The 72089-nt window shown below is 36.9% G+C and overlaps 1 protein-coding gene and 1 pseudogene across 1 annotated transcript; one reads left to right on the forward strand and one right to left on the reverse strand.

Moving 5' to 3' along the window:
• Positions 1-21938: 21938 nt before the first annotated feature.
• On the reverse strand, positions 21939-30320 carry LOC145788901 (septum-promoting GTP-binding protein 1-like; annotated as a pseudogene).
• Positions 30321-49289: 18969 nt separating this feature from the next.
• On the forward strand, positions 49290-55241 carry LOC145796100 (uncharacterized). Its single transcript, XM_082881103.1, has 4 exons — positions 49290-49484; positions 51083-51899; positions 52507-53004; positions 55159-55241. Exons 1-4 carry the CDS (start codon positions 49290-49292, stop codon positions 55239-55241), a joined length of 1593 nt encoding a protein of 530 aa, XP_082737229.1.
• Positions 55242-72089: the final 16848 nt, after the last annotated feature.

Consider the following 72089-nt stretch of genomic DNA (forward strand, 5'->3'; position numbering starts at 1 on the left):
CTCGAGCCAGGGTTCCTTCTCTCGAGCGTGCGTCTGCGTCTGGGTTTGGACCTAAGAGTTGCATTTCTTGGCTCGAGCGAGCGAGGTGTATGTTTTGAGTTTTCTTCGCTCCAGCGAGCATTCTGTCGCTCGAGCGTGCTTTTGGGTTGCAGACCTGAAGCTTCGAATTGTTGGCTCGAGCGAGATTTTCTTCGCTCGAGTGAGGGTTCTTTGTGTCTGGTCGCTCGAGCGACCAATCCTTCGCTCGAGTGAGCCTATGTTATATCAGTAGACAGCAATGGGTAAACACTTCACTTTTTCATCCTCTTTTTCTTTCAAACCCTAGATTCATCCACTCTCTCTCTCTAAACACCTTCTCTCTAGGGATTGATCTAGTTCTTGAGTGTTTCTACCCTAAGTTCTTTGTAAGAAAGATAGAGGGTGTTGAGGGCTTCCTTTAAATCTGAAGAATCTTGGATTTGGAGCACTTTGGTTTTTCACCATCTTCTCCATTTGAGCTCTTCATTTCGAGGTAGGGATACCCTACTCCATCTTATGAGCTTTGTCTTTAATTTTGGTCATTTTCAGTAGTTGGTGATGTTGGGCAATTTTTGGAAAAGTTGGGGTTATTGTGTAATTTATAAAAGAGAGGTTTTCAAATATTAAAACCCATATGTATGGAAGACATTGAGAAACGGAATTATTGTTGTATTATCGATGAAATTGGACCTTAGGGTTGATATTGAGGATTAGGGAAAAATGCCCTAATTATTGTGATAAATTAATTGGTATAATTAATTTGGGAAATATGAAATTGAATTGGAAATTGTGAAATTGGGAGGTTATGGGATTGAATGGTGTAGTTGGATTAATTTATCACTCACCTATGTAAAAGTTGATATTATATTTGTTTAATGCATTTATTTTCTGTTTAGAAATAACTGTTTTGGGCTATCGGTGGAGGATAGTCTTGATTGTTGTAGACACTGTAAGTTGATTAGGGAAAACTGAAACTAATCACATTGAATATGTCATTGAATATGACAGTTGGAATAATACATCAAATATATGTATTGATTGATTCCTGTATATGATAATTGTTTATATACTTGGAATATGTGTATTGTGTGAGAGGAGATAGGGGATGTACTCCATGGTTTGAGGGAAGATAGGGGATGGACTCTCAAACTTGTTTGGGAGGAGATAGGGGATGGACTCCATTAATACAGCAAATATGTGTATTAAATTGAAGTGTTGATACAGCAAATATGTGTATCTTTTGAAGTATGGAAGTGTTTGAATATGAGTTGTAAATCTCATGTGTAATTGTGAAATATGGAAACGTGTTAATATGAGCCATAGTCTCATTGAATTGGTAGGCCAGCTTCTGAGCCATGTTTATGTATCGGGTTTGTACAAGTAAAGAAAATTGAATTGAACCATGGACATGATTGTCATGGAACTGTATTGTGATATAACTGGTTTATAAGTGTTAACCATCTATCAAATGCTATTGTTTTAGTCATTGCTTATATTTGGTTTAGTATATCTCTACTGGGCTGTGGCTCACCATTTATGGGACATCATTTTCAGGTCCAGGTAATATGCCACCTCCAAGGACATTGCTTGGGAGATTCTAGGAGTTGAAGATTCTTGGTTATTTTGTTATCTTTTGTTGCATTACATGTACATTCAAGCCAAGGGCTTAATATGATATGAGTTAGTACTCTCTTTTGTGCAACCAAGTGTTGGCTTGGAAAGTTGTAAGCGGCATTTACTTTTGTTGTCAACATGTAATACATTTGTAAGGAATACTCTAATGAATGAAATTAAGTTTTGTTTACTTATGTCTATGCATGTCTATAATGTGGGTTTCTATGTATTATTTTGAGGGCATTACAGGACAGGTATGATGTGACGCTTCAAAAAAACATAAAAACTCCTTAGTGTATTTTTCTCAAACGTGACAACGTGACAGGTATGATGTGACACTCTAAAAAAAATTAAAAACTCCTTAGTGTACTTTTCCTAAATGTGACATGTGACACTCCAACGTGGCGGGTATAATTTAACACTCTAAAAAAATTAAAAACTCTTTGTATATTTTTTTCTAAATGTGATACTCTAACGTGACGGGTATGATGTGACACTAAAAAAGTCTTTAGTGTACTTTTTTCAAATATGATACTCTAATATGACGGGTAAATGAGTTATTACACATCCAAAAGGATTAAATGAATCACAAGAAAAAAATATGAAAGTATATGAATTACAAGTCCACAATATAAAATTCATTGAATAAAGTACAATGCATTTTTTTTATTTTTTTATTTTTTTTAAGATAGGCATAAAATGTACTTGTTTACTACTCCCTCCGCCCCAAAATAATGGTCCCTTTTAGAGAATCCAACTTTTTTTGCTAGTACAATTATTGCACTTTAAAAAAGTTGATTTTCCAAAATTATCCTTTGATAGTACATTTTTTAGAGAATATCAATGTCATAATTGTACTTTTTATATTGTTTATGAATTTAAAATAAGGGCAAAATAATAAATTTATATTATTTTTGTACTTGATTTTTTGAAGAGGGACTAATATTTTGGGACAATGAAAAATGTAGTAAGGGACTAATATTTTGGGACGGAGGGAGTATTTATTTCTATAATGAAAAATGCATATTATATAAATAAGGAGAAATGCTAGTATACATATTTATACCATATACACTCTTAAGTTATGTCATTTTTTTTGAGTTACTATTAATTTTTTTCTTTAATTATTACTTATGAGATTTTTTATTATGCCTCATGTGTTGTTTAGTTATGACTTTCTTTTCTTATGTTATGACTCAGAAAGTATGAAATTATATCATTTTCTTTTTTAGTTATAAGGTAAATGTAACGCCCTCAAAATAAATGCATAAATCAGTCATAGGAACATAGAATATGTATTCATTCATCAGAGTATTCTTTACAAAAAAGTATTACATGTTGACAACAAAAGTAAATGCCTTACGGGCTTACAAACTTTCCAAGTCAACACTTAGTTACAACAAAAGAGAGTTCTAAATCTTAACATATTAAGCCCTTGGCTTGAATTACATGTAATACAAAAAGGTAACAACAAAAATATGCCTTCAGCTTCTAAACCTCCCAAGCTACATCCTTGGAGGCAGCATATCACTTGTATCTGAAAATGATGTCCCATTTAGGGTGAGCCAAAGCCCAGTAGAGATATGCTAAACATAACATGAGAATTAACTAAAACATTAGCATTCGATAAATGTTTAACACATACGATATAGGTATTACATTTCCATAACCAACCAACCTTTATATCATGATAAGATCAATTTCCATCATCTATCCGAGTCATTTCATTGACATATTCCAATGTTATCCAAACAGTTTAAACAAAATGAGACTACAACTTATATATCAATACTTCAATAGCAAAGATCATTCAGCACTTCTATTCACATGCCATTTTACGGATCTACGTCCGAGGGAACTGGCACCCAAATATATGAAAGATTTCGGGACTTGCATCCTGGACACTCCGGCCAACTTAATTATCCATGGAGTCCATCCCCTATCTCCTCCCAAACAAGGGAGTATATCCCCTATCTCCTCCCACACAACAGACATATACAATGTATTTAAACACAAAACCATATACAATGACCAACAGTTCACATATTCAATGTGTTAATTTCACCGTCGCATTCAATGACATAATCCAATCGATTAGTTTTAGTTTACCTAATCATCATGCAGTGTCTACAACAATGAAGACTATCCTCAACCGATACCCCAAAACAGTTATTTCTAAACAGATAAATAAATCTATCAAATAGATAATTTATTTCATTTTCCACCGATGAGTGATTTATTGATCCAACTACACCATTCAACCACAATTCCATCTAATTTCATGATTTCCAAATCAATTTCATATTCCCACAATTTACCAAATTAATTATACAAGTTAATTATTTAAACTTAATTAGGACATTTTCCCCATTTTCTCAAACTTTAACTCTAAGGCTCAATTTCACCAATCAAACCCATAAATCCCCATTATCAAGACCTCATATGCACATGGAGCTTACAATCACAAAACCCCTCTTTTAAATATTACAAATCACAAACCCTAACTTTTCAAAATTTCCTTAACTCACCATTTATACAAAATGACCAAAATTTATGTTAAAACTCATGAAAAGGAGTAGTATATCCCTACCTCAAATGGAGAGACTCAAAGGAGAAAGAGAGGAAATTCGAAGATGCTCCAAACACAAGCTTTTTCGGATCAAAGTGAAGCCCACACCAAGCTCTACCTTTCTTACAAAGAGACTAGGGTAGAAGACCACTAGAACTAGGTGTATTTGTAGAGAGAGAGTGTGTATAGAGAGAGAGACAGCCAGATCTAGGGTTTGAATGAAAGAGATGGTGAAAAAGTGATGTATAACCCGCTGCTGCCAACAGATATATTTGAAGCTCGCTCGAGTGAAGGAGTGGTCGCTCGAGCGACCAGACACAAAGGAACCTCGCTCGAGCGCAAGAAGCGTCGCTCGAGCAAACAATGCGAAGCTTCAGGTTTGCAACACAGACGCACGCTCGAGCAAAGAAACACAAAACATAGAGCTCGCTCGCTCGAGCAAAGAATATCAACCTTCAGGTTTTTCACAGACGCAGACGCACGCTCGAGCGCAAGACTGCTCGCTCGAGCGAAGAGACACAAGACACAAAGCTCGCTCGAGTGTACAAACCCTCGCTCGGGCGAAGAAGCAGAAACTCGAGCGCAAAAAGCCTCGCTCAAGCGAAGATGCTAGATTGTGGACAGCAACCATTTGTTCTAACTCCCAACCAACCTGTTTCAAACTTAACCAATACATCCTAAAACTCAAATACAAGGAATTAAAGGACAGAAAAGAGGTAAAGACAGCAACAATCAACCAAGGAGCCCGAGTTCGAGATACAATATATGAAGAGGGAAAACCGGGATCGCTATAGTACATACGATATACACCATTTGAAAGGTGTGTACCATAATCTTTCACATATATAAGAGACATTTATTTATAAATCCCTCTTCACTTATTTATGTTTCACTTAATACAAATTATTTTCTTATATTCCAATAAATTATATGGGTGATATAGTTATCAAAATACCTTTAATAATAACAAGGTGAACCGCATATTAATATTCATATTGATAATGTGAATATTCTGTGATGTAATCATTCACATTATCAAATATGAATGTTTATATTACCAAATTACTAAGGGTTCAAAAAAATATTTGCAAAGATAAAATTATTCGTAAAATACCTTAAATATAAGAATTAAGATTTAATAGATCAAATGTCTAAATAATAGAATTTATTGAAATATAATAATATATCATGGACTAATTAAAATGCAAAAGTATATTTCCTAATAAATTTTCTTTTCTTTTATAATATCCCAAGAATACTTAATCCATTAACCTACATGACCCAAATCAGTTGGGAAGGTAAGCGAATATGCAGTTTAAATATTGGATAAATTATATTTTACTGTTGTATTACTTAGAATTTGTTTGGCATGTGCTAAAATAATACATGCTATTTTAAAATATTATTTTATTTAGGTCATAATCATTTTATTTGAATCACATCATTTATATACCACATTACTTCAATCTTAATTCATATTTTATATTTTTTCGTGAAAGGTCAAAAAAGTATATTAATCTAACTTCCCAAACAACCCCTTAATAGTAGTTTACACCGCTTAATTAAAAAATGCTAAATAAAAATACTATTTGTAAATCCTGATAAAAGTAAAATAAATATTAAAGAGTCCTCTTAAATTTTAATACTATACTAGACTTAATAAACCGTTTTAAAACTCTTTTGTACTCCTATCAATTGTAACAATAACAAATATCACTTAACACATGTTTCGCGTGGTCAAGGGTCTGGCTTTATACCAATAGAAAAGGGAATAAGAAAGTTAAAGAGAAATGAATGCAACTACATAAAATAAACAAAAAAAAATAAAAATAAATGATTTTATTTAGGATAATTTACGGTGACCCACCTAAAAATTTAATAAAATTGTAAAAACCTACCTTGAAATTTTAGAAATAACAAAAACCTTCAGTGTTATCAAACTAAAACGATTAACATAATATATATATATATATATATATATTATAATTTTAACCTTGATTTTTCCTTTTCTTATTCTAGAAACAGTCATATTACAAATTTAAAATTTACTATTTAGAAATTACTCAGAATCATCATCTTGTGGTATAAATTTATTCTACACGTGGACTCTATATCTCACAAATTTAATCCTAATCACACAATCTCTTTCGGAATAAATTCGGAATAGTTAAAGTGGGGTTCATAACATTTTTCTTCTAAAATATTAACTCCACATCTCATCTTGCTCACCTAGAACGTTGACAAACAACACCTCTTCATTTTGTTCTAAATTCTTTTTTTGGCAAATTACTCGCAAGTCCTCTTTGAAAGAGTTGTACTCTATTTAATCACAAATCCTTTTGGATAAACCCAAAGGTCCTGCACCTTCTTTCTTCTCTTTATCTCTCTTTATGACATTTGATGATCGATGACCACGCCTTCCTTCTTCTCTTTCTCTTTCTGATATACAATCATCGACGACCGACAACCATCATCGATTGGGGTTCGTTAGCAACCATTAACCACCGAATCCTTACTTCGCTCTCACCGATGGTGAAGGAGATGAGTTTCTAGCAAAGAAGATGAGTAGATCTACTCAAATCTAATGTAGATCTACATCAGATCCGGCTAGATCTAAACTAAAAATAGTTGTTGGAGTACAATCCTCTTTCTACATATGTCTCTCTCTCCTTCGATCTTTTATTTTTTTTATTTTTTCTCTGGTGCACACTTTTCTTTTTCTATTTTAATGGAGAAAATTTTCAAGTTCTAAACAAATTGTTTTCGAGTTTTAATTACAGGCGGTGAAAATTGTAAATTTTTTCGGTTTTAATTTTTTTGGTGCTAAAATGAAATATTTTTTAAAACTATAAAATTTTACAATTTTAAAACATACTTTACAATAAAATTTTGCAATGTCATAAATTGCTTTTACTATAAGATTTTATAGTTTCATAACATACTTTTTAGTTTGATTAATAAGGATAAATACTTAATAGAATAATGCTTTGAAACTGTAACAATTTTACAGTTTCAAAACTTACTTTCAATTTGATCAATATTGGAGATTATTTGTTTAAACCCTACAAAAATTGAAAAATTATGTATGTTTTTTTTTCTCATTGTTGTTGTTTGCTGTTGTTACGTTTTTCTCCCTTTCAGTTTGTCAATATTTATTACATTTTGTTATCTTTTTTCGTTCAAATTTCTCTATTTATTCTTCTTTCTTTCTTCTTTTTTTTCTAGACAATATTCTGAACATTCTGGTGAGTCTTCGACGATATTCTTGATGTCCAGCAAACATTCTGGACATTTCGGCAACTTTCAATGACATTCAAAAATTGTTAGGTTTTTATTTTTGGCAATCCCGTTTGACAAAACTCCTTTGAGTTGTGATTCTTTTCGCACTTTTATTTCAGTGAGGCTATGAGTTTATTAGATACGAATCCAACCCGAATCGAGCCTAGCAGAGAAGTTTGTGATGTTAATGCTTTCAAGTTTGCCACTTCGCTGATTATGACGGGCCGAAGCAAAATGCAAAATTGCATTCAAAATTGCATGTCTGCCCTTGCTCGCTCGAGCCAAGGAGTGCTCGCTCGAGCCAAGGCTTTCTCGCTCGAGCCAAGGATTGCGTCCACACAAAAACCTGAAAGACTTGATTGCTCGCTCGAGCCAAGGATTCGTGGCTCGAGCCAAGGCACTAGTGGAAATTACGCGAGTTAAGGATCTCGCTCGAGCAAGAGAAACTTCACTCGAGCGAGCTTCAAAATCCGGATTTCTATAAGAAGTTGGTTTTCTTCCAAAACAAGGATTACTTTGGTTTTCTATAAGCAGTTGGTTTTCTCCCAAAACTAGCCTATCTCCTCCAGATCTTCTTCTTGGATATTAAGGTTTATATCTGGGGATATTTTGCTAGTTTTCTTTGATGTTTAATTGAGTATTCAACTCATGGGTTAAGAAGAATACATCAATATCTAGGGGTTTCTAGATTTTTCAGAAATTTTTGACGATACTCCGACGACTTCCTAGTAATGTTGAACATTTCAACGAGTCTTCGTTGACTGTATGACGGAAGTCCAACGGTGATGAGATGTAGCAGCGTCTTTATATTTTTTAATTTTTTTTGATACAATTAAAATTATGTAAGACTAATTGGTGCAATTATTTTATTTTAAGATTATATAAATTTTGAACTCTATATATGAAACCTACCGATAAAGAGCTTTTTTTTTTTCCCCTCTCTCTCTCTACAATTTGGTAGCCCTGTGACTTCAATTTCTCTTTCTCAGCCACACCTCCAATCTCAAACCTACAAATTCAAATCAAGCAACAAACCCTTACAACCAGACCACCACTAAAAGCAATGAAGAGAAAAGTGAAAGTCATGGTTTTGGTTCATGACTCTAGACAATGGTGGCAAAAATGAATCCGTCCACTAGTCCTCCATTCGATCTGAGGTCTTTCGCATCCTCAAAGAGGGTGAGGTCACAGGTGTTAACTTTTGTCAATTTCATCCCTAAATTCTATGTTTAGATAAGAACATTGTTGGAGATACCAACAAAATTACCTAAAAAATTACATACTACATACATGAAGTATGACCTATATGGTGCGTCGTTTATTCGGTAATTTTGTTGGAACACAAATCATTTCTCTTCAGGTAACTCCAAACTTTAAGGCCAAAGCAATCATATATATATTTTATCATAAACACTATTTATCGTATGCAATTTATAATTAAAGAAGAAAATGACACAATTATATATTTTTTGAGTCATAATTTAAAAAAAAAAAAAAAAAGAAAAACATATAACTAAACATCACATGAGATATAACCAAAAATCTTATGAGTCATAAGAAGAAAGTTGGTCATAACTGAAAAAAAATAACATAACTAAAGGTGCATATAATACACCCCTTTCAAAGGTTGTGTATAAATGGGATGTTAAAAAAAAATATATATATATATATATATACATATATATATAGTTATATGGGCAAATTATTATTAGAGGGAGTTGGGTAAAAAAAAAAAAAGTCCAAACATATTGTTCTTCTAGTCCACTTTGATTTTTTATTATTAATTTTTACGGCAAATTTCATTTTACCCCTATGGTTTGAGCCATATGTCGTTTATCCCTTAACGTTTAGAAATGACCACATAACCCTCACGTGATTTGTGAATTGAAATGCACCATTAACATTCCATCTAAGTTAACAGTACATAAGTGTGAAACACGTGGCAAATAAAGGGGGTTAAATGCTCATTTTCAAATTTCAAGAGTGTAAAGCGCATATGGAATAAAGCATAAGGGGTTAAAGTGCACTTTGTCTTCCAAACAAATGACAAAAAGATAAGGATATTTTAGCCTTTTTATTAAATCGTTAACATGCCTAACAGTGCACTTTAATCCATAAACCACAAAGGTGTTATGTAGTCATTTTCAAATATTAGAGAGATAAACCACACATGACTCAAATCACAGGAGACAGAGTAAAATTTGCCATTTTTTTTAAAAAAAAAAGAAAAAAAGAAAAAAAGAAAAAAAAAATCTTGTTGTGGTATGTCTTTAAAATGCATTGTAAAATGGTTTAAAATGATTATACATTTTTTTACTTCACTTATTTTTATGCATAACATACCATCTTTTTAAATTAAAAAATAGTAGAAACTAATGTTTTGAAAAGCAGATCAGTGAGCGAATCGGTAAAGGGACCAAGTGGACGAGTCACCGATTCAACCGTCGAGTCAAAACGGTCAAACTATGACATCATAATTAATAATATATAATTAAAAAATATAAATAAATAAATATATATACAAGTACTGAAATAAAAATAAAAATTGTTGCATAGTATTTACTTATATTTTTTAATAAAGTCATGATTTATTTTTATTTTTTTTTAAAAGTCACTAGTTTTAAATAAATTAAAAAATTTTAACATTCACTCCAAACAAATTAATTGAATGCTAGATTTAATTTTGGAGGGAAATAAAATTTACAACTCTCTCTCCAATCAAATATGATTTAAACAATTAGATTGAATCCCACATAGAATTTTTAGGTTCTCTGTGAAAAATCTTTTCCTATAAATAGAAATAGACTTTTATAATTTCTTCAAGCTTCCAATGAGACTTCCTAATGAGAGGAGACTTTTGAAGTAAGAGTTTTTAGTCAAAATTTTGATATATATATATATATATATATAAGAAAGAAAAGAAAAGAAGAAAAATAAAAAAAAATTTGAACTGGCGGGTTGATCAAGAACCAGGAATGGTTCACTGATTTTACCGATTGAACCATCGGTTTTTTTGGTTCTTGCAAATAAGGTCGATTTTTGGCTTAGGCCGGTTTTTGTGGCTCATCTAAATCGGAACTAGGTTCGATTATCAGTATTACTAGTTGAACCAACCAGTTTAGTCTAGTTCTTTAAACATTGGTAAAAATTCTAAATAAATTATTAAATATTTTACTAAATACTTACATGAATGTGAGACTCGTGTAAGTATTTAATAAAATATTTGATAATTCATTTGAATTCTGTAATGCCCCCAAATAATTAATGTAAGAAAAACTCAAATTTACTCTATCAACATGATATTGTTTGTAATTTAATCACTTCCATGTATATATGTATACAAGATATAATGCCTCATCATTAATATCATCATCAAATCTCCATATTTGTATTCATTATACTCTAGAGATTAACAAAAGTATTCCACATGCAATTATACCTTCAATATTTCCTATAATATGAATCTATAACATGTGACACTGCGAGTCAAACACAATTTAATGTCCTCATGGGCTACAAGTCCCAAGGCTTATGCCTAGTTATACAAAATGGTTATGGAAACCCATACATGTAAAGTCATTAGCTTATCAAAATAACAACAAAAGAGAAGAGTCTCATGCCCTTAAAATACACCACACGCATTTAACTCGGCGGAATCACTATGTCCTTTCCTACACAAATCTACTAGGGGTAAGCACAAAGCCTAGTAGGAAGATCTTAACAAAGTAGATACATTTTATACAGTCTCCTAAGATGAATGCATATGCCATGTCATGCTAAAAATATATTTCTTTATCGTTTGGAAATCTTGTGCACAATACTCATTTGAAAACACAACAATTTAATAAGTTCAATGTAATTGAAGGAGTGGTAGGTAATCTTTAGGTTGGTATTTGCAAGTAGGCATGTCAAGTACTATGAATCGCCACTTTATTGGCTTCTAACCGAAAGGCACATAATAGCTATTCTGCGCGTGTTTTCGTTCTTTTACCATGGTCACTTAGGCCAACTTAATCAATACCAAATTATACCTCCTATTTGAACTCACCAATGTATTTATCCCAAAACAATTCATTTCTCAAAGAAATATTTTCAAATGCTAATTCGAAATCAATGATAATGAATATGAAATGGAATGGCAAAGCAACATGTAACAATGTATTATTATTGTCCCATTTCTCAATTCCACCACACAAACCTCCATTGTGATCAATTTCCACATCTTTTCTGAATGTAATTTCACAATATGTCTTCCGAGAGATAAATGACGATATCGTATTACATGCATTCTCCACATGTTAATCGCCATTTTCAAACTTTGTCTTTTCAAGACAACGAAATAATATGTTATTCATCAAGCTTTTAAAATCAATGATTTCTCATTTTTCTATGGAATCACACATTAGATACAAATATAGTAATCCCTCATTGATTCACTGTAACACTTTATCAAGCATAAATTTCATAACATCTCAATATTTTTCCCAAATCCCCAATTTCTAGGGTTTTCACAAAACTAGATCCCCCCCCCCTCTTCTTTTTTTGAAAGGATTTTCTCAAAACAACACTCAAACTTAACAACATAGCTCATACTCTCTAAAGTTTGAAGAAGTACAGAAAAAAAAAACCCACTTTTAAATCATCTAGAGCTCATGAACCAAAACCATAGTTCAAAATATAAGAAAATGATTTTGCAAAAATATATATAACTCTAAAAATATCTCTACCTCAAGTTTGGGAGAGGAAAGAGAGAAAAACTCTAAAATTCAACGTCGATGAAATCTTGATTTGATTGGTGAAAACGTAGTCCTCGCCCTCTTCGATTTGGTATAAAAACCTCTATCAAAATCTTGATAGATTTTGCTAAATCTTAGAGAGAAGTTTGAGTTTGGATGGATTTGTAAAGAGATGGAACGGAAAAGATGAATATATATAGAGAGGAAGATGAAAAAAAAATGAGCAAAACACATTTTGGGTATCAAATTTGAGGAAAAGGCTCAAAATTTGAGATAGACATGCGAAAAACCACACGAACGGAAATCAAAATTTGCACGAGTGGATTTCTTGCGCCTCATGAGCTGTTTGAGTCAGAGATGAGCCTAGGATTTCTACCAAATCCGCATGAGCGATTTTCTGTCCAGAAATTTCCAAATTCCCTAAGTGCATCCGCATATGTGGTTTTTAAATCCGCACGAGCGGTTTTGCTAGCCAAAGCCACACCCCTATGCATGTTCTTACACTCGAAACTCGAAATTTTTACTTGGAAACGTTAAGAGAGATTAAGTAAGAATGAAATTGAAATCTTAACAACTTAACACAATAATCAAAATGCCGAAAGTAAAACAAACCGTCTGACGACGCAATAGCCGAGTTCAGGATCCGGGACATCACAAATCCCAATTGCTCTTTTAATTTTTTTAAACATGTACCCAGAGAGCTTATGTTAACAAATTTTTAAAAAGAATAAATAGATAAATAAATAAATAAATAAAGTAGATTCAAATAAGGAAAAATATTAAAAAATAATTACAAATTAATGAGAAATTTTACAAATATTAATAAAAAATAATTAAAATTATAAATTTTTTCATAAATATAATTTTTTTCCTCTCTCTCTCTTCTGAATTCCACTTGACCCTCCAAATAATCGGACACTAACCCATCAAAAGTACAGTGGATAGATCAATAGATGGCGGTTCCCAGTTCCAACCAAGGGTTGAGATTAGGACCCCTTTCTAGCTCGCCCATTTCTGTTCCCAACCCAGATACACAAACACAAATTTAGGGAAAGAAAGCCGAAGCGAAGATTGAGAAGAGAGAGAGCAGATGAGCAATGGTAGTAGTACTAGTAGTAGTACCAGATCCATACCTAGAAGAGAGAGCCCATGGGGCACTCCGGAGGGAGATCATCGGCAGCCAAAGGCCCACTGATGCAGTGATCAAGCTAAAGATGTCATCCAAGTAAGCTTTCTCTTCCCCATCAAACCCTTGTTTGCTAGTAATATTTTTATACAGATAGGATATACGTCACATGTACCTTCTGTTATTATGATTGAATTTGACAGTCGGATCAATTGTATTTATGTTGGGTATATAAATTGGTGGAAGGTTGTGCAACGTTGTACCTATTGGCATACAAAAATTTCTTCTTTTTTCCATATATGTTTCATATGCACTATTTGATTAGAGAACAGGTACGAGCAATATGGGTTGGTGTTCAATGTTTGAATTGGGGCATCTGAAGAACTAGTTCTGGGTTTTAATGCTCTCATCTGGTTTGTGCTTTGCAATGTACTGAGTCAAAGTTTTGTGTTTGGTTATAATTTGAGCTTTTTATTTTTAGCAAGTCTAGAAATTAAGAGAGTTAGACACAATTGAATTGATTTAAGTGACAAGTAAACTCATTCTGATAAAAAAAAAAAAAAAAAAAACTAGTTTTCCCCATTTTTCAAAAATCAGTCTTTTGCATGTAGATTATACAAAATCAAGTAATTTTTACAGATACTCTCTGATGAGAGATTGATGAATCTCAAATGATTTGTTACCCGATGATGTTATGTTGTGAGTTGTGGGAAATTTTGTCTGATGATATTGTTATTCCAATGTGCTTTTTATTTTTTTTTATTGTGATGGATGAACCATTAATACTAAGATGCATTGAAAAAGTACAAAAGAAAATGCCAATTACAGAAGGCTTGAACTTTCACAAGGGAACAAAGTAACTACTACTAGGCAAGAAAGCAGAAGGATCTGTTTAAGCTTACGAGCGTAGAGTACTTCCGTTTCAAAATTATGTAGATTTATCAAGACCCAAAATGTGATTACTACTCAAAACTTCTTGAATTATGCCACTTTATAATGTTTCTAATTTACTCAAACTTTGTAACCAGAAGAACGCAGTTTTAAGGAATTAAGGTATGATTTTTCCAATCAACTGGGATGTAGCTAGACCTTTAGAAAAGGATCACTACTTTGAATTAGTAGTAGAAAACTACGCTAATAGGGCTGTTGTACTTATGAAAAGGATTGATTTCTTATTCATTTCATAATCCAGTGGATTCTTCTTTAACCATATGAAACTTGAAAAAGTAGTGCTATGGAGAAGTTTTTTGTGGCCTGTCATCATTAATAGGTGTTTCTCCAAAGAATTAGTGCACTAGGGTTTTGGGGTTTGTGAACGAATGATATATCTTTTAGAAACTTCTTTGAGGGTGATGCATGTAAGTGTGGCAAAACGGGACAGACTGAAGGTGTCTTTCAAAAACAATCTTAGTTGTTGAGGGACCCTTTTTGGGTAGGGTTGTGTTATAGCGACCCCGGTCTTTTCCCATTTGATTATTGTATCTGGACTTAGGTTCCGTAGATTCTGTCATTATATAATTGTTGTTGTCGTCTTTTATTTTCTCATTTGGAGTTATAGGATGCAATGGGCAGATTTGTAGCAGGTTGGTTGAGCTTGGGAGCAAAGGGTTGCTGCCCAGAATTTTGACCCTTCGCTCGAGCGAGCAGTTCTTAGCTCGAGCGAGCTCGTTGTTTTGGTCCGTCGCTCGAGCCAGGGTTTCTTCGCTCGATCGAGGATTGTGTCTTGTAGTAAGACCTGAGAGCAGTGGTTTTTGGCGCGAGCGAGCTTTTCTTCGCTCGAGCGAGCTAGTTCGTTCTTCGCTCGAGCGAGAGTTCCTTCGCTCGAGCGTGTGTCTGGTTACAGACCTGAGGGTTTGAGTTCTTCGCTCGAGCGAGATTTCCTTCGCTCGAGCAAGCTTCTGGGTTGTTGGCTCGAGCAAGGCTTTCTTGGCTCGAGCGAAGCCTTTCTGTGTCTGGTCGCTCGAGCGACCAAGTCTTCGCTCGAGCGAGCCTGTCAGGTTTAAATAGGCAGCAGCGTGTTTCAGATCAGTTCTTTATCCACTTTCAGATTCCAAAACCCTAGGTACGAGTTCTCTCTCTCTCTACACACCTTCTTTCTTAGGATTGATCTACTTAGAGTGAGTTTCTACCTTAGATCCTTTATTAAAAAGATAGAGTGAGTCAAGGGCTTCCATTTAATCTGAACGTTTGGTGGTTTGGAGCACTTTGGAATTTGGGTCTTCATCTCCGTCTTCTCCATTCGGGTTATTTTCTTTGAGGTAGGGATTTCCTACTCCATCTTATAAGTTTTGTTCTAAGTTTTGGTATTTTGATATGTTGGGAGCACTTTGGTAATTTTGGGAAAAACCCTTGTTGTATTAATAAATTAATTTGTATAATTAATTTAAGGAAATTGGGGAATTTGGTTAAATTCATGAAATTGAGGAATTCATTGATTAAATGGTGTAGTTGGATAATTTAAATCACTCGCCTATTGAATTGTTGATATATTTATTTCCAGTCTAGAAATAACTGTTTTGGGCTATCGGTGGAGAATAGTCGTGTTTGTTGTAGACATCGCATGTGGATTAGGGAAAATTGAAACTAATCAATTTGTTTAAGTCATGAATTTAGACTATTGAATTAATACAAGAAAATACATGTATTGATTGAGCATTGCATATGCATATTGTTTGGGAGGAGATAGGGGATGTACTCCACGGTTTAGGGGAAGATAGGGGATGAACCTCTAAACCGGATTTTTTTTGTTTGGGAGGAGATAGGGGATGGACTCCATTAGCATCACTATTATGTGTGTTTATTATATTGAAGTGTTTTTACATGTTGTTGATACAGCACTAAAATGTGTATCAAACGGGAAGTATGAAGTGTTTTGATATGAGCCTGAGTCTCATCTGTGTAGTTGATATTGGAAGTAATGTGAATATGTTATATAGTTCACTGTTGTAAGTTTGGCCAGGTTCTGAGCCTTATTGATAATAATGGGAATTGAAACATGTCATAGACGTTGGTGTCATGAGACTGTATTAAGTCATAATTGATTATCTTGGTTAACCATCTATTGAATGCTATAGCTTTATTCAATGCTATAGCTTTATTCAATGCTTATATTTGGTTTAGTATTTTTCTACTGGGCTGTGGCTCACCCTATATGGGAACATCATTTTCAGGTTCCGGTGATAATCTACCTGCAAGGACTTAGCTTGGAAGGACTTGGATTTTGAAGACTATTTTCAGTTATTTGTTTTTATTTGTTAGTACATGTAAACACTCAGGCCTAGGGCTTTATTTGTATTTGAGTTAGAACTCATACTTTTGTGTCCAAGTGTTGGCTTGGAAAGATGTAAGCCTGTAGGGCATTTAATTTGATGTTACATGTAATGCTTTTATTTAGTAAGACTCTGACGAATGTTATAATGAATTGTTTCCTTTTTAACATTGCATGTTGATGTTATATATATTTAGTGGGTTTATTTTTTTGAGAGCGTTACTTGTGTTTTCTAAAGCTATACTACAGTTTTAGAAATCTCTTTAGAGGTTCACACAAAACATGTGTCAAGGCTTACATGATTAAGTATGGGTCTTCCTAGGAGTACTCCTCGAGAGCAAAGGCATTATAGTGCTTTTGTAGTTGTTTCATTAGGACCATCCGTCATTTGGTTGGATTTTTAGTTTATTTTTATCTTTGGAATTTATTTACTCTATCTTTTATCTATTTTTAACAAACATCATCTGAAAATTCTTAAAATCATCAAGTGAAGGACTTAACTCTTTGTGGGCTCAACTACATATCAAACTCTCAAATTTGTCCTTCGCCTTCTTGTCAATTGACTCAACTCCCGAGAAGCATGAAAGTCTCTTTCCCCAAATGCTCCACATAAAGGGCTCCATTCCTTAGTTCGATTCTCCTTTTACTTACTCAACTTTGAAATAACTCAGCCACCACCCAACTTGGAAAACACCTAGTCTGCATGAAACTAGCCCAGAGCAATTCCACACCTCCCTAGCCACTTTACAAAGGGAGATGATCCTCTAACTCTGTCACGACCCCAAACCGCCCCTAGTAGTTTGGTGCCGTGATGGCTAGTAATCCGTAATTACCGAAGGCCAACTTTTCAAAACTTAACACAATCAGAGTATGAATATAGGGGGCTCACAAATGCGGAAGCAATAAATCAAATACAAGTGGTCCATAAGAGCTGTGCGTAGATCAAAGCAATGCCAAACATTCCAATTAACTTTACAACTTAAATACAACAAGGTAAAAAATACATGTTACATCTTGATCAAAAGGCTTCTCGAGTCGACATATACAAAATACAGCTACTACAAGTCAAGAAGCATGATTTTCAAGATTTGCCGACATGCAAAACAGGGCATCGCCGACGTAAATACAAAAGTAAAGCCGACATAAGCACGAATCCAAAACAAGCATCCAAAACGATCTAGGCGTCGCCGCCGCCCTGCTCATCACCTACATATATATAGAGGGGTGAGTACAAAACTCAGTGAATGGTACTAAAAATAAAGGTTTTGCATGAATATAGCCGGAGTCCTTCAAAACGAAACACATCAAACTTAGCAAGGCAAGGGATGAACCGTATTCATCAATCAAGTATCATAACATCGGCGAAGCAAGGGATGAACCGTATTCATCAGTCAAGTATCATAACATCGGCGAAGCAAGGGATGAACCGTATTCATCAGTCAAGTATCATAACATCGGCGAAGCAAGGGATGAACCGTATTCATCAGTCAAGTATCAAAACATCGGCGAAGCAAGGGATGAACCGTATTCATCAGTCAAGTATCATAACATCGGCGAAGCAAGGGATGAACCGTATTCATCAGTCAAGTATCATAACATCGGCGAAGCAAGGGATGAACCGTATTCATCAGTCAAGTATCAAAACATCGGCGAAGCAAGGGACGAACCGTATTCATCAGTCAAGTATCATAACATCGGCGAAGCAAGGGATGAACCGTATTCATCAATCAAGTATCAAAACATCGGCGAAGCAAGGGATGAACCGTATTCATCAGTCAAGTATCATAACATCGGCGAAGCAAGGGATGAACCGTATTCATCATTCAAGTATCAAAAGCTGTACGATCCATAATCGTTTGGTCAAAAGTATTGCGAAAGTTTAGAGTCCTCCAATACAAGGGACTTGTGTTACTTAGGCCCGTAGCCCGTTTTAACAAGGACCGTATCCTTTTACACTTGGTACTGCGAAAGTTTAGAGTCCTCCAGCACAAGGGACTTGTGTTACTTAGGCCCGTAGCCCGATTTAACAAGGACCGTATCCTTTTACACTTGGTACTGCGAAAGTTTAGAGTCCTCCAGCACAAGGGACTTTCCGAGGTTAACAATCAAACAAGGCCATTTATTCATGCTTAGCAAATACCACGTCAAAACAAACAAAACAAGATTTATCAAGAACAAGTGTAACATAGCTTTATTAGAAATAGCACTCACCTAGTTCTTCAGGTGTAGATTCAAAGCAAATATCAAGGACCTACAATCACATGGCAAGTCACATTCTCAAAGCAAGCTCTATATATATACATGCAAATGATCTCGGCGTTCTTGCCAGATCCAAGTCAAAGACAAAACAAACGAGCTGGGAGCTTAAACACTGCTCCCGTTCCTCGAAAACACACTGGGTACAGTCCAGGGCTAAGCCGAGGTCCCGCTAAACAAGGTCAGGAAAAATCTGGGTTTTTCCTTTGAAGAATATGAAGAACATGATCATTGAAAGATGGATGCAAGCTCACAACTTGTTACAAAAATCTGAGTTTTCATGCCAAGAGTTGAAAATATATGGACCTGGGTACCCATCAAAGAAAGGCATGCAAGAACAAACACAAAACATGATTTTCGTTCCAAACTCTTCGATCACAATGAGACTTTCCTCAAGAACACATGGAAAACCATTTTCTCTTTCTAAAACCAACTTCAAAACGATGCATGACATGCAAAACAAATCCGATCATGCAATGCAGCTAGATATTCAGCAAGAACAACCAAAGGAGATCAAGATTCTAACCTCAAAACTCGAATCTAACGGTTCAAACCACGAAGATCAAGCTTGGAAGACTACTCTTACTCAAGAACTCTTCTTCCTCCCTTTCTAGAGCTTCTCTCTCTAAAACAAAGATTTGAGACTAGAAATGATTTGTTTCAAGGTCTGTCGGCTGCCTTAACAAACAGCTCGGACACGTGGCATAAACGGGTTGGTTCAGCTCCAAAAAGGTGATTGATAGACAAGACAAGTCTCTGACAAATCGTATGCAGCAAGCTTGGGTAAGACACATCGGCAAAGAGATGACATCGGCTCAAGACAAGGATCCAGCAACAGGATAGAAAAACATCGGCTAAGGAGGACGACACTTGACTAAGCTGTGCCACACCTTGGCCGGGGTGTGCCACATCTCGGCCTAGGCCATACCTGCCTGCGGACAAGGTTCAAGTGCGAAACATCTCGGCAAAGAATGCCCGAGGTGAAGATGGGGTTGAACAAGACCTCAAGATAGTTCTAAGTACAAAGGGTCAAAGGCGGACTAAGCTCAAGATGATCTCGGCTACGCACACGCACTAAGCAAGGAACAAAATCGTGTAAACAACTTAAGCGAACCAAGGCAAGATAAAACCTTCAAATTAACATAACAAGCAAGACCATGCAAGAATGTATGCAAGTATGGCAAGAGTAAGGTGAGGGTTGTTACAAACTCTGTCACCTCCATGCACTTTGAACTTCAATTTAGGGGAACATGTCGTCTTCTAATGCAATTGTAAATTTACAAAATCTTCCTGAGAGCAGCAACCCACATGTAAAACCTACCTTGAAAGGGACTTTAAAAGTTCATACCCTTTTCAATGACACAAAGATTCTTGTGTAACAGTTTGTAGTATTTCTTTGCTACATACTGTTGGACTTGCATGCTACCATTGTTAAAATTAGTATTATTTTAGATGGATGTTGTACAATATTTTGCTAGAGTTAATCGATTTTCTTGATTGAATATGTTAAGCTGGTTTTCGCATTTATATTAGCCATTACCTAAGCACATACACACACAAGGAACCCCAATGCATAGAAGTCTAGGATCAAACTCATCTTTTTATGTTGAGGTCGCATGTCTATTTATCGTGGAAGTCTTCTAAAGTTTCATATTGTTTTTTTCAAAGTTTTCCTATCAAGCCCCTATTTTATAATTTTGATTCCATATCACATTTCGGCCTTCATTGTTGTTTTCCATTTTTGCTTCCTTGCTGGCAACCACATAATAAAGTAGAAGTAAGTTCAATTACAGAAAATTCAATATGACTGCTTCGCAAGGAGACGAAAACAACCAATAATGCTTAGATGTGCAAGGAGATGGTAGACATCCCAAACGAAACACTATGTTTAAGTGGAAACAAATTACGACTATTTAACCTTTGTCGGTATATATTATGATGGCCTTGTATTTGAAGGTTCACTATTAAGTTTATGCTCAATTTTAGTACATTTTGAGTTTATTTCAGTCGTGTTCTGTGTAGGTGTGCTTTGAAGGTAACCCATTTAAGACAATTCCTGGTCCTTTCAAGCTCTTCTGGCAATGCATGTGCTCAAAACCTGAGTATGTTTTCTTTCATTCGGTGACTTATCCCAAAAAAGATTATTTTTTCTCTTTCATTCGCTTATACTATAGTACATTCTTTTGATATACTCATGAAGCATCTAAGATTATGTCTTCTTTAAATCTTCAGAATTTTCTAATTGGTGTACAGTGAAGAACCAACGGAACCATTCTACTATTTGTAATTGGACCCACCAACAAGAGAAGTGAAGCTTGAGTGATGCTCGTCTCCAAATGCCATATATCTGCTTTTAGATTGGACCCTTATGTCCTCTGAATTTCAAGTTTTGTTATCGTTCCCTGATATGCTAATATGGCATATATTTTGGCTTTCAAGTTCAAAATAATATGATTTTTCACGTTGTGGTGGAAAAGCTTGTTCTGAATAAACTAGGCAATTGATGACACTTTTAATTATTCCTTTGATACGCAGCACTTGTGACCATTCAAATTCCCTCTAGTTTACTTACATTTTCTCCCCCAACAAGTCGGTGTGTCTTTTATAGGCCTACTTATTTTCAGAAGATGCATCATGTCCTAAACTGAAACACATATAGGGTTGTAAATGAGTTGAGTCGAGCTAAGTAGTAGGTTATTCAAACTTGATTTAAAAACTTAACAAGCTTCCAAAATATGTTCAAGCTTGGCTTGTTTACCTTTCAAGTCGATCTCAAACGAGTTTCGATTGAGCTGATAACTAGAACTCAAGTAGCTTTATTTTCATAATATATATAAGCTTATTGAGCTCAGTAATAGGTTGAATGAAATAGAGTTATTCTTACATGGAGATGTGGGCTCCTGGGCCTGTATCATCCTCTTCATTATATTCAATTGAAACAACTCTGAATATTCACTGGGAATAGACAATTAATACAAACCCAGTGAACCGGTTGATTTCAATCTTCTTACGTAGGATCCAGAAATTTCCTACTCTACTTACAAACCAAATAGGTTTAATCCCAAGCAACAACTAGAAATCGATGATGGGTTCTCCGATTGTGAGGTTTCGCTCAGGAGCCCATGGTAGGTTGAACAACTTTGCCTTGATGAACTTGAAGATCTTGTTCACATTTATGTTGTAGGTTGCACTTGGAAAGAAAAGTGTTGCATTCAGGGCCCTTGCATATGCTCTTGCCTGTTAACAACAATGCACACATGATAAATAGTTTATGATATTGGATTTAGGGTTTAGGTGGGAACAACGAACCGCTGTTCTTCTCAAAATATATTATTGGAAAGGTTTGGTATCACTTGTTTTTTTGGGAATTGATATTGAAATCTTGTGTTTTCTTTTGAAAATTATTTTTTGGAAACATATCAGTTTCTGGAAACACTTATAAACTGTTTCATGAATTTTTGAAAATTGTTTCTACACAAAATTGAAAATGAAAATTGTTTTTGAAACTTTTCATTATTTTTGTTTCTAAAAACACGAAATTAAATATTTTTGAAAACAATACCGAACAGGCCATGTTTGTGACTTAATCAGTGTGTTCCAAGAGTCAAAAAGATGTTTCTTACTGAAGAATTGACTATGATGTCAGTGTCCCTTCAATCCCTTTCTATGAATATACTCAAAAGAAGAATAATCAAATTTGATTTGTATTTTTTCCAACTAGAAATCATTAAATGGATATGACCCAGTAAATCATGCATGCCCTAATGTACCTGTTTTCTCTCCCTTTTTTTTTCTTCAATCATTCTGCTTTTAATTCTGTTTTTTCTTCTATCATGTGAAAATTAATTACAACAAATTTCTCAGTTAATTGATCCATGAGTCTCACCAGCTTGGTCCACATTTTGAGACAGGATAATAGTAAATGGATAAGATTTTAGTGATAGTTAATTTAGTCATATATATTATGTATCTGAATCGGTTATATGCATATTGTTGCATGATCAGAAGAGATCAAATATATTACCTGACTTGCAATTGTCCACTGAACATCTATCGGTAATTGTACAAAATCGTCGAATTTAGAGCATGAGATTGGGATTATTAATCCATGGGCTCAATAATTGTCACACCCCAAACTTGCCCCTAAAAGTTCGGGCATGACCCATTCAGACAGAGGCATATAACCTGGTGTATATAGCATATGGGGCCTTATCGGAAGCGTAAAATATTAAAAGAATAATAAGCTAAACAAACTCCATTGAGCTATTTCTAATATGCCAGGATCTCATATATCACATGCACCATAATAGACCGATAAAGTCCAAAAATATTCCTTAGTAGTATTTATACACAAACTCATATACAGACCCAGCCCTATAATCGGGCATGTAACAAAAAAAAAATGTTGAAGTTATATACATTCAACCTTGGAAGGATAGCCAATTATCTTAACAAACTTCACAAAATAAGTGGCCTCGTGAGTGCCTAGATACATGAAGGTTGACAAAAGAAACCGGGCGTCATGGGTTACGATTGACCACCTGGTTGGTTGCCTACAAAAACAGACATAACAGAGAGTGAGCCGGGCTTAGTGAATAGTAATACATAAATGAAACACTGCTCAACTTGAAACATGACATATATCAATACATATGGAAGTGCAAAGATTACAAAGTTAGCCTGATTCTGTATTCATCTTATAACGGCCTTAGGCCCAGTCTTGAACATAACAGCTTAACATATCACATGCTTAAATCATAATGGCTTGAAGCCCTTGAACATGGTGGCATAACGCCCTTAAACATGATGGCACAAGGCCCTTAAACAGAATGGCGTTACGCCCATGGATAATTTGGCACTAAGCCCTTGAATATACTTATGCGAACTCAAGAGGTGTCTCACACGGATTCTAGAGGTGGCTCACATCGTAGCACTTAGTTCCGTGTAGCACTTTGTTTCATATCATAACAACTTACATTGAATGGTCGTAGGCCCAGAGTCTTATAGAAGGAAGGTATTTTATCTTTCCTATTTCTTTCTTTACATACTTGGAACATATTTGAACATTAACATACAATTAACATATATACTTGAAACATTAACATAGTTGCGTAAACGTAATGCTAATGAAAATCATTAGCCTTATGTAAAGTAGATTATGATACTACTACTCACAGTGTTGCGATGATGCGCTTGTTCCTCCCGGAGTGTGCCCTGCACACATTCAACCTTTACAATTTAGTTTCCTTTCCATATCAGATTACTTTCTGTTTCGTTTTATTTCGAAGGAATTAATACATATTAAAAGGCATCAAATATATATTCCGACAACATTAGAGGGTTCTACACGCAAAACGGAGCGATCCATATTTTTCAGCATGGGCCGCACGTGCGGCTGTGAGCCCCGCACGTGCGACAAAAAGTCCCGCACGTGCCTTTTAGACAGTGGCCAAGCCCCCGTTTTTCACTATTTCACGCACGTGCGGCAGCACCTCTATAGCGACCCCGGTCTTTTCCCATTTGATTATTGTATCCGGACTTAGGTTCCGTAGATTCTGTCATTGTATAATTGTTGTTGTTGTCCTTTATTTTCTCTTTTGGAATTATAGGATGTGTTGGGCAGGTTTGTTTCAGGTTGGTTGGGTTTAGAAACCAAGTGTTGCTGTCCAGGTTTTTGGTGTTTCGCTCGAGCGAGGAGTTGGTCGCTCGAGCGAGATGTCGTTTTGGTTCTTCGCTCGAGCTGGGGTTTGGTCGCTCGAGTGAGAGATGGCGTCCTGTATGGACCTGTAGCTTTGCATTCTTGGCTTGAGCGAGCTTTTCTTCGCTCGAGCGAGTTAGTTCATCCTTCGCTCGAGCTATAGTTCCTTCGCTCGAGCGTGTGTCTGGGTTCAGACCTGAGGGTTTGAGTTCTTCGCTCGATCGAGTTTTCTTTCGCTCGAGCGAGCTTTTGGGTTGCTGGCTCGAGCAAGGCTTCCTTGGCTCGAGCGTAGTTTCTTGTGTCTGGTCGCTCGAGCGACCAAGTCTTCGCTCGAGCGAGCCTGTCCAGTTTATATACACAGCAGCGGGTTTTGATCAGTCTTTTTCATCTTCTTTTGATTCCAAACCCTAGGTCCGACTTCTCCTTCTCCCTACTCACCTTCTTTCTTAGATTTGATCTATTTAGAGGGTGTTTCTACCCTAGTTGCTTTATTAAATATATAGAGGGAGTCGAGGGCTTTCATTTAATCTGAGCATTTGGCGATTTGGAGCACATTGGTATTTGGGCACTCATCTCTGTCTTCACCATTTGAGTTATTTTTCTTCAAGGTAGGGATTTCCTACTCCATTTTATAGGTTTTGTTCTAAGTTTTGGTATTTTAACATGTTGGGGATATTTTGGTAAATTTTGGGGAAAAACCCTAGTTTTATTATTAAATTAATTTGTATAATTAATTCATGGAATTGGGGAAATCATTGATTAAATGGCGTAGTTGGATCATTTGAATCATTTGTCTATTGAATTGTTGACATGGTTATTTTCAGTTTAGAAATAACTGTTTTGGGCTATCGGTGGAGGATAGTCGTGATTGTTGTAGACATTGCATGTGGATTAGGAATAACTGAAACTAATCACATTGGTTAAGTCATTAATTTTGACTATTGCATTGATACAGAAAATACATGTATTGATTGAGCATTGCATATGCATACATTGTTTTGTGTGGGAGGAGATAGGGGATGTACTCCACGGTTTAGGGGAAGATAGGGGATGGACCTCTAAACCGGATTTTGTTTGGGAGGAGATAGGGGATGGACTCCATTAGCATCACTTTTATGTGTGCTTATTTATATAGAAGTGTTTTATTGATACAGCACTAAAATGTGTATCAATCTGGAAGTATGAAGTGTTTTGAATTGAGCTTGAGTCTCATTTGTTATTGATACTGGGAGAATGTGAAAATGATATATATATAATTCACTGTTGTAAGTTTGGCCAGGTTCTGAGCCATGTTGATAAAATTGGAAAGTAAAACGTGTCTTAGACAATAGTGTCATGAGACTGTAAAATGAAGTAATTAATTATCTTGGTTAACCATCTGTTGAATGCTATTGCTTTATTCATTGCTTATATGTGGTTTAGTATATTTCTATTGGGCTGTGGCTCACCCTTTATGGGAACATCATTTTCAGGTTCAGGTGATAAGCCACCTCCAAAGACTTAGCTTGGGAGGGTTCGGTTTCTGGATTTTGAAGAAGACTATCTTAGTTAATTGTCTTTATTAATTAGTACATGTAAACATTCAAGCCTAGGGCTTTTCTTGTATTGAGTTAGAACTCATATTTTGTATCCAAGTGTTGGCTTGGAAGGATGTAAGCCTGTAGGGCATTTTATTCGATGTTACATGTAATGCTTCTAATTAGTAATACTCTGATGAATGAATTAATAAATTGTTTTCTTTAAATAATGCATGTCAATGATGTATATATAATGGGTTTATTTTTGAGGGCGTGACAACCTCCCGCACGTGCGGCCATGACCCCCGCACGTGCGGCGATTCTGCCCAAAACAGTCCGAAAATTCTTGCAAAATCCCGCCTTTTGGCACATATTTACAAAGCTCAAATTAGCATTCTTACTTGATAATACATGGTCCAAAATCATGTCAAGATGATGGCAATTACATCAATTTAATTTATTTCATCATTCTTAGGCTCACAACATACACATGTCCATGAGAATTCTAACTTTACACATCCATAAACATATATCCACATGCTTGAATTCAAATTAAAAGCTCAAATACAACTTCTCCATGGTTAATTCAAAGTGAATCAAACAACCAAGTAAGAGTATTTTGCCCGTTAACTTCTACACATACACAAGGTTACAATTACCATCTTCAAATACCATAACCAAGGGGAAAATCTTACTCAAAGCTAAGAGAAAGGTTTTAGAAAATGATTAGATTTACCTTAAGCTTGAGCTCCTTAGATTCTCTACCTTCTTCTTGTTGAATTCCTCTCAAACCTCCACTCTCTCTCTCATCCTTTCTCTCTTAGGAAATAGCTTGAAGAAACTCTTCTAAGTCCAACATATATGAACATGAATATATACTTATATATAAGCATATCATAGGTGAATAAAACAAAAATCATTCAGTTTAATCATCCTAAATTGAAATTTCATAAACATGCTTAATATTACTTAAAAATTATGCTGATCATGTATATGTACTCAATTTCAGTTAATTAAGACCCTAAGGCTTCCAATTTCTACTTTTAACTTAGAGATGTAACAGATATTTTCCCTTGTTGAACAGATGAATATCCTTAAACATGGGTTTACTTACTTAGCCTCAATTTCTCATGGAATTTTCACAGCAAGCATTCAAAAATCACAAAATAGGATCCGAAAATATAACAAAGAACATGTACGAGGGTCGGGTTATTACAATAATCCTGTGTTTGTTTTGAAATTTTGTTTCAGGATTATTAATCTAATGGATAATTAATCTAACAAATTTGTAGGATTATTAGTAATGTGGTAGGGGTGAGATTATATATCTTGAGTTGAGAAATAAAATAAAAAGACTCTTTTACCTCCATATGTTTTCTTATCCAATGCAAATCAAACAATGGACAATGGGATAATTTATCCTACTAATCCAATTGGATAGTGAATACCACAATAATTTGATGGAATTATTAATATCTTCACTATTAGTCTTGTGAATCAAACATGACCCATGAGTATTGGAATTGCCGTCTACAACAATTACAAAAAATTTAGTTAATACAAATTAGAAACAAGGTCAAGGGTCCTCTATATTTAAATTTCTATATCTTTCCAATCTGATGCATTTTTAATTATACAATTATGTCTCGGAAATTTATATATCTTCAAATTCTTCCTATATCATGTAATACTAATGCACATTCAATTCAACCCAACCCAACGATTGTCTCAAAATTCCCACTAGATTATCTATTAAGGAATATAATGAGACAAAAGACTGAGAGGTTATGAATGAAAAATGATTTTCGAACAGAAAGTTTATACAGAAAACATATCTAAAATGATTGTAAATGACATTTTAAAATATGAGGGCAATGATGAATGTTTTGATTAGAAATTAAAAGATCATAAGAAGTCACATCATTTTTTTTATGAACATGAGTTTGTAGATTATTACTTTTTGGGAGTATATTAATATTTAAAAACAAAGAGATTTGGGTAAAAAGATAGGGGAAATTACCTCTCAGTGGTACTTTTAGAAAGTTATTATAGATTTGTAAAAAAAATTATAATTGTAATTATTAATATTTGTAAAACTTATCACTTATCTGTAATTATTATTTTTTTTTATAATTTACACTAAATTGAAATTTTCCCTAAAAAGATCACATGAGGTGGTGAAGCAGAGAATGGGTACCTGATTCCATTTCCTTGATTTTTGATATCATTTAACACTACAAACACAGAGAGAGTTAAGTAGTAATCTCATGAGTTTACTTTATTAGTCATACGGAAATAATAACTACAATTTTATAATCATAATTTGTGAAAACCTTGGGCATTTTGAAAAATTACCTGTTTAAAGTACATCCACTTGTTAGATCAAACATGAATAACATTGCTACCGAGTCTTTACAAGCACTAGGAATCTGATTCTGGGATGTTTCATCTCCTTGTACACCATTCAAAATTATAATTGATCAGTAGATATAGATACATATATTGCCATTTCAATCAATAAATATCAGATGGCAAGGCTTGTCATTAGAGAAACGATTTTATTCAGATTGTTCCATTTGTATACTTTACGATTAGTTCTATACTTGTAGACTTATTATTTAGTAAATTATTATGAAAAGAAGGAACCATGCATACCTACAACGTCCCAGATTCTATAAGCAGTACGTGCCCCTCCAACACAGAGTGTTTTATCCATCTAATTTAGTCCTGAATTTGATATCTCAAATCCTTCTTCTTACCTCTCTCCCCCAACATACGTTGTCTAAAAATAAATAACAAAAAAGAAGAAAAAAAATCAGAGCAAGAACAACATTTTAATATGCTATGTTTGGTTGCCAAGAAAGCATAAAACAACATTTCCAAGAAAAAAAAAAAGAAGCTATTGCCAGAAAACTAGTTTTCCCAATTGGGAATCACCCAAGAGACTGATCTTCAACGCAACCAAGTCCGAAGAGTCCCTACTGTGTTCACAGCACTCACAAGGCATGTTGGGGGTCTCAAACACTCTCTCTGAAGCCACCAGAGATGGAGACGACATGGTGGCGATGTGTGGTAGCTGCCTAAAGGTACATGACTTTCGTAGCGTGCAAGCCAGGATTTGGTTCCAGTGAAAGTGAAAGCAGTGCTGGAGGCTCGAGGCCCGACGGAGGATTCGTCGACGAACGGTGACACGTAACATGTTTTTTTTTAATTTTTGATTTTTTTTTTGTTTTTTGGGCGAAGCTTAAGTAGTGAAAAAAAGGGTCATGTGGGATGGCCTCAAAACAGCAGGCACAGTGCGGTCATGGAAAGGGAAAGCTAGGTTCTTTGTGGTATCATATTTTTGTGGGTGTGTTTGGGGGTATTTTTGGAACTCACTGTTTTTATATTTTTAACCACTATTTGGCTAATACGGTGGCCGATTTATATGGACAGTTGACTTGTTTTTTTGGGTAGGCTAAATTTAAAACAAATTCAACATTGTCAGTGTAACGCCCCGAAATTTATTCAACATGAACTACCCACACTAATTTGCAATCCCACATTAATTACAACAATTCTTCCATCTTTGCATAAATAATAAAAGAGTCTTTACAAAAGTTCCACATGCGGATATACATTCAATGATAAGAAAACACATGAATCTATAGCATGTGAAGCATCTATTCTCAAAACAACAAAATGCCCTTAAGGGCTTACATCTTCCAAGGCAGTAGCCTGGTTACACCAAAATGGTCGCTCGGACCCATACATGTTAGCCCTGGGCTTTACAAAAATTACAACAAAAGGGAGAGTCATCTACTCTTCACAAAAAAATATCCACGCCCTTAGTTCGGCGGGATCACCACATCTTTACCTGCACCAAAACCCATATGGGTGAGCACAAGGCCCAGTAGAGAAATTCTCACAAAGTATATACAGTTATGCTTCTTCCTCAACACAAAAGTAAATGAAGTGCAATGCTATGCCAAGGGTAGTCAAAAAAAAAAAAATAGTCATTTCAATGCATTGCTTCAAAATCACCATGTTCTCAATATCATCATGTGATCTCATCAATTTCAAACTTCCATTATTAATTCAATAGGGGCGGTAAATACGACACTGGTAATCCCTAGGCTAATGTCTGCAAGTAGACTCTACGAGTGCTACCAAGCTGTCATTTTTATCGGTATTAACCGGAAGGCTCGACACTTATCCGCGCGGCTTTCTGGTCTTTCACCAAGGACACTCAGGCCAACTTATCAAATCATCTACACCCCCTATCCGGACTTACCACCGTATTTACCCCATACACATTGCCATAGTTCTTAATGCACATCACTTTCTTTCATGAAATAAATATCATTAATCAAATTTTACAATGCAAAAATAATAATTTAATGCATATGCAATGCAGTGATTTTCCATAACTCATAACATTTCTCATTTCCAAGTCTCTACAACAATGCCAACAATCATATGTCTTCAATACACAACATCAATTTCGAATCAATTTAATCCTTTCAAGCCACATATGAGGTTCTCAAATACTAACCTCCACCATTCAACATTCTCACCATCCATTATGTACAACAATTACCATTTCTCAATTAAATATTTTTCATGCATCTAACAACACTTAAAGAAAATAATTCCTCCATTTAGCATAAGTAAAGAAGTTATTCCCTAGATTTTTCATGTTTTCAAAAGGTCCCAAATTTTCTAGGTTTTCACAAAAACCCTAACATTGTTCACCTCTTTTATAAAATTTCATCCTACACTTTAATCCCAACTCAAGTTGTCCAAAATTTCAAGAAAATCTCTAAATGAACACAAGATAGAGTTTGTTTTATAAAATCACGAACCTCTTGAGCCACCAAACCCATTTTCAAAATTTTCAAGGAGAGTTACAAAATCAAATAAAAACTTATATAAATATATGTATAACTCAAAGGAAAACCCGCTAGGATTTATAAAAGAGTTGAGGAACAACCCACATTTAAAACACTCTACATTTTTGAAACACAAGATTGAAATCAACAAGGAACTAGAAGAAAACTCTTAAAACCATCATCAAATAGCAAAACTTGTATATATGACTCAAGAATGTCCCTACCTCAAGCTTAGAAGAGGAGATGAGCAAAAGGTTGTAACTCCAAAGTTGACGAAACCAACTTTTACTTAGATAAAAGTGAAGCTCTTGACGAGATCTACAATCTTTCTCAAAGGAACTAGGCGAGGAGATGCCTCCAAGTGAGTAGATCTAAGGATCTTTGAGCAAAAAGTGATTTTGGAGAGGGTAAATGGGTTTCACGGCTTGGGGAAGGAAAAAGAGAGGAAAAAGTAAAGAAAATGTTAGGTGAGGGACCTATTTATAGTACTAGGTCAACAAGAAATAAAGTCTCAAAGTCAACCCAAAAGACCAAGTCAAAATCCCCAAAAAGTTGAGCCAAAATCGGACTGAAATCTGAAAAAAAAAAAAACTGCAGGGGTCGACCCTTTCAACACAGGGGTCGACCCTATGAAGAAGCTTATGTTTGACAGCATGCAAGAGGGTCGACCCTCTCCCAGACTGGTGTCTATCCTAATTTCCAGCAAGCAAACTTCAGAAATAAAAGGGTAGACACTTCCTAGACTGGTGTCTACCCCAATTTCTAGCAAGCAAACTTCATAAACAAAAGGGTAGACACTTCTCAGACTGGTGTCTACCCCAATTTCTAGCAAGCAAATTTCAGAAACAAAGGGTAGACACTTCCCAGATTGGTGTCGACCCTTGTGACCAACAACAAAAAGATGGTGTCAACACCTCCAAAACCGGTGTCAACCCTAGAACAAAATTTTAAGTTTCCAAACAACTTTTCAATGTAAACAAATGTGAACGAGCAATCCCAACAAGTTTAAATCAATTTGTACTCCCCCAAAACTAAGGTACAACCACACCGAAGATTCCTAAAATAAAATAAAGGATTCAAATGCACTTCCCAAAACGTTTTAAAGGACACGAGTGCTACAGTCAGCTTTTCAAATCCACTTATTAATTAACATGTGATAAAAAGTGAGGCCAAAATTTGATATGGCCGAACACTCAATATTTTGGGCCAAGTACAAAGTGACTTATTGAATTTTATTTCTATCACATGTTAATTAATAAATGAAAGAATCCGCTACTTTATCTTATTTACATAATATACCCATTACATAAAATGCTTTCTTCTCTGGCTACTATTGCTCGAACGACTTATCTAATGATGTGACAAATAGTTTTTAGGCCGAAACTCGGATAAATTCGATTGGGTTGAAGTCTGGTTACTCAATTTCACTCTAAAGCATGCAGAGATTTGTCTAAATTTGATCCAAACAAATCTCTAGCCTTAACTGACTTGTCAAAGCCCAAGTCGCTGCAATATAATTTACACACAAGTTCTAATTTAAGAACTTATATTCCATTAAGTGCTAACTAAGATTTTTTAGACCTTCAAGTCCCATTAAATTTTTAATAGTCAGAATTCTTCTTCAAATAATGATTGTTTATCATTTATGATTATCTATAAAGGAACATGGTGATTTGACATTCATTTGAGTTTTCAAAACTTTAAAATATCAACTTTCAAATTGAAAAATCTATATATATATATATATATATGTGTGTGTGTGTGTGTGTGTGTGTGCAAAAAAAAAAAAACTATTTTTTTTTTTTTGAAAAAATTGAATTATTTTTCTTGTGCAAAATTGAAAATTTTGTGTCTATAAAGGAGCATGATGATGGAATATTGATGTGTAAAATTGAAAAAAAAACTTTAAAAATGAAAAATTGATAATGTTCTCAGTCTTAAAACTGAAAAAAAAACCTAATAATATTCTCAGTTTTATTGGATAGTTGAATCAAACCAATAAATAGAAGAGCAAAAATGTTTAATCTGATGCTCTGTTTTTTTCTTTTTTATTTTATCAATTAGTGAAACAATTATATAGAACATTACTATGCAAAATTGATAATGTTCTTAATTTTAAAAATTGGGAAAAATTGATAATATTCTCAATTTTACTAAATATGGATTTTTTGTTCAAAAAATCTTAGATAGGACCTGAGCTATCATAACATTTGTAAACAGGACTTTTAGGTAATTAACTCATAATTTAATTCAACTAGGGAAAAATAATTAGCTAGTATTATATATAATTATATATTAGGGTAAATTACAAATGCACTCCTTGAGGTTTGTTTAAAATACAAATTACCTCGGTGGTTTGGAAAATTACAAATACTCCATTGTCAAAAAATTTTATTTAATAGAATTAATTAAAAAAATGAAATTTCTAACTGTTCTCTTATATAATAATAAAATTACGTAAATTATTAATTGAAATATATTTATAACATCATTAAAAATTGTTAATTGATTTGATGATTTGTTAATAAAAGTGGCTATTTATTATGAAATTAGAAACCTTAGGGGGCAGGGGTGTAATTTTAAAAGTCACAGGAAATAATTCGTATTTTAAGTAAACTTCAGAGGGTGTGTTTGTAATTTATATATGTATTAATAGTAGTATTCAAATTATAGCGATCCCGGATTTACCCTTGTTGTATAGTGATCCGGACATGTGTCCGTGGATGTGGGTAGTTGATTATTATCTTGTTTACATCCTTTCTTACTTTGTATTTGAGTTATAGGATGCGTTGAGCAGGTTTGTTACAGGTTGGTTGAGTTTAGAAACCAAAACTAGTTGCCCAGATTTTGGCCTGTCCGCTCGAGCGGGGAGTTTGACGCTCAAGCGGGGAATACACCCATCCAGTATTTCCTGTGCAGTGTTGGACGCTCGAGCGGGGGATTGGCCGGTCGAGCGGGAGGTTGTGAGTGACGCTCGAGCGGGGATTCGAGCGCTCGAGCGGGGACCTGTTGTGTCGAGATGCTGGGAGAGTGCATCCGGTGCTCGAGCGGGAGTTTGGCCGCTCGAGCGGGAGTATGTGAGTGACGCTCGAGCAGGGGTTCGGACGCTCGAGCGTGGCGACTGGGTTTAAGTTCCGAGTTTTGACTTTTCAAATCACTTTTTCACTTTCTCTTCTCTCTCCTACTTTTCCAAAAACACCATTGTTGAGCCTCTCACTCCAAAACTCTACATTCTCTCTAGGTTTTGATCTAGTAGGAGTGATTTGCTCATCTTTGGCCTTTACAAAAAAGTTGTTGATCGTCGAGGGCTACATTTTAATCTGAAAATTTCGGGATTTGGAGCACGTTGGGTTTTGTCATCTTCTCCCTTGGGGCTCCGGATTTGAGGTAGGGATATCCTACTCCTCTCTATGGATTTTGTCTTTAAATTTTAGTATTTTGAGATGTTGGGGTTGGTTTGGTAATTTTGTGAAAGTTTGGGCTTTTGTGTAATTTTACAAAAGTTGGGGTTTTATTTATAATAAACCTAGATGCATGTTTGGCATAGAGAAATGGAATAAATATTGAATCATTGATGAAAATGGAACCCTAAGGGTTGTAATGTTAATTATGAAAAATGCCCTAATTACATTGTTTGATTAATTGAGTTAATTAATCGTGAGAAATGAGGTTATGAAATAGGAATGTTGAGATTGGGAATGTATGGGGTAAAAAGGGTGTAATTGAATTATTTATCACTCACCGAAATGAAATGTTGATTGAATATCCTTTTGTGCATTTATTTTCTGTTTAGAAATAACTGCTTTGGGCTATCGATGGAGGATAGTCGTGATTGTTGTAGACAATGCATGATGATTAGGCAAACGAAAACCAATCAATGGAATGTGTCATGGAATTTGACAGTTGATAGAATACATTAACTGTATGTATTGAATGATGGTATATAGAACCAATGTGTTTGTATACGTTATGTGTAAAGGAGGAGATGGGGGATGTACCTCTAAACCGGATAGTGTTGGGAGGAGATAGGGGATGAACTCCGTAGACACAGCTCATATGCTTGTCTAGAGAAATGAAGATAGAGCTCATATGCTTATCTTTGACAAGTGTAGATACAGCTCATATGCTTGTCTAGAGAAGTGAAGATATGACTTATATGCTTATCATTGTGAAATGTGGATGTAGCTTATATGCTTATCTGTGAATGTGGGATATAGTTCTTATACATATCTGTTGTGATGGTGATAGAGCTAATATGCTTATCTTTTGAAAAGGAGAAAATGAAAAGTAACTTGGACTCATAAGTCGTTTAACTGAAGTGTGGTTTGTGTGGATGCATCAGTATTGGCCATCTATCAATTGCTAATCTTTTAGTCATTGTTCATGGTTGGTTTAGTGTATTTCTACTGGGCTGTGGCTCACCCTATATGGGAATATCATTTTTAGGTACAGGTAGCATGCCACCTCCAAGGAAGTAGCTTGGGAGGCTAGAGGCAGGCGGACTTTTGTCGTTTTATTTGTCTGTTGTATTACATGTATATTCAAGCCAAGGGCTTAATGTGTAAATGAGTTAGCTCTCTTTTGTTGTAACCAAGTGTTAACTTGGAAAGCTGTAAGCCCGTAGGGCATTTGCTTTTGTTGTTAACATGTAATACTTTTGTAAGAAACTACTCTGATGAATAGAAGAATGTTTATCTTTATTACCAATTCATGTCTATATTGATGGGTTTAATGTTATTATTTTGAGGGCGTTACACAAATTGTTTGGATTGTGAGAGTTATGCCTAGATACCGATCAAAATTTTGAGTTGACAAATTTTATTTTATAAATTGATTAAATTTAAAAGAGTCATGCTAATGATAGTCTCAAGAGTTGTTAATAAGAAATAAAAAACGATAAAATATTTATAATCTCAATATATTTTGTTTTACATATTTTAAAATACTTTTATATACGTTTTACACATTTCAAAATAATTTTATATATTTTTCAACACCAACAACTATTTTTAACAATTTTCAATTTAAAATTATATTGTCAATGTTTTAATTTTTTTTTTTTTTTTTTTTTTTTGAATTGGATTTGGATTTGGATTGCTCAGATTGAACTCCTAACAATTTTATATGTACAAACTCTATTTTTACATTACACAATATCATATTTGAGGAACGTGAAATCTTATCTATGATATGAATTTGAATCATTAATTTTTTTTAGTGAAGTGCAAATAATAGTGGTGTGTAAATATCATCTAGTGAAATTTTATTAATCCCTTAGCTGCTTGATTAAATTAACTGAATAATGAGAGAATCTTGATAGGTGTGGACAAAACAAGCCGAAGAGGTTTGTATTCCACCAAATGATTGGGGAAAATGTGGCTTAACCTCATCAAGACATGTGGTCATCATTTATTATAAAGTATTCTATTTTTAATTAGTATAATATTATGATAGCTTCCAACGTCCTTGATTGGAATTTGGTTTTTCTTTCCAAAAAATTAACCAACCATATAAATACATCTCACACGTTTTCAGGAAGTATGTTATTCCAATGATTGTTTAATGGAATCATATGGTTCAAGAGCTTCATATCATATTCGTAAGGTATAAAAATAAGAATTAGAATAGTATGATTACTAAGGTCTCGTTTGGTAACATCCTATTTTTGTAATTTTTTAACTTTTTATAAAAAGGTCTGTAGAAAAATAAAGAAAGTGATGTGATAACTCATAGTGACTTTTTGACTAAAATATATAATTGACAAACGAGAATTAAGTAGATACCAACATTGGGTCAATGCTGGAATTAAAATACTTTATTATTGTAATTTGGCAAATCCCATATATAATGGAATTACTTATTGATTAAAACTTATGGACCTAATGGACACACGGTTTGCAACTTGACTCTGGATATTTGGGATTTACTATGTGTTGGAAAATAATGGTTTTTCGGTGAATTTAATGTGAAATTAAAGTGGGTTTTAATCCTCTATTGAGGTGGGTTGAAATGGGTTTAAATTCTTTATAATGAGATCTTTACACTACGAAAAGAATGACAAAAAATCATTAAGATTTGAATGAGAAATTGACTCATTAAGTTGGCCTCATGGTAGAGGTGTTGGGAAAGGTGAAACCTTCTATCCCACATTTGATTCTAGATGAGAGCATTGATGGGTTTTTAAACCCCATTTTTTACCTAAGGGTGTGAGCCCTTTGGGGCATCCAAATTTTTCGATGGAAGGGAGTTATAGATGCTTCAAGAATGTCCTTGGGCCAAAACTATGGTCCAAGTTGGTTATGCAAAAATTTCCACATGTGCCGCCTGAAACCGGTCCGGGTCCTTGATCCGTGGTCCGTGGATCTTGGATCTTAGGGCTTAGGCTTGAGGTTTGCTGGACTGGATTGAGTGTGGGGGTTGGGCTTGGCCCACCCATTTTAATTTTTTTGGACAAAGCCAGTGTTGTGGGTTGCAGAATTATACACATTACACGTGTATAAAATGTGTGTAACTCCTCTATATCGATGATGGATTAATCCATCAGTTTTGCAAGTTAATACAGAATTCATTTTTGCATTTGTGATGGGCCTTGATGGCAGGAGGCTTTTCCTCCCTCCCTCCATGTCTATAAAAGGAAGCACTCTCCTTCAATTTTCACCACCAAAAAATCTGCTTTTCCTGTCTTCAAAAGTTTTCCTCCAATTTTATATTCTTCCTAGTGAGAGAGTGCTGCCATAGTTCTGGTTGCCGATGCTACTTTAATATTCTTCTTAGTAAGAGATTGCTGCCATAGTTCTGTTGGCCGAAGCTACTCAGTAGGTGCATTGCTGTAGCCGGTCCAACCGTCGTATCTTGGGAGACAGACGTCGAACAATCTCTAACATCCAACCAATGAGGCGACGAATCTGTTTTAAGGAAACTATCTAGTGCAGGCTTCAGTTTGCTTACTTTAGATATATTATTTTATTATGTATTTCTCTTCTTCTCATTGTTATTCCTACCATGTTGTTTTATCCTATAATTTCAATTATAAAATATGGATTTGTGTATTCTATTTGATTTCACAATTTTTATAACAATCTTAAAACAAAATCACAATGTTTCCCATGAATTAGATAAATAAATTCCTATATGTAATAGGTTAAGTATTACATTATATTTGCTTATGTTAGGTTTTTAATATAGAACATCATGTCCGTTGCACTGTTTCAGAAACCAGTGTGTGAGTTCTTGGGTTTTGTAGCATGTGAAGGTAAATTACCATAATAATATATGAATCTGCATGTTGTTGCGTTAGCCCCATAGTAATAAAATATCTAAGGTCAATTAGTTTTTAATTCCCAACATGTCACTGTGAATTGCTTTGGTTACAATGTCTAGGTTTCTTTGGTTTCCGTGTAATATTTGTGGAATATAAATTTTGCCCAGAACTTCTATGATAGTTATGATTGGAATATTAAATTCATCTAATTTGAATGTCATTGTTTTCATTTTTACTGCCTACTGTTGCATAGTAGTTGATTGTTATTATTAGTGTATGAATATAAAATAGTAATTCATACTTAACTGGAACTGTTTCAAAGAATTGTATTACCCACTTTTTCTTCTTTTTTTTTTTTTAAAAAAAATTTAATTTATTTTTTTATTTTTCTTCTGAGAATGCATGATTGGAATTAAGATATGCAATGTTAAGTTTTAATTTTTCCAGTTCATAAGAATGTTTGTTTTTTGACCTCTAATATAATTTTGCATGCTTATGGGATTTTAATATAAGTATATGAGTGTAACGCCCTCAAAATAATAACATTAAACCCATCAAATAAGACAACGCATTGATATGTAAAAGCTTCAAATTCTTCCATTTATCATAGTTCCATTACAAAAGTATTACATGTTAACAACAAAAGCAAATGCCCTATGGGCTTACAGCTTTCCAAGTTAACACTTGGTTACAACAAAAGAGTACTAACTCATACAGATTAAGCCCTTGGCTTGAATTTACATGTAATACATCAAAAGTAAAACGACAAAAGTATGTCCGCCTCTAGCCTCCCAAGCTATGTCCTTGGAGGTGGCATGCTACCTGTACCTGAAAATGATGTTCCCATATAGGGTGAGCCACAGCCCAGTAGAAATACACTAAACCAACCATGAACAATGACTAAAAGATTAGCAATTGATAGATGGCCAACACTGATACATTCACATAAATCACATATTTATGTCATACGACTTATGAGTCCAAGTTACTTTTCATTTTCCCTTTTTCAACATATAGGCATATAAGCTCTACCCACATTCTCAACAGATATGTATAACAACAATATCGACAGATAAGCATATAAGCTATATCCACACTTCACAAAGATAAGCATATAAGCTCTGTTTTCACTTTTCTAGACAAGCATATGAGCTGTATCTACGGAGTTCATCCCCTATCTTCTCCCAACACTATCCGGTTTAGAGGTACATCCCCTATCTTCCCTTAAACCGCGGAGTACATCCCCCATCTCCTCCTTTACACATAACGTATACAAACACATTGGTTCTATATACAATCACTCAATACATACAGTTAATGTATTCTATCAACCGTCAAGTTCCATGACACATTCCATTGATTAGTTTTCGTTTGCCTAATCATCATGCATTGTCTACAACAATCACGACTATCCTCCGTCGATAGCCCAAAGCAGTTATCTCTAAACAGAAAATAAATGCACAATGGATATTCAATCAACATCTCATTTCCTCATTTCTCACAATTAATTATCTCAATTAATCAAACAATGTAATTAGGTCATTTCCCATAATTAACATTTCAATCCTTAGGTCCCATTTTCATCAATGATTCAACATTTATTCCATTTCTCTATTCCAATCATGCATCTAGGTTTATTATGAATAAAACCCCAATTTTTGTAAAATTACACAAAAGCCCCAAACTTCCACAAAATTACCAAACCAACCCCAACATCTCAAAATACCAAAATTTAAAGACAAAATCCATAGAGAGGAGTAGGATATCCCTACCTCGAAGTTTAAGCCAAAAAGGAGATGAAGATTCGAAGATCAACGTGCTCCAAATCCAAAATTTTTCAGATTAAATCAAAGCTCTCAACGCCCTCTATCTTTTTAACAAAGGCCCTAGGCTAGATTCACACTCTAGGGAGATCAATTCTTAGAGAGAGTGTAAGTTTAGAGAGAGAGGGTCTCGAATCTAGGGTTTGATCAAAAAAGAAAGTGAAAAAGTGATGTTCAAAAACGCTACTGTCCGCTGATATAAAACACGCTCGCTCGAGCGAAGACTTGGTCGCTCGAGCGACCAGACACAGAAAACCCTCGCTCGAGCCAAGAAGTCCTCGCTCGAGCCAAAAACTCAAAAGTGCGCTCGAGCGAAAGAATGCTCGCTCGAGCCAACAACTCAAACCCTCAGGTCTGCAACCAGAAGCATGCTCGAGCGACAGACCTCTCGCTCGAGCGAAGAACAAACCAGACCGCTCGAGCCAAGAAAAGCTCGCTCGAGCCAAGAAATACAACTCTCAGGTCCAGAACCAGACGCCATCACTCGCTCGAGCGAAGGCACTCTGGCTCGACCCACCAGACACGAACTCAACTCTCGCTCGAGCGACCAACTCCTCGCTCGAGCGAAGGTCCAAAAATCTGGGCAGTAACACTAGGCTCCCAAACACAACCAACCTGTAACAAACCTGCCCAACACATCCTATAACTCAATATACAAAGTAAAAAGGATGCAAACTAGATAATAAACAACTACCAACATCCACGGACACATGTCCGGATCACTGTACAACAAGGGTAAACCCGGGATCGCTATAACCTCCCCCCCTTAAAGAATTTCGTCCCCGAAATTAAGCACAAGTTTTCAAAAACAAGTTTTTCTCCATTTTAAACAATGTTACATTTTAACATTCAACAATTCGACCCATTACCGGTCACCCCCTCCATTTAACAAGAGGCGTCTCACAATATGTAAACTACATATGTACTGTCAACATGCATTAACATTACGCATTATCTTTCCAATTTCAACAATACATTTAACACATATAGTGTCACATTCAACTTCCATATGAGGCAAGTTTCAAAACATACTTCCAATAAATCAAAACATTTTCAATGTTTCACAACTTAAGACATATATGAAAGCTCTTAAGTTCAACAACAGTTCAAAATGTAAATACAAGATTACATATCAACAAACAAGTCCGGATATTTTTCACGGACTTCCATCTCACGTTCCCAAGTGGCCTCCTCCACTCCGTGATGTTTCCACAAGACTTTCACCAAAGGAATGGTCTTGCCACGCAGGACCTGATCCCGCCTATCCAAGACCCGAACCAGTCTCTCCTCATACGAGGCATTCTCATCTACCTCTAAATCGGTCCAATCCAACACATGTGATGGATCTGGCTCATACTTCCGAAGCATACTCACATGAAACACGTCATGTACTCCGGACAACTACGGCGGTAAGGCTAACCGATAAGCAACCTCACCAATCCTCTCAAGGATCTCAAAAGGACCAATAAACCGAGGGGATAACTTCCCACTCTTCCCAAACCTCATCAAACCTCGCCTAGGTGATATCTTCAGAAAGACATGATCACCTACCTCAAACGCCAAAGGCCTCCTCCTACGGTCGGCATAACTCTTTTGTCGACTCTAGGCTGTAACAAGCCTCCTACGGATAAGCTCAACTTTCTCCATCGTCTCCCTAACCAACTCCGGACCCAACAAAGGTGCATCACCCACCTCGGCCCAACAAACTGGAGACCTACACGGTCGGCCATACAAGGCCTCAAACGGTGCCATACCGATGCTAGACTGAAAACTGTTGTTGTAGGAAAACTCTACCAAGGGCAAGTGCCTCTCCCACGTCCCGCTAAAGTCAAGGACACAACCCCGAAGCATATCCTCAAGGATCTGAATAGTACGCTCGGACTGCCCGTCAGTCTGAGGATGATAAGCTGTACTAAAGGTCAACTTAGTGCCCAAGGCACTCTGCAAACTCTGCCACAACCTAGCAGTAAAACGAGGATCTCTATCTGAGACGATTGTCACTGGAACCCCGTGCAATCTCACTACGTCCCGAATATACAAATCGGCAAGATGATCCACTGAATCTCTCACGCGCATAGGAATAAAGTGCGCCGACTTAGTCAACCGGTCTACAACCACCCAAATAGCATCACTACCCCGCTGAGTCCTCGGAAGTCCTACAACGAAGTCCATAGTGACATGCTCCCACTTCCACTCGGCAATAGGCAAGGGTTGCAACAAACCCGCTGGCCTCTGATGCTCGGCCTTCACTTGCTGGCAAGTAAGGCACTTCGATACGAAAACCGCCACATCTCTCTTCATACCCTGCCAGCAAAACTGGCGACCCAAATCCTGATACATCTTAGTACCTCCCAGATGCACCGCAAGGCGCGAATGGTGAAACTCTCGGAGTACTTCCTCACGGCAAGACTCCGGTACAAACAAACGGTCTCAGTATCTCACACTCAGGTCGGGATACACCGTCAAACCCTTCTCAACTTTCCCACTGGAGATCTTCTCTCGGAGGGATTCTACCTCAAGGTCACCTCTCTGTGCCTCTAACACTCTAATCACAAGTGTAGGCTGTGCAACAACAGAAAACAAGGCCGCAGCCTCAACAGATTCGCCCAGTAGCAAATCAAACTCACCAAGTGCTCCCAACATCTCCCATTCCCGGATGGCTATACAAGCTACATCACTAATGGATTTCCTACTAAGGGCATCGGCCACAACATTGGCCTTTCCCGGATGATAATGCAACTCAAAATCATAATCCTCGATGAACTCCATCCACCTCCTCTGCCTCAAATTCAAGTCTTTCTGTGTAAACAGATACTTCAAACTCTTGTGGTCCGAGAACACCTCGAACCTCTCACCATAAGGTAGTGCCTCCAGATTTTCAAGGCAAAGATCACAGCCGCTAACTCTAGGTCGTGTGTGGGGTAATTCTTCTCGTGTAATTTCAACTGACGTGAGCCATAAGCTACCACTTTCCCTTCTTGCATCAACACACAACCCAAACCCTCTCGTGGGGCATCACAATAAACCGCATAACCCAACCCTCTCTCCGGAATAATCAACACCGGAGCGGTGGTCAACCTAACTTTCAGCTCTTGGAACGAATTTTCACAAGTCTCACTCCACACAAACTTGACTCCCTTCCGAGTCAGTCTAGTCAACGGTGACGCTAGCCTGGAGAAATCTTTCACAAACCGACGGTAATACCCAGCTAATCCCAGAAAACTGCGGATCTCAAACACACTCTTAGGCTGTGCCCAATCTTGCACTGCCTCAACCTTGGATGTATCAACAGACACCCCTTCCCCGGATGCCACGTGGCCTAAGAATTTGACTTCCCTCAGCCAGAACTCACACTTCCCAAACTTGGCATACAGCCTATGGACTCTAAGCAACTCAAGCACCACTCTCAAGTGTTCCTCGTGCTCCTCCTCAGAAGGCGAATAGATAAGGATGTTGTCCACGAAGACGACCACAAATCGGTCTAAGAACTCCCGAAAAATCCGGTTCATCAAGTCCATAAAGACTGCCGGTGCATTGGTAAGCCCAAATGGCATCACCAGAAACTCGTAATGGCCATACCGCGTACGGAATGCCATTTTCGGAATATCCTGTTCCCTGACTCTCAACTGGTGGTAACCCGATCTCAAGTCTATCTTAGAGAAACAACGGGAACCCTTCAACTGGTCAAACAAATCATCTATACGGGGCATAGGGTACTTATTCTTGACCGTAGCCCGATTCAACTTCCGATAGTCTATACACAATCTCAAGGCACCATCTTTCTTTTTAACAAAGAGGGCCGGTGCTCCCCACGGTGAAACACTAGGGCGAACAAAGCCCTTATCTAGTAATTCCTGGAGCTGAACTTTCAACTCAACCAACTCTGCTGGAGCAAAATGGTAAGGTGCCATAGAAATCAGCGCCGTACCAGGCACTAAATCAATAGAGAACTCCATCTCTCGGTGAGGTGGCAAACTAACGAGATCTTCGGGAAAGACATCCGAATACTCACAAACCACCCTCGGCAATACAATCTGGGTCTCATCACACTCACTACTCTCAAAGCTAGCAAGTAGACCACTAAGCTCACTTCGCCCTCGCGAATCATACCCCGGTGGCAAAACACTACCAACCCGGTCTCCCAAGAAATGGAACCACTCCCCGCTCAAGGTACATAACGTGACCCTCTGGCGGTAGCAATCGATAACAGCCCGGTATGACGATAGCCAGTCCATACCCAAAATAACATCAAAACCCTTCATGGGCATGACAACAAACGGAAAAGGAAGCCTATAGTCGGCGACCTCTATATCACATCTTCTAACACCCTGTTTCAGGATCAACTCACCACCCAAAGGCGATACCACACAAATAGGAGATGCTAACTGTGCTAACTCCAATTCCAAAACAGATGCAAATGCAGCAGATACAAAAGAATGAGATGCACCCATGTCTATCAACACACTAGCAACCGAGTTGCAAAACAGAAAAGTACCTCTCACTACCGGTGGAGCTGGTACTAAATCCTGCGCGGTAACAGCATACACGCGCCCCGTAGGCCCCTGGTCTACCTGCTCACCTCTCGGAGCAAAAGACTGCTGCACAGACTGGGATGACAAAGCTCCCGGATTGGCCCTCGAGGCCTGCACAGACTGAGCTGGCTGAAAACTCTGCGTCTGCCTAGAACCAGACGCTCCCGAAGTGGCACTCAACTGTGGGCAAAACCTCTTCAGGTGCCCAGGCTGTCCACACTGATAACAAGACAAGGGCTGCCCCCTGCCCAAGCTCTGACTCTGCGGTCTAGCTGAAGAAGAAGCAGCTTTCTGACCTCCACCCTTCTGCGGGCAAACAGAAACCTTGTGACCCAGCTGGCCACACTTGTAACAAGCAAACTCCCCCTGATTGCCTCTCCCCGAGCCTGCACTCGGCACTGGAAAGGTCGATCTAGCAACACCACCCTGCGACTGCTGAGGGTTAGAACCCCTCTGCCTCCTGCCATCACCCTAACCATCTTGGCTCCTCTTGGAGCCTCTCTGCCCCTCATCCTCCTCCTTCATCATGAGCTCCATATGAGCTGCAGCGTCCACTAGGTGTCTATACTCCCGGATGTAAGACCCACCAACCCTCAACTTAAGGCCCCGCCTCAACTTCCGCTCAAACTCATAGCAACGGCGTTCCTCAGACGCCACCTGGACAGACTGGTAAAAGTAGCCTCAAACTCGGCCACTGACAAGCCCTGCTGATTAAGCCGGCTAAACTGATCCCTCAGCTTCTCCCTAGCTGCTGCAGACAAAAACCTCTCCTGAAAAGCATTTACAAACGCCTCCCAAGTACCACCAACACGAGCCTTCTCGTACTTCCACCATTGACCCGCATCTCCCTTCAGTTGGAAGGATGCCAAGGTCACTTTCAGTGCTCCGTCCTCGATGCCAAGCATCTCGAACGTCTTACTCATTTGCTCTAGCCACTCATCAGCCTTCAGTGGCTCCTTCGGATCCCCAATAAACTCATCCGGATTAGACCGGAAAAACTCCCTCTTCAAGAAGGAAGGCCCTGCCTCAGCTGCCTGATTCCCAGCTCTAAGAATACCCAAAGCTCCTGCTATCTCTCTGGCCAAGGCACCCATGGCTTGCTGACCCACTGGCTCGGCCACATTGGCCTGACCAACTCCCTCCTGCACTGCCGGAATCTCACCCGGTAACGGTACTTCCTGCCTCGCAGGTCTACCACGCCTAGCACCTCTTCCTCGTCCTGACATCCTAATAAAGGTAACACAGAACATTAGCACATTCACAAATGTGCCGAAACTAAACACTCACGTCCTAATGCATGGACAACAGTAATTCACTCCACGTAAGCACATAAACACATAAGCACTTACGAATTTCATTTCTAGATAATGATAGTCCCGAGGCGTTACTAGAGTTCCGGTTAGAAACAGCATTGATCAAGTGCTTTTCCAACAAGACTCCCAGAAACCCAAGGATCCAATCAACATCCTAGAAATTAAATCCCATACCCACATAGTCACATAAACATGTTATCAATTAAGCACATAGCATATGATATTACATCTAAGTCTCTATCAAGCGAGACAAACCCATTGTGATCCTAATCACTTCCCACGTACCCAAAGTATTCGAACCCGGTACGCTCTGATACCAAGTTGTAACGCCCTCAAAATAATAACATTAAACCCATCAAATAAGACAACGCATTGATATGTAAAAGCTCCACATTCTTCCATTTATCATAGTTCCATTACAAAAGTATTACATGTTAACAACAAAAGCAAATGCCCTATGGGCTTACAGCTTTCCAAGTTAACACTTGGTTACAACAAAAGAGTACTAACTCATACAGATTAAGCCCTTGGCTTGAATTTACATGTAATACATCAAAAGTAAAACGACAAAAGTATGTCCGCCTCTAGCCTCCCAAGCTATGTCCTTGGAGGTGGCATGCTACCTGTACCTGAAAATGATGTTCCCATATAGGGTGAGCCACAGCCCAGTAGAAATACACTAAACCAACCATGAACAATGACTAAAAGATTAGCAATTGATAGATGGCCAACACTGATACATTCACATAAATCACATATTTATGTCATACGACTTATGAGTCCAAGTTACTTTTCATTTTCCCTTTTTCAACAGATAGGCATATAAGCTCTACCCACATTCTCAACAGATATGTATAACAACAATATCGACAGATAAGCATATAAGCTATATCCACACTTCACAAAGATAAGCATATAAGCTCTATCTTCACTTTTCTAGACAAGCATATGAGCTGTATCTAAGGAGTTCATCCCCTATCTTCTCCCAACACTATCCGGTTTAGAGGTACATCCCCTATCTTCCCCTAAACCGCGGAGTACATCCTCCATCTCCTCCTCTACACATAACGTATACAAACACATTGGTTCTATATACAATCACTCAATACATACAGTTAATGTATTCTATCAACCGTCAAGTTCCATGACACATTCCATTGATTAGTTTCCGTTTGCCTAATCATCATGCATTGTCTACAACAATCACGACTGTCCTTCACCGATAGCCCAAAGCAGTTATCTCTAAACAGAAAATAAATGCACAATGGATATTCAATCAACATCTCATTTCCTCATTTCTCACAATTAATTATCCCAATTAATCAAACAATGTAATTAGGTCATTTCCCATAATTAACATTTCAACCCTTAGGTCCCATTTTCATCAATGATTCAACATTTATTCCATTTCTCTATTCCAATCATGCATCTAGGTTTATTACGAATAAAACCCCAACTTTTGTAAAATTACACAAAAGCCCCAAACTTCCACAAAATTACCAAACCAACCCCAACATCTCAAAATACCAAAATTTAAAGACAAAATCCATAGAGAGGAGTAAGATATCCCTACCACGAAGTTTAAGCCAAAAAGGAGATGAAGACTCGAAGATCAATGTGCTCCAAATCCAAACTTTTTCAGATTAAATCAAAGCTCTCAACGCCCTCTATCTTTTTAACAAAGGCCCTAGGCTAGATTCACACTCTAGGGAGATCAATTCTTAGAGAGAGTGTAAGTTTAGAGAGAGAGGATCTCGGATCTAGGGTTTGATCAAAAAAGAAAGTGAGAAAGTGATGTTCAAAAACGCTACTGTCCGCTGATATAAAACACGCTCGCTCGAGCGAAGACTTGGTCGCTCGAGCGACCAGACACAAAAAACCCTCGCTCGAGCCAAGAAGTCCTCGCTCGAGCCAAAAACTCAAAAGTGCGCTCGAGCGAAAGAATGCTCGCTCGAGCCAACAACTCAAACCCTCAGGTCTGCAACCAGAAGCACGCTCGAGCGATAGACCTCTCGCTCGAGCGAAGAACAAACTAGACCGCTCGAGCCAAGAAAAGCTCGCTCGAGCCAAGAAATACAACTCTCAGATCCAGAACCAGACGCCATCACTCGCTCGAGCGAAGGCACTCTGGCTCGACCCACCAGACACGAACTCAACTCTCGCTCGAGCGACCAACTCCTCGCTCGAGCGAAGGTCCAAAAATCTGGGCAGCAACACTAGGCTCCCAAACACAACCAACCTGTAACAAACCTGCCCAACACATCCTATAACTCAATATACAAAGTAAAAAGGATGCAAACTAGATAATAAACAACTACCAACATCCACGGACACATGTCCGGATCACTGTACAACAAGGGTAAACCCGGGATCGCTATAATGAGCATGATACATTGTTTCTACCATAATTTGCATATCTTTTAATTTATAACTTTATAATCTAATTTGCATGCTAATTGCTTTCTAATTTTTAGTGTAACTTGCATGTTAGTTGGTTTATAATTTCTAGAATTATTTATTTACATGTTAGGTGTTTATAGTTATGTACATGTTTAATGTGTAATAAGTTCATATATAACTCTTGCAATTAAAAGTTTTAATTTAATTGTGGAGTTATAAATTTTATTTTTGTAACTCATCTAACATTTTAATTCATTAGTTAATTTTATTTTTAAATAGTTTGCTAGACGGTTTCAATTAATTTATTAGATATACAGTTTCTTTAGATTGTTTGGTTTGTATTTTCTTGTGTTTTTCTGCTAACTTTCTTTACAGGAATATATATGCGAAAGGGATTGGAAAGTAAATACAAATCCAAATGAATAAAAATTTGGGCTTGCAATAAAAACAAATTTAGACTACTAACTTTTTTGTTGAACAGAAATATCTAAATGTGGAATGGTTTTTGGCCTATATAAAATCCTTATGGAGTGGTTACTCTCTTTATAATTGAAGTAATTTTTTGCTTGAGATTTAGTAGTGGTTAATTGCAAATTTTATTTTAAGCAAGGTTATTTGCTTGGCATGTTGGAAGCATTTTATATGTGTGTAATTTTTATAGCAATTTATTTATTTTTTTACATTGCTTGTAATTTGGTTAGCAATTTTTAAATTGCTTTTAAGTTTGGAACTTGGTTGGTTTTAACCTCCCCTGGAAAACTTAATTCTAAAAATTGTTTCCCATGGACTAGGAGTCAACATACTCTTGAAAGTTTTGTTTAAGTTTAACTGGGTTTCAAGTGGGACCGGTGTGACCCCTCCAGTCTTACTAGAAACATTCATGACCATGTTCGGTTCTAGGGAAGTGACGAGACTAGTTTTGAATTAAATTGCCAACTTTAGGATTTTCTGGTGTTAAGTTTAATTTTTGGAACGCAGAATAGTGAAATTCTGTTGTATTTTTTAGAAATGACAACTGTCACCGATGCTGTTACTAATGTTGGTGGGGATCAGAACCTCGGGGCAACTAGCTTGTCAACCCCTGCTGCTGTGACCTCTGTGGTCAACCCGGTTGCTATGACTTTTGTAGTGAACCCTGTTACTACTCCTGCTATTCCAAGAGGCCCACTCAACTATCATGAGTGCCCGGAGAAGTTCACTAGAGTAAATTTCAAAAAGTGGCAGTAGAAGATGCTGTTCTACCTGACTACTCTAAACTGCGAGGTTTTTGAGTGAAGATCCAGCAGCCATGGAAGAGAATGACCAAGAAGATGTTGTTCTACCTGACTACTCTAAGCTGCGAGGTTTTTGAGCGAAGATCCACCAGCCATGGAAAAGAATGACCAAGACAAGAAGAACCTCATGGCTCTAGATGCTTGGAAGCAATCAGACTTCCTTTGCTGGAACTATGTTTTGAATGGCTTGTGTTAGGTTTTTATTCTTGGCAATCCCGTTTGACAAAACTCCTTTCAGCTATATTTGTATTCGCACTTTTTATTTCAGTAAGGCTATGTGTTTTAGATGCGAATCCAACCCGAATTGTGCATTGTAGAGAAGTTTGTGATGTTAATTCTTTCAAGATTGCCACTTCGCTGACTATAACGGGGATCGAGCTGCCCGGTCAGCTCGCGGGGGTCCAGGGGGCAGCGCCCCTTGGCAGGTCCGGGGCAATGCCACGACGGGGTTGAGGGGCAGAGCCCCCGAAGCAAAATGCAAAAGACATTTGAAGTTGCTTGTCCGCCCTTGCTCACTCGAGCAGAGGAGTCCTCGCTCGAGCGAAGGCTGCGTCTGAAAAAACCTGAGAAGGATGAACGTATGCTCGAGCGCAGGTTACGTGGCTCGAGCAAAGCCACTTAAGGAAAACACGCGTTTTTTCGTTCCTTGCTCGAGTGAGAGAGTCTTCGCTCGAGCTCGCTCGAGTGAGCATCGCGGGATAGTTTTCTATAAATATGTGATTCAGTCCAAATCTAGGATTACGCCCCCAGATCTTCTTCTTGGATATTAGGGTTTATATCTGGGGCTATTTTGCTAGTTTTCTTTGATGTTTCATTGAGTATTCAACTCATGGGTTAACAAGTATACATCAAAGGATTGTTTGTTCATTCTATACAAAAGAGAGTGTTGTCCTTCAGTGGATTCTGGGGAATTTGAGCCTGAAGCTTTGGTGGATTCTAGAGTGGCTCATCGTCGTGATTCGATATCGGCATTGTGGATTCAACGTTGGGCAAGACAATTCCGCGGTGAAGACAGGGCTGGAAGAGGCACATAGGGGTTGGTTCAATTTGGGTGTGGATTCGCTAGGTAATTGGGAGTATACCTACGTAATTCCTTTATGTCTTTTTAGTGGATTGTTTTGTGGCTTTTGTCCGTGGTTTTTTTTATCATAATTGGAGATGCTCCAATTGTGGTTTTTTCACGTAAAATCGTTGTGTCGTTTTGTCTTGATTGTTTGATTGGGATTGTTGTTTACTGCTTAAAATTGATACATAGTCACAAATCAACATCTAGGGGATTTCTAGATTTTTCAGCTTGGTAGATTCACTTTTCAACATGTTTTATGTTAAGAAGTCGGCAAAGGAGCTATGGGATGCTTTGGACAAGAAGTACAAGACCAAGGATGCTGGGGCAAAAAAAATTGTTTTGGCCGGTTTTTGGATTTCAAAATGGTGGACTAAAAAACCGTCATTAGTCAAGTCTAAGAGTTTCAAGTAATTCTACATGAGATTCAAGCTGAGGGAATGTTCCTCAGTGAATCATTCTAGGAAGCTACGCTGATTGAGAAGCTGCCTAATAGCTGGAAATACTTCAAGAACTACTTGAAGCATAAGCGAAAGGAGCTGACAGTCAAAAAGCTTGTTGTGAGGCTTCGTATTGAGGAAGACAACATAAAGAAAGAGGGGAGTACCACTATGGTGAAAGCAAACGTGGTTGAGCATGGCCAGTCCTCGGGGGTAAGGAAAAAATCACCGATAGGCAAAAGCTCGAACTTGGGGACGCGAGGTAGTGTCTCCAGAAGGCCAGTCTACAAGAAGCAGAAACCTACTTTTAGGTTCAATGAAAAGTGCTTCAACTATGGAAGCAATAGGTATCGGGCGGTTGACTGCCGCAAGAAGAGAAAGCCTTACAAAAAGTACCCTCTACAGAACAAAAGCCGAGCTCACATGGCTGAAATGGAGGATCTATCACAAAATGTGGACGATATGCATCTAGTAGCTATCGTCATGGAAGTAAACATGGGGGGGTCTAACCTGAAGGAATGGTGGGTGGACACTAGGGCCATTCGCCACATCTGTGCTGAGAAGAAGATGTTCATAACTTTCGAACTGGTTTCAAACGGTGAGAAGTTGTTCATGGGGAATTCTGTAACCTCAACTGTTGAGGGTAAAGGCAAGGTGGTCCTGAAGATGACTTCAGGAAAAGACCTAACTTTGAACGATGTCCTATTTGAGCTAGACATTCGTAAGAATCTTGTCTCAGGGTCGCTCTTGAGTAAGCATGGCTTCCGCATGGTGTTTGAGGCTGATAAGCTCGTGTTGACCGAGAGTGGGGTCTATGTGGGAGAGGGATATATGTCAAGCGGTATGTTTAAGCTCAATGTAATGATTCTTGTCCCTAAAATTAATGAGAAAACTTTTTCTTCTTTTGCTTATATGCTTGAGTCCCTTAATTTATGGCATGGTAGATTGGGTCATGTAAATTTTGACTCTTTGCGTGGATTAATCAAAATCCAAATCACAAGTGTAAAAATTGTGTAGAGGCAAAATTGACAAGGACTTCATTTCATTCTATTGAAAGAAGTACCGAGTCTTTAGATTTAGTGCATAGTGACGTGTGTGACTTGAAAGTTGTATAATCACGTAGTGGTAACAAGTACTTCATCACTTTTGTTGATGATTGCACTAAATACTGTTATGTGTGTTTGCTTAAAAGCAAATATGAGGCAATTGATAAATTTATTCTTTTCAAGAATGAAGTTGAGAATCAACTAAGTAAAAAGATCAAGACTTTAAGAAGTGATCGTGGTGGTGAGTATGAATCTCCGTTTGCTGAGCTTTGGGCTGAATTTGGGATTATTCACCAAACCATAGCACCTTACTCCCCTCAATCAAATGGTGTTGTTGAGTGGAAGAATAGAACATTAAAAGAAATTATGAATGCAATGTTAATAAGTTCTAGGTTGCCACAGAACTTGGGGGTGGGGTGGAAGCAATTCTCTCCGCGAATTATATTCTTAATAGAATACCTCGGAAGAATGTAGACAAGATTCCATATGAGTTGTGGAAAGGCCACAAGCTTTCATATAAATACCTACGAATGTGGTGGCGTCTTGCAAAAGTGGTGGTGTCTACACCCAAGCGGGTTCGGATAGGCCCGAAGTCAGTGGATTGTATAACCATTGGCTATGCACATAATAGCAGTACATATCGATTTCTTGTGTATAGGTCCGCTATTCCAGATATGCAGACGAATACTATCATGGAATCAAGAAATTCATCTTTCTTTGAAGAAGTATTTCATTATCGTCTCCAAGAAGGGGTTTCAAGTTTCATGAAAGAGGTTGAAGGTGACAGTGATTACATAGCTGATCACACAGGTGATCATATAGATGATCAAGTAGATGATCAAGTTGAGCAAGTAGATAAGCCAAGAATGAGTAAAAGGGCTAGGACTGCAAAGTCCTTTGGTTTTATAGCGATTTTGGTTTGGACCCGAACCATTTGGTGTTTGGATTCGGGTTTCATTGTCTTGAATACTCAGTCATATCTTGTTTCCCTTTATACCTCTTTGAGTTTGGCTTTTGGGTTTTGTTTGTTGCGTTTGGAACAGGTTGGTACCTTATTTTTCAAAAACCTTGTTGTCTAGAATTTTCCTCCTCCGCTCGAGCGTCACTTATTGCGCTCGATCGGTCTTTGTGAATTCTCAGTACTTTTGTAGGTCTGCAAAACTACTGGGAGAGTGCATTCTATGCTTGAGCAGTGCTTCTTGTGCTTGAGCGGTCGTGCGCTCGAGCATCCCTTCTTGAGCTCGAGCGTTAGCCTTCTCTCTGCAAAACTACTAGGAGTTTGTATTTTGCGCTCGAGTGTCACTTCTTGCGCTTGAGCAGTGACGTCTTTATTCTTGTGTCTTGACACTCGAGCATCACCTCTTGAGCTCGAGCAGTGATTATTTTTGTGTTTGGACGCTCGAGCGTCACTTTTTGCGTTCGAGCGGACTATGCGTATATCAGTTCGCAAAAGTTACTTTTTACATCACTTTTTCATCTCTTCTTCTCTCTAAAATATTTCAAAACCCTAAATCTAGAGCTTTTCTCCCTAGAACTTACTCTTGCTCTACAAATACACCAAGATCTACTCATTTCTCCACCCTGTACCCTTTGTTAAAAAGGTAGAGCTCACCTAGAGCTTCATTTTCATCTGAATAGAGTTGGGTTTTGGCTTCATCTGAGTTCCATCCCTACATTTTTCATCTTCTAGCTTTGAGGAAGGGATTCTCTACACTCTTTTATGATTTTTAACTTAGCTATTTGTTGTTATGAAACAATCTTGTGATTTTGGAAGATTTTGAACAAACCTAGGGTTTTGGTTTAAAATCAAAAGAGAGGTTTTCAAATGGATGTATTGAAAATGGTTGTGGGATTGGAAATGAGGTTGAGTTGTGATAGAATTGTTGATTTGATACTTGGAATGGATTTTGAAAAAAAAAAGGGTTTTGCCCTAAATGTCTCAAATATTTATTTTCTATAAATAAATGAAATTGATGTTGGAAATGTGAAATTAGATGGATATTGATATGGATGGTGGAGTTGGATATGTATTATCGCTCACATCTTAAATTTTGGAAAGTTTATCTGTATTAGAGATTTTATATCTGTTTAGAAATATCTATTTTGGGTTATCGGTGGAGGATAGCTATAATTATTACAGAAATTAGATGAGAATTAGGTGAATTGAAACTAATTTCTCATTCATGTGCATTGAACATTGTTGCTCATTTAATACATTGCAATTGTATATGATTTTGAGAAAAAGGGGTGAACGTAGAAAAGAAGTGTGTATCACCAAATTAAGTTGGCCTGTGTGTCCTGGGTGAAAGTCTCGAAAAATGCGCATATACATGGGTGCTGGTTCCCGCGGATGAAATATCTGTAAAATGCCAATAGTAGCACTTGTATAGGCTACGTTTACATGGGTGCCATTTGACGGTTTTTTGTAGATGAAATATCTGTGAAAGGTTGTACCGATTGAGAATTTGACCCTTGTTTTCTATTGTAAGGGACATGATTTGAGAATTGTGATATAAATTGAGAATGGCATGGTTTTTGGGAAAGAAATGTAAAATGTCTTGACATGAGCATTGCATATGCATTTCACCCTTATATCTTTGTTAAGATTCATATATTGTGTTAGATTATTTCTACTGGGCTTTGGCTCACCCTATATGGGAAAATCATTTTCAAGTATTGGTGAGATGCCTCCGCCAAGGCAGTAGCTTAGGAGGATTGGAGCTAGAGCTTCATTTTGCTTGCTTGTAGTAATTATTTTGTACAAGCTTAGGGCTTTACGTGTATTGGATTTAAATCCATTTTAATGTAACCAAGTACAGTCGTGGAAAGTTGTAGCCTTCAGGGCATTTCTGTTATCTGTTTAACTTCTATTTCATATATTTGTTATTGACACATGCTATAGATTCAGGGTTAGGACTTATGAATGTATATTCGCATGTGTCACCCTTTTGTACAACTGAGTGTTATGTAATAGAAGGACATTATATTCTGATTCATATTGTTATTTACTTATTGTCGTGGATGATTCATTGTATTTATTTCTGGGCATTACAGGTCTGGACTTCTTGACTTATATGTTAGAGGGAGAACCTCGAACTTTTCATGAAGTTGTGACTTCACCTGAAAGTCCATTGTGAAAAGATGCAATTAAGAGTGAGATTGACTCCATCCTACAAAACCACACTTGGGAGTTGGTTGATTTACCCCCAGCCAGTAAGGCTTTGGGGAGCAAGTGGATCTTTAGAACAAAGATGAAAGTAGATGGATCAATTGATAAATATAAAGCTAGGTTAGTTATCAAAGGATACAAGCAGCGAGAAGGCCTGGATTACTTTGATATGTATTCACTGGTGACGAGGATTACATCCATTCGTATGGTGATTGCGATAGCAGCTTTATATGGTTTGGAGATACATCAGATGAATGTAAAGACAGCTTTCTTAAATGGAGATTTAGATGAAGAAATCTACATGGAGCAACCCGAGGGGTTTTTAGCTCTAGGACAAAATAAAAAAGTCTATAAGCTTGTCAAATCATTGTATGGTTTGAAGCAAGCTCCTAAACAATGGCATGAGAAGTTTGACAATGCTATGTTGTCAAGACAAATGCGTATATGTCATGGACACTAACAGAGGTTATGTCATTTTGTGTCTATACGTTGATGACATACTCATTGTTGGTAGTAATGATGAGATGATTAGAACTACCAAGAAGTTGTTAAACTCTAAGTTTGACATGAAAGATATGGGCCTTGCAGATGTAATTCTGGGTGTTAAGATTACTAGAACATTTGATGGTATTGTACTTTCTCAATCTCATTATGTTGAGAAAATACTTGAGAAATTTGATAAATCAAATACAAGTGTGCCTAGGACGCTAGTAGACTTGAGTCTACACTTGACCAAGAATAATGGTGAAAGTGTCTCTCAGCTAGAATATTCTCAAGTCATTGGGAGTTTGATGTATTTGATGAGTTGTACAAGGCTGGATATAGCTTATCTCTATTAGCAGGCTTAGTAGATACACAAGCAATGTTGATGCCACTCACTAGAAGGGTATCGTTTCAGTGTTAAGGTATCTCCGTTTGACCTAGGATTATGGGCTGCATTACAGAAAATATCCAACAATAATAGAAGGTTCTAGTGATGCAAATTGGATATTTGATGCTAGGGATTTAAAATCCACTAGTGGTTATGTGTTCACCTTTGGAGGGGTAGCTGTATCGTGGAAATCTTCCAAGTAGATGTGTATTTCATGATCAACGATGGAATAAGAGTTTATAGCATTGGATAAAGCAACATAAGAGGCGGAATGGCTTCGCCAATTTGTTGAAGATATTTCATGTTGGTCGAAACCTGTGTCAGCCATCTGTATTCATTGTGACAGCCAATCGGCTATTGGACAGGCACAGAGTAATATGTATAATGGAAAGACTAGACATATCCGTCGTAGGCATAATTTCATATGACAACTACTCTCTAACGGGAGTTGTCACTTGAAACTATGTGAAGTCTAAGGACAACATTGTAGATCTGCTAACAAAAGGGTTAAATCGATTGTTAGTAGAGAAGTTAGAAGGAATGGGTTTAAGGCCTTTAGTGTAAGGTGTTACCGAAATGGAAACCCAACCTAGTTGACTGGAGATTCCAAGATCTAGGTTCAATGGGAAAACCTAATTGCGTGCAACGGTGGTATGTCATTGAAAAGGTTAAACCTCCAGCCATTCCTTTTATCAGTGATACCTGCAAGTGTAGAGATTAAGCTGAGCTTTTAATGACTCTGGTGTGTTGGGTTGTTGAGCTAAATATAGTAGGATACTCAAGTAGAGTCACCTATGTGAGTGTGAAGTGGGGCCACTTCTATAAGAATTGACAAGGCCTAATTCTTTAAACCACTCACTGAACCAAGCTAGTGTTCCAAGGCCAAATCGGACACAACAGTGAGAACAGAACGATGGTTGGAGTAATTCATGTGTAAGGTCTGTTGTCTTGATTTACATAAACAACAGAACAGTTCAAGATTTCGTGTTCACTAGGCCGCCAGTAAATCCGATACACTTCACTAGGAGGGGTTCAAAGCCAAAAGCTACCTTTTTTGGTGCAGGAGTTATTCCTTTGCACTCTCTCTCCAAGTCTTTGTTGTTAAGCATTGTCCGTTTGTTGTTATTCGGTCAATTTTTATTCATGTGGGGTATTGTTGGAAAATAATGGTTTTTCGGTGACTTTAATGTGAAATTAAAGTAGGTTTTAATCCTCTATTGGGGTGGGTTAAAGTGGGTTTAGATTCTTTGTAATGAGATCTTTACACCACAAAAAGAATGAGAAAAACCATTAAGATTTGCATGAGAAATTGACTCATTAAGTTGGCCTCATGAAAGAGGTGTTGGGAAAGGTGAAACCTTTTATCCCACATTGATTGTAGATGAGAGCATTGATAGGTATTTAAATTCCATTTTTTGCCCAAGGATGTGAGCCCTTTAGGGCATCCAAATTTTCCGAAGGAAGGGAGTAATGGATACTTCAAGGATGGGCTTGGGCTAAAACTATGGTCCAAATTGGTTATGCAAAAATTGCCACATGCACCGTCCGCCCGCCCGCCCGCCTGGACCAGGCCAGGTCCACGTCTAGGTTCAGGTCCGGGTCTGGGTCCATGATCCGTGGTCCAGGGATTGTGGATCTTGGATTTTGGGACTTGGGCTTGAGGCTTGAGTCCTGCTAGGCTGGCTTGAGTGTGGAGGTTGGGCTTGGCCCGCCCATCTTAATCTTTTTGGGCTAAGCCAGTGTTGTAGGCTGCAGAATTATACACATTACACATGTGTATAAAATGTGTGCAACTCCTCCATAATGATGATGGATTAATCCATCAAATTTGCAATTAATATAGAATTCATTTTTGCATTTGTGATGGGCCTTAATGGCAGGAGTCTTTTCCTCTCTCTCTTTCTCTCTCTCCACGTGTATAAAAGGAGGCCCCCTCCTTCAGTTTTCACCACTAGAAAATTTACTCTTCCTGTCTTCAAAAGTTTTCCTCTAGCTTTATATTCTTTCTAGTGAGAGAGTGCTGCCATAGTTCTATTCACCGAAGCTACTCAGTAGGTGCATTACTATAGTTGGTCCAACCATCGTATCTTGGGAGACAGACATCGAACAACCTCCAGCACCCAACCGGTGAGGCAGCAAATCTGTTTTAAGGAGACTGTCTAGTGTAGGCTTTGGTTTGCTTCCTTTTGCCAATTTATTTTATTATGTAATTTTGTTCGTTCTACTTGTAATTTTTCAGCATGTGTCTTGTTGTGAAATTTCAATTGTTAATTATGAATCTATTTGTTTTACTTAAGTACACAATTTGTACAACACTATGCAATGAAGGGCCCAAAATAATTTATACAATTATATTTTATTGATATTTGTTTAAATATGACATCTTATTAAGCTTAGGCTAAAATTTATAAAAAGAAGTAATAGCTGTTGTATTGAGTTATATATATATATATATATATATATATGTATATGTATGTATGTATTTTATGAGTGCAAACAGTTCGGTTCAGTTGGAATTGAAAAATAAAATAAAATTAGCATCAATTAAAACTTTTCAATTTTGTTGGTTGAGGTAAAGAAATGGATTGTGGTTTGATTTTATTAGTCTTGTCAGTTTGATGTGGAAGAATGATTCACATGAGATTTTAATAGATTTTTTTATAAAAACTTGTACAATCTCACATTAGGAATGGACAGAAAAAAATGATAAAAGTTATAGCGATCCTGGTTTTGACCCGACCTTGTTGTATTCCGGACTCGGGTTTCGCAGCTTAATATTATTATCCATGTCTTGTTTTCCTCCTTTAACTCTTTGAATTTGAGCTTTGGAATATGTTGGGCGTGTTTGGAACGGGTTGGTTGTTAGTTGGTCTAGATTGTTGTTGCCCAGATTTTGGCTTCTTCGCTCGAGCGAGGCTTCTTGCACTCGAGCGAGCCTTGTGAAATTTGCTTCTTCGCTCGAGCGAGGTTTCTTGCGCTCGAGCGAGATTTGAGAGTCCTCAGGTTTCTTTCCCAGACGCAAAATTTCTGGGAAGGTGAAGTTCTTCGCTTGAGTGAGGCTTCTTGCGTTCGAGCGAGCGTGTGCGTCTGTAACACTTCTGAAACTTTGCATTCTGCACTCGAGTGACACTTCTTGCACTCAAGCGAGGTCACTTGTTGTGTCTGGTCGCTCGAGCGACAACTCTTTCGCTCGAGCGAAGGTCGCGTATATCAGTTTGTAGCAGAGAAATTTTACATCACTTTTTGATTCCCATTCTCCTAAAAACCCTAATCCGGCACCCTCTCTCTCTACAAATACTCTTTGATACAAGCACCACTACCCTACTTCCTTTGAGAAAAAGGTGGAGCATCTTGTGGGCTTCCATTCCATCCGAACAAAACTCGATTTTGTGCATTTTGAGGTTCTTTTTCCTTTCATTTGGGCTTCTACACTTGAGGTAGGGATCTTCTACACCTTAATATGGCTTTTAACCTAGATATGTGTTGTTGTGTATAGATGATGAGATTTGAGAGTGATTTTGAGTAACCTAGGGTTTGGGTTCAAAATTTAAAAGAGGGGTTTTCCATGTTGATCTATAAAATGACTATGGGGCCTTGTATATGAAGTTTCTCTAATGCTAAAATGGTGCAATCTAGCCATTGGGTTGAATTTGAGGAAAATTGGGAGATTTTCCCTAAGTTGAGTTAAATAAATTATTTTGTATAAATAATGAAATTAATATGGGAAATGTGAAAGTGGGAGGATGTATGAATGAATGGTGTAGTTGGATTTGTTAAATCACTCACCTATGGAAATTCGATTAATTATCTATTATGAAGATTTTCTATCTGTCTAGAAATATCTGTTTGGGCTATCGGTGGAGGATAGATATGATTGTTGTAGAAATTGCATGAGGATTAGGTGAATTGAAACCTATCAATTAAATTATGTCATTGAATATGACGGTATGATTGAGACATTGAATATGTGTTGTGGATAGTCTTTGTATATGACGATGCCTTTAATACATTGTATATGTATAATTGTTTGGGAGGAGAAAGGGGATGTACTCCATTGTGTGGGAGGAGATAGGGGATGGACTCCATTTAAAGTTAAGTTGGCTGGAGTGTCCAGGGTGAATGTCTCGAAATCTTATATGTATGGGTGTCGATTCCCTCGGACGTGAATCCGTAAAATGGCAAAATAGAAGTGTTGGAGTGATGAATGTATTGAATTGTGAACTGTTGAGTTGTAGTCTCATTTTGGTTAATTAGATAATAATGAATTTGGTTAATAGATTAACCTGAAATGGATGAATGGAAATGGATTGAGGTATGGGTATCTACATTGAATGGGCATGGAAAGAATATAAGTATGAATATTGAACTTTTATCTGACACTTATATCTTAGTTAAACTTCATATATTGTGGTAGTTTATCTCTACTGGGCTTTGGCTCACCCTACTTGGGAAACCATTTTCAGGTACACGTGATATGCTTCCTCCAAGGACGTAGCTTGGGGGGACTTAGGAGCTGAAGGCTTTGTTTTGTTATTTTTGTATTTAAATGTTTATTCAAGCGGCTTTACATGTATAGAGCCTAGGACTCTTTTGTTGTAACCAAGTGATATCTTGGAAAGATGTAAGCCCGTAGGGCATTTATTTTGTTGTTAGTAACTTATATTACATGTTGTAGATTCAAAATGAACGATTATGAATGTATAAAGCATGTAACACCTTTTGTAATATAAACTCTGATAAATGATAGTATATCATTTTCATTAAATCGATGGATCTTATGAATAGATTATATAGCAATCCCCAGTTTTCCCTTCACTGTTTAATTGTATTTCAGACTCGGTTCCGTGGATGTGTTGTTGTCTTTTTCCCGTTTCCATCCTTTAGTCTTTGTATATGAGTCTTGGGTCGTGTTGGGTAGGTTTAAAACAGGTTGGTTGTGTTTGAAAACCAAGGTTTAGTGTCCATTAAATTTTCATAATGGTTCATTTAATATCCTTATTAGTGGTTACAAACTTGTTCATTTAATATCCTTATTAGTGGTTCATTTAATATCCTTATTAGTGGTTACAAACTTGTTCATTTAATATCCTTATTAGTAGTTCAGTTACTACCTTATTAGTGGTCCATTCATATTCAAACTTGTCCATTCACATTTCAATTAGTGTTCATTTAATTCTAACTTGTCCTTTCATTTTCCAATTAATGGGCTTTAATAACAACCTTTCAATACCAACTACATCAAGGTTGCCTACAAATTGAGCTCACCTCTCAACTTCTTTCTATGGTTTTTCCCATATCTCTCTCCATTTGTTATGCATATTTTGAGTTTAGATTAAGAGTGGTTAGAGTGAGAGTAAGCATTTTCATAAGGGAGGAGAGGAAGGAGAACAAGAGAGACATCTTGAAAGGAAGAGGAAGGGATGGCTTGCTCTTCATTTTGATTCGAAAATTATTGGGTTTGGAGCACCTTCAAAATCCTTCATCTTCTCCATTTGGTCTCTCCATTTGAGATAGGGATTTCTACTCATCTTTATGAGTTTTAACCTAGATGTTGGGCTTTTGTTTAAATGGTTTGATTTGGGAAGTTAGGGTTTTGAAATGTGCTATTTTGAAAAGAGGGGTTTTGTTTATTTGACTCATCCATACGTGTTTTGGGTCTAAAATAGAGATTGTTGATGTTGTTAGTAATATTCGAGCCCTAGGGTTGATGTTGAGAATATGGGGAAAAGCCCTAATTGTTATGATAAATTAATTTGTATAATTAATTTACGAAAATGAAAAATTGAATAGGAAATATTCAAATTTGAAAGGTATGGGATTAAAAGGGTGTAGTTGGATTAATTTATCGCTCACCTAGACAAAATGCTGATATTTTATCCATTTGGTGCATTTATCCCCTATTTAGAAATAATTGTTTTAGGCTATCGGTGGAGGATAGTCTTGAGGGTTGTAGACAATGCATGGGGATTAGGCAAACTAAAACTAATCAGTTGAGTATGCTATTGAATATGGCGGTTGGTATAATACATCAAAATTTTGTATTGATTGATCGAATTTGTACATGATAATCGCTTATATACATTGTTTTGTGTGGGAGGAGATGGGGGATGTACTCCACGGTTTATTGGAAGATGGGGGATGGACCTCTAAACCAGATTTTTGTTTGATATTGATACAGTACTAAAATGTGTATCATTTGTGAAGTATCGAAGTGCTTTTGTTTGTTATTAATACAACACTAAAATGTGTATCATTTGTGAAGTATGGAAGTGTTTTTGTCTGAGATTGATACAGTACTAAAATGTGTATCTATTATAAGGTATGAAATGTTTAAAATGAGTTATTATCTCGCCTGAAATAGAAATACGGTTGATATGAGATGTGATCTCGTTTAAATTGGTTGGCCAAGTTATGAGTCATAGTTATGAATTAAGAATTTGATAAATGGAAACTGGAATAGAACATGGTCATATTAGTCATGGGATTGTAATGTGTTATAAGTTGTTGTGTAAGAGTTAAACGTTTATCAATTGCTAATGTTTTAGTTACTGTTTATACTATGTTTAGCATATCTCTACTGGGTGTTGGCTCACCCTATATGGGACATCATTTTCAGGTACAGGTGTTATGCCACCTCCAAGGACGTAACTTGGAAGGCTTGAGGCTATTAGACCACCTTTTGTTGTTTTGTTGTATTACATGTATATCAAGCCAAGGGCTTTCTTTGTATAGAGTTTGTACTCTCTTTTTGCAACCAAGCGTTGTCTTGGAAAGTTGTAAGCCCATAGGGCGATTACTTTTATTGTCAATATGTAATACATTTTGTAAGAATACTCTGATGATTGTAATATAATATCTCTTTCCTATATCTTGAATGTATGATATTATGGGTTTATTTTGAGGGCGTTACAACTTGGTATTAGAGCATACCGGGTTTGAATACTTTGGGTACGTGGGAAGTGATTAGTATCACAATGGGTTTGTCTCGCTTGTTAGAGACTTATGCATGATAGTATGTGTTTATTTGATAACATGATTATGTGACTATGTGGGTATGGGATTTAATTTCTAGGATGTTGATTGGATCCTTGAGTTTCTATGAGTCTTGTTGGAAAAGCACTTGATCAATGCTGTTTCCAACCGGAACTCTAGCAACGCCTCGGGACTTTCATTATCCAAGAATGAAATTCGTAGGTGCTTATGTGATTATGTGCTTATATGGAGTGAATTACTGTCTTTTATCATTTAGCACGCGAGTGAAATAGCTTTGGCACCTTTGATAATGTCCTAATATCTTTGTTACCTTTACTAGGATGCCTAGACGAGGAAGTTGTGATTTCCCTCCTTCCACATAGGAAGAGTTGCGCAAACAGTTTGTGGAGTTACGCCAAGGTACTACACCTTTGGTACAGTTTGAAGCATGGTTTGCTAACCTGTCGAGATTTGCCCCAAAGTTAGTGGAGACGGAGGAACTGCGTTGTTCGGAGTTTGAGAATAGGCTGTGTGACAACATCCGAGAAAGGATTGCGGGGTCTTGGCATTGGAGTTACAGTGTGCTTGTTAGGGCTGCGACTCATGTGGAGGCAGCGGTGCTAGCTATGGGCCAAAATAGGGAGGAGGCCATTTCGGCGACTCCTGTGATTCGGAGTGTTGGTAGGCCTTTTAAGAGGCAGAAGGGTTTTAATCCACAACAATTTCAGAGAGCTCAGCCTGGCTCTACTTTTCCAGTGTCGAGTCTAGATTCGGGAAAGGATGAACGAAAGGTTGTCACTTGTTTCAAATGTGGTTAGCTGGGCCACAAGTCCCTAGCTTGCCCACAGAGGAAGAAGGTTGGGTTGGCAGTTCGACCAGTAGTTGCCCCACCAGAATTATCTAGCCAGCCAGGTTTTGGGCCGATCGAATGTTCAGTGGGGAAGCAGTCATTGGGGTCTTCATCAGCTCAGACTTTGAACCAGTCTCGTGCTCGGGAGCCGCTTACTTGTTGGGTGTGTAATCAGCCGGGTCATATCCAGCGTTTATGTACTCAGCCAGGGGCTTCTTTGGGGGTTTTGCAACCTAGTCGGGCTTAGTTTTATTCGACCGGGCAGGGACAGTATCGTTTTGGGAGACAATCAGGCCAGATCTTGAGGGCCTTAGGAGAGTCGAGTTCCCAAGCCCCAATTGGGGAAATATGCAATTGTTCCAGGTGTGGCCAGTTGGTGCATACCAATAGTTCTTGTCCGTGGCCTGTAAACTCGCAAGATATCTTGGGTTTGAGAATGACCAACTTTAGCAGTCCAGTGGGGGACGATAACAGTGGTAGTACCAATAGTATGGTTTTGTTTTGACTAATCCATTTTGTAATCGGTGAATTATCGTTTTGAAATCATGGGTTCTGTTGTGTAACCAATGTGTTTTGGGAATGTTGAAACATCAAAACTGCTTGTTTATATATATATGTCTGTGTTTATTAATTTCCTTGGGTTAGGTGGACTGGAACATGTTATGGCTCTAAAGTTTTATTAATGTGACAAGTTGTTGTGAAACCGTAAAATTTTTGTAACAATGCATCGGTATGCATGTGATTTGGTTTGGGAGAATGAGGGCTGGTGAGCCATGTTTTGAAATTAGGAAGAATTATTGAGGGATGCGTATCTTAGTTAGGACTACTATGGGGCGAGAACAGTTATACTTGCTGGGTGTGCGAAATTTCAAGGGTGTTACCTATTTAATCTTATGTGAGTGGTAGAGTTTGTGGCCAACTGTCGTGAGAACTCTTCCAGAGGATGTGAAGTGTGCGATTACTACTAGGTCTTGTATATTTAACATGATGTTTTACGGAGGCATAGCGCATAATTTCGTTAGGAGTAGACTTACACCTTCATGGTAGGTGACGTTGCCGAATTTGCATACGTACTGAATGGTTGTCTCATTTGAGGGAGTGTTAGCCCTTGTTAAGATTGTGGTTGTTGGCATCGGGGAGTGGCGTGTTGTGAGCAACTGGTATTATATCCCAGGTAGTAGTATAATGGATATTCTCTTACGTTTCAGGATTCTTTTGCTATGTTTAAATGCATTAGGTGTGTACCTTAATACTGGTTAGGTTAGGAGATGTTGTCGGTAGGGTTGGTTGGGTGTATAACCCGTGGTTAGGGTGTGACCCGTGAGTAGAGTCACAATGGTATGGTGTTTGTGGATGAAGGTTTGAGTTGATAGGGATGAGGGTGAGGACTCTTACTCTTCTGGAGAGTTAGGATGGTGCGTCTTTGAAAGCCTTGTCGGCGACATGCAATTGCGCCAGGGTTTGGTTCTAAGCAGTGGTTCAGTGGTAGTGGTGGCAAATGATTTGGCATGGAGGCTTAGTGTCTTGATTGTACTCTCAAGACGAGTGACAAGTAGGATGCGGAATAAAGAGTAGACCCTATAGGTCATTAAAGGATGAAGGTACTATATTTGTGTGTGTTCGGTACGAACAGTTACGTGGTAGTGATAAGTGTCATGGCATGGTAAACCCTTGTTAGCTAATTCGGTATGAGGGAATGAGTATGCAAATTTTGTTATTATAAGTTCAGTCGAGGTGGCGAGTGAAATCCCTGAATGAGGGATTCAGTATGGGCATAAGATAACTTGCAGTAAGTGAGGAGGTTTTGCCTAGTACGATGCGTGATAGTGCTTGGTTCGTATGTTGTTCATTACCCGTGTCTCGTTTTACGTCCTCGTTTTGTGAAAGTTGACCGGAGGCCTGGTGTACGAATGTTTTCGTGTTTCCTATGTTGAGGTAGTAAGTACTAGATACTGGTCTGAGTATTGTTAGTAGTCGAGACGTGGTGGATGTCTCAGAACACTGTAGTGGTTGATTGTGTCATACTGTTATCTTAGTTATCGAGTCTTGCGAAGCAGGACTTTTCCATTAGTTAAGGTGTTGTGGAAACATAACGGGGTGGAGGAAGCCACTTGGGAATGTGAGTTGGATGTCCGTGAGAAGTATCTGGACTTGTTTGTTAATATTTAACCATGTATTGGGAATTTTGTTGTACTGATAAACTTTAAGCGCATTGAATATGTCTTAAGTTGAAAAACATTAAGTATGTTTTGGTTATTGAAAGTATGGTAATGGTTGGTCATGCCTTGAAAATAGAAATTTAATTTAGCATTGTATATGTTAAATGTGTTATAGAAATGCAAATATATTATTGGCATTGAATATGTTATGGAATTGTGAACTATGTTATATGTTGTGATTTGCCTCTTGAATAGAGATGGAATAACCAGTAATGGGTCAGGTTGAAGAATATTGAATTGTAATATTGTTGAGAAATGAGAAATCATATTGTTGAAATTTATTTACCTAATTTCGGGGACGAAATTCTTTAAGGGGGGTAGGTTATAGCAATCCCAGTTTTCCCTTCACTGTTTAATTGTATTTCAGACTCGGTTCCGTGGATGTGTTGTTGTCTTTTTCCCGTTTCCATCCTTTACATTTTGTATATGAGTCTTGGGTCGTGTTGGGTAGGTTTAAAATAGGTTGGTTGTGTTTGGAAACCAAGGTTTAGTGTCCATTAAATTTTCATAATGGTTCATTTAATATCCTTATTAGTGGTTACAAACTTGTTCATTTAATATCCTTATTAGTGGTTCATTTAATATCCTTATTAGTGGTTACAAACTTGTTCATTTAATATCCTTATTAGTAGTTCAGTTACTACCCTTATTAGTGGTCCATTCATATTCAAACTTGTCCATTCATATTTCAATTAGTGTTCATTTAATTCTAACTTGTCCTCTCATTTTCCAATTAATGGGCTTTAATAACAACCTTTCAATACCAACTATATCAAGGTTGCCTATAAATTGAGCTCACCTCTCAACTTCTTTCTATGGCTTTTCCCATATCTCTCTCCATTTGTTATACATATTTTGAGTTTAGATTAAGAGTGGTTAGAGTGAGAGTAAGCATTTTCACAAGGGAGGAGAGGAAGGAGAACAAGAGAGATATCTTGAAAGGAAGAGGAAGGGATGGCTTGCTCTTCATTTTGATTCGAAAATTATTGGGTTTGGAGCACCTTCAAAATCTTTCATCTTCTCCATTTGGTCTCTCTATTTGAGGTAGGGATTTCTACTCATCTTTATGAGTTTTAACCTAGATGTTGGGCTTTTGTTTAAATGGTTTGATTTGGGAAGTTAGGGTTTTGAAATGTGCTATTTTGAAAAGAGGGGTTTTGTTTATTTGACTCATCCATACGTGTTTTGGGTCTAAAATAGAGATTGTTGATGTTGTTAGTAATATTGGAGCCTTAGGGTTGATGTTGAGAATATGGGGAAAAGCCCTAATTGTTATGATAAATTAATTTGTATAATTAATTTACGAAAATGAAAAATTGAATAGGAAATATTCAAATTAGAAAGGTATGGGATTAAAAGGGTGTAGTTGGATTAATTTATCGCTCACCTAGACAAAATGTTGATATTTTATCCATTTGGTGCATTTATCCTTTATTTAGAAATAATTGTTTTAAGCTATCGGTGGAGGATAGTCTTGAGGGTTGTAGACAATGCATGGGGATTAAGCAAACTAAAACTAATCAGTTGAGTATGCTATTGAATATGGCGGTTGGTATAATACATCAAAATTTTGTACTGATTGATCGAATTTGTACATGATAATCGCTTATATACATTGTTTTGTGTGGGAGGAGATGGGGGATGTACTCCACGGTTTATTGGAAGATGGGGGATGGACCTCTAAACCAGATTTTTGTTTGATATTGATACAGTACTAAAATGTGTATCATTTGTGAAGTATAGAAGTGCTTTTGTTTGTTATTAATACAACACTAAAATGTGTATCATTTGTGAAGTATGGAAGTGTTTTTGTCTGAGATTGATACAGTACTAAAATGTGTATCTATTATAAGGTATAAAATGTTTAAAATGAGTTATTATCTCGCCTGAAATAGAAATACGGGTGATATGAGATGTGATCTCGTTTAAATTGATTGGCCAAGTTATGAGTCATAGTTATGAATTAAGAATTTGATAAATGGAAACTGGAATAGAACATGGTCATATTAGTCATGGGATTGTAATGTGTTATAAGTTGTTGTGTAAGAGTTAAACGTTTATCAATTGCTAATGTTTTAGTTACTGTTTATACTATGTTTAGCATATCTCTACTGGGCGTTGGCTCACCCTATATGGGACATCATTTTCAGGTACAGGTGTTATGCCACCTCCAAGGACGTAGCTTGGAAGGCTTGAGGCTATTAGACCACCTTTTGTTGTTTTGTTGTATTACATGTATATCAAGCCAAGGGCTTTCTTTGTATAGAGTTTGTACTCTCTTTTTGCAACCAAGCGTTGTCTTGGAAAGTTGTAAGCCCATGGGGCGATTACTTTTATTGTCAATATGTAATACATTTTGTAAGAATACTCTGATGATTGTAATATAATATCTCTTTCCTATATCTTGAATGTATGATATTATGGGTTTATTTTGAGGGCGTTACAGATTATTTGTATTGTATTTTGAGGGCGTTACAAAAGTTGTTGTTATAAACGTTTTCCTCCCTAAATTATTACAAAACTTATATGATTAGTCACTTATCTTATATTGTTCAAAGAATAAAAATATAAAAACATTTAAATATATTACAAAAAACAATGTTAAGAACAGACATTAATGTGTACTAATTGGACGTTTTTTTATTATAAAAAATAGACTAAAAATCCAAAAATCAAAATTTCAAGGTGACAAGCATATAACGTTTGGGTAATGATGAGAATGAATATCATTATAAGTGACACATTAATTATTCAATTACTTACAACATGGTTCCAAGTCTCTTTCAAGATTAACTTGATTAGAGCATCATTGTCACCAGTCTACCTATCTCACACAAATCCCAACCACTTTGCAGTATCAACACTTATTAATGGTGATAACACCATTTCCATTTCAATTTTGGTAACATGAGATGAGAACATTTGTTGAGTAACTTAGGATGGCTAGAAATCCCAACCTCCTAAATTTAAGGCTACGTTTGGATTGATAAATTTTGCAAGGAAACAAAAACCAAGTAGAAATTTTTTTTTTCTTTGTTCCCTTCACTGTTGTAGCATTTGCACCCTTTTAAAACTTTTGGGAAGTGTATTTGAATCTTTTATTTTATTTTGGGAATCTTTGCTGTCATTGTATCTTGGTTTTTGTGGAGTACAAATTAATTTAAACTTGTTGGGATTGTTCGTTCACGCTTGTTTACGTTGAAAAGTTGTTTGGGAACTTAGAAATTCTATTCTAGAGTCAACACCACTCTCTTCCTAAGGGTCGACTCTTACCTGTTGGTGAAGTTTCTGGAGGTGTTGCGGGAAAATAGGGTAGACACCAGACTGGGGAGGCTCAAACCTCTTATGTCTGTATGTTAGTTGCTGGAAAATAGGGTCGACCCCCTTTACATGTTGTCAAACATAAGTTTCTTCATAGGGTCCACCCCTGTGTTGCAAGGGTCGACCCCTGCAGACTTTTTTCCAAATTTTAGTCCGGTTTTTGGCCCTACTTTTGGGGATTTTGACTTGATCTTTTGGGTTGACTTTGGGACTTCATTTTACTTTGACCTAGCACTATAAATAGGTCCCTCACTTAACATTTTCTTTACTTTTTCTTCTCTTTTTCCCTCTCTAAGCCGTGAGTCACTCTCTCTCTCTCCAACATCACTTTTTGCTCAAAGATCTTTAGATCTACTCACTTAGGAGCATCTCCTTGCCTTGCTCCTTTGAGATTAAGTGTAGAGCTTGTCAAGAGCTTCGTATTGATCCAAGTAGTTCGTGGTTTCGTCGTCGACGATTTTTGGGTTGTTTTCTCCTCTTCTCTCTTGAGGTAAGGATTTCTTTGATCTTTTTCAATATCTCTCTTATAGATAGACATGTCGTATATTCTATTGCATAAAAACCATGTTGTTATGGATCTTTTTGGAAAATCATATAGGGGGATCTAAGTGTTGATGTGTAAGGTTGAGATTTTGAAATAGCTTGTTGTTGAGTTAATTTGGGGGGAAAATGGTTTAACATGTTATGGGTAGAGAGAAGTAAAGCCCTAATTGTTTTTGTAGTAATGCTTGGTAGGTGAAAATGGTTGAAATGGTGAGATAATCATGTTGTGAATTAAAGAATTTGATTAATGACTTGGTAATTTATTTGTGATTAAATCGGGCCTTATGATTTTTAACATTTACTTTGTGTTGGGTTGATTATAGTTGAATATAATGAAGTGATAATTTGTAAATTGTTAAAAAGGGGATTTAACCATGAGATTAGGAATTTTGGGTAGTACCCTTGTTGTGTTGAAATTGAGCGGGTTATGACCTTGTTGTTTGTGGGTTGAGTTTTTGGATGAAATGGAAGAAAGGAGTCTCATTTATTTTAAATGCATGTATATATATGTATATATATAATTGGTGTTTTGTGAATTGGAAATTTTGGAAATTGACACTTTTACAATTAAGAAAGAACCTTGGTAAAAGTTGAAAACCTTGGAACATCATAAATGCTGTTGGATCTAATGCCTCTTAAGAATTGAATGATTGTATTTCATGCATTTATTACATTTTGCTTAGAGATTTTTTCCTTGGTCATTGGTGGAGGATGACATTGTGAATGTTGAAATGGTTATGTGTCTGTAGTACACTCGAATGGTCTATGAATGTTGTATAATGTGATGGTTGGAAGATGTGTAATGCGCTGATAATCAGAGGTACCATTCCATTCCAGCTAGCGCCTGGTAAATTGACAGAGATACCATTCTCTTCCAGCTGGTGTCTGGTAAATTGGCATTTTACTATGAGAAAATGTATTATTGGCTTACTGTGCTTAAGACAGGTGGAGTGGAATTGATTTGATACTATTACTTCGGTATATTGAGTGTGTTATGTGTTATGGTGATTATGATTTAGTAAGGTTGAGTTGTCTCATATGTTGAGTAGATGTGTTCATGTATGTGTGGATGTGCTAGAGGGTGTTACGGGAATTTCCACCTTGAGTTATTTTATTGAAGGTATTTTTTTTTAAAGTTTTGAGTCAAAAATTGAGAATGTGATGAATGTGTGGAGTCAGACTAGGGTTGTATTTTGTGTATGAACAATGTGAAGAAATAGGATTTGGTGAACGCGCTTTCAAAAGAAGGAAAAACCAAGAGAAATAAAATGGATATTATGTGTTATTTTGTCACTAATGGAAAATACGGTTATGATGTAATGATTGTTTAATTGGGGAATGGGTAGTAAAAGCGAACCTTGGTGTTGTTGAATAAACTGAACATTTCCGAGAAAAGTATTTAAGTATGTATACTTTGGTTATAAAATGTCACATTATTTATACAGTACGAGACTAAGCATTCATGATTATTGCTATCTGTAAGCTGCTATTGTTTAGGATCATGTTGAGATCCCACTGGACTTTATGTTCATCCCACGTTGCTAATCCTTTTTCAGGTGAACATCGAGAAGTGTTTCAGGGTCATGGATCTTCTTTACCTGTTGGCCACGGGGCCTTTTATGTGTAGGCGGAATGCCATCGATGTAAAAGGGTTAAACCCTTCATATTGATTTAAATGATGTAAGCCTATGGGCAATTTATTTAATAGTACTTTCATGTTGCATTCATTTTTATTCGAATGAAAGAATTCTTATTGATGTAAACCTTGTAAATATAATAAGCTTCTGTATGCCATCTCTGAGAATGAATTTATAATAATGGCTTTGGTAATGGAAATCCGAGTAATAAAATGTGGGGCGTGACAACTGTCATTTCATTTTGTTTTCTCTGCAAATCCCTTAATGAATCCAAAATCCAAACATAGTCCTAAGTCACTTGGACTAACCAAATGCCATCAAACCAACAGCTTCATGGGCCCATTTTTGCTTTTGTTTTTGAAATTTCAAGTTTAGAGGCAATCACATCACAACAACTAGCTAA

Source organism: Camellia sinensis, chromosome 7, assembly GCF_055761805.1.
Source record: "Camellia sinensis isolate YWXY chromosome 7, ASM5576180v1, whole genome shotgun sequence".
Classification (NCBI taxonomy): domain Eukaryota; kingdom Viridiplantae; phylum Streptophyta; class Magnoliopsida; order Ericales; family Theaceae; genus Camellia; species Camellia sinensis.

What these genes read in the sequence shown, in the direction of transcription:
- LOC145796100 (XM_082881103.1), top strand. Translation starts at nt 49,290, where the DNA reads ATGACAACTGTCACCGATGCTGTTACTAATGTTGGTGGGGATCAGAAC. An exon ending in GCCCGGAGAAGTTCACTAGA is followed by an intron (nt 49,485 to 51,082) that starts GTAAATTTCAAA and finishes GAATCATTCTAG; the next exon opens with GAAGCTACGCTGATTGAGAA. An exon ending in AGAGGGATATATGTCAAGCG is followed by an intron (nt 51,900 to 52,506) that starts GTATGTTTAAGC and finishes AGGTTGCCACAG; the next exon opens with AACTTGGGGGTGGGGTGGAA.